General features: G+C 45.3%; 3 protein-coding genes across 5 annotated transcripts in view; 1 reads left to right on the forward strand and 2 right to left on the reverse strand.

The window, feature by feature from the left end:
• Nucleotides 1-3,060: 3,060 nt before the first annotated feature.
• Nucleotides 3,061-12,809, reverse strand: Ssmem1 (serine rich single-pass membrane protein 1). 2 transcript variants are annotated; one of them, XM_050141694.1, is made up of 3 exons: nt 12,495-12,809; nt 5,805-5,859; nt 3,061-3,591 (listed from the first exon to the last, which is right to left on the reverse strand). In XM_050141694.1, exons 1-3 carry the CDS (start codon nt 12,531-12,533, stop codon nt 3,095-3,097), a joined length of 591 nt encoding a protein of 196 aa, XP_049997651.1. In that variant the 5' UTR covers nt 12,534-12,809; the 3' UTR covers nt 3,061-3,094. The 2 variants fall into 2 exon arrangements, with proteins under 2 accessions (XP_049997651.1, XP_049997650.1); XM_050141693.1 differs by lacking the exon at nt 12,495-12,809 and adding an exon at nt 10,344-10,526.
• Nucleotides 12,810-13,028: 219 nt separating this feature from the next.
• On the forward strand, nt 13,029-41,975 carry Tmem209 (transmembrane protein 209). 2 transcript variants are annotated; one of them, XM_050141639.1, is made up of 15 exons: nt 13,029-13,129; nt 13,942-14,078; nt 14,255-14,313; nt 16,132-16,263; nt 16,795-17,036; nt 19,675-19,876; nt 24,084-24,259; nt 24,947-25,018; nt 27,879-27,975; nt 29,910-30,035; nt 32,512-32,609; nt 34,928-35,042; nt 35,357-35,454; nt 37,225-37,298; nt 40,285-41,975. In XM_050141639.1, exons 1-15 carry the CDS (start codon nt 13,127-13,129, stop codon nt 40,337-40,339), a joined length of 1,686 nt encoding a protein of 561 aa, XP_049997596.1. In that variant the 5' UTR covers nt 13,029-13,126; the 3' UTR covers nt 40,340-41,975. The 2 variants fall into 2 exon arrangements, with proteins under 2 accessions (XP_049997596.1, XP_049997595.1); XM_050141638.1 differs by lacking the exon at nt 13,029-13,129 and adding an exon at nt 13,136-13,306.
• A 24,347-nt stretch (nt 41,976-66,322) lies between these two features.
• The window catches only part of Klhdc10 (kelch domain containing 10), a 54,891-nt gene continuing 50,657 nt past the window's right edge, over nt 66,323-70,556 (reverse strand). Inside the window, exon 9 of the mRNA XM_050141750.1 lies at nt 66,323-70,556. This exon is cut by the window's right edge and continues 451 nt beyond it. The gene's annotated coding sequence lies outside the window, so the exon portion shown is untranslated.

A 70,556-nucleotide genomic window follows, 5' to 3' on the forward strand; every position in this document is an offset into this window, starting at 1 on the left:
TTCCCCATTACTCTTTGCCTTATTTCTCCATCACATAAAAGGAAGTATGAGGAAGAATACATGCCTCATAGACAATGTTTTGACTATTAGACGAGATAATATGTGCAAAGCACTGAGCCCAGAGGCTGCTACACATTGTATTCTTTCAAATGTCAGTTATTACCAAGAATCATTCTTGCATTCTTTAGTAAATGGCTGGTGAACCCAGTAGTAAGAATGTTGCAGGCCTAGGTCCTCAGAGCTGGTCAACAGGCTGGGTGACAATATCACGTGAGGCAATTAACGGGTTTATGGAGTAACATGCAGAGTTTGCCTGAGAGCCTGAAGTGTAAGCAATGCAGCTCCTTTGGAGGAAGAAGGAAGAAGCCTGCGCATTGATTCATTGATTTTTTTTTCCTTTGGGAGCAGAATTGTGCCCTGTGTTAAGCGTTTACTAATTCTAATTCATGTATTCAGCTTTGAAAATCTGAAGATTAGTTAGAAAGCAGTAACCAGGAAATGTGGGCTCAAACATTTTATAGCATAGAAGGTCACGTGGTCCAGTAGAAAAAACATTTCTCTACATTCCAACTTGCCTACTTGCTTTAAAAACCTTAAAAAATATTAAAAAGAAAAAAATTTACAGTCAACTTCAACTCTATGATACTGTCTGTTTGAAATTATAAAATATGTCAAATAATTTTTTTTTTTGGCAAAACAAGCAGAACATTTGCCTATTATTAGAATCCATAAAGTAATATTTTAGGCAAGAGTATACTTTAACATCAAATTTCTCTGTTGCTTTCTGCTGAATTTCATTCTTGCAAATCTAAAACATTTCCATGAGCTACCTGATCCCAGAAGTGCTGGAGCTCGCCTGTGTGGATTGCTTTTGGGGTGGGCTACTCAGTCTAGGGGTTGTAACCCACCCCGCAATCCAGTTATTCCAGGGTCTCGGAGGGGCGCTACCTGGAAGGGAGTGAGCTAAGACAGAAGAACGAGGCCAAGCAACTTTGTCAAGGCCTCCGTTTATTAGGGACGGGTTACAGTTTATATATGGTAAGGGATGAGGGGCAGGGTACGGGATCTCGCAGGCCGCGTGGTTCCGGTCACGTAGCTCGGTTACATTCAGACAGACAGGCCAGAAGTCACAAGTGGCCACACCTGGTTCCCTGGATAGCTGGAATGTGAGGTGTATTCTGCTAATAGATTAACAGTTAATTGGGTGAGCAGATTCTGTCAATAGAACATAATTATGGGTGTGAGGTTCTCTGCAGACTCCCTAGAGTGATGGTTCCTGTAATGATTGTTAGTGGGGAAATGGCTCCTGACAAGTATCAGGCTGCATGATCCACCACAGATGGTAATAGCCCCATGACCAGAGGTCATGTCACATCTTCTTATCCTTGCTAGCCCTCTCTAAGATCTGGGCCTTGTTTTATAACACAGCTGGGCGCCTGCCATCCACCTGGAAAGTGATCCGCAGAATGGCTACCTATCCATTTTACTCTTAAACTCTTCATTGGCACCACCACCACCCAGCGCTAGGGTCCCCAATTTAAATGAAAATTCTTTTTTTAAAAAATATTTATTTACTTATTATGTATACAATATTCTGTGTGTATGCTTGCAGGCCAGAAGAGGGCACCAGACCTCATTACAGATGGTTGTGAGCCACCATGTGGTTGCTGGGAATTGAACTCAGGACCTTTGGAAGAGCAGGCAATGCTCTTAATCACTGAGCCATCTCTCCAGCCCTTAAATGAAAATTCTAGTCCCAAGTTTGCCTAGATTTCAGCTACTTGTACTAAAGGTCCTCTCTTCTACCAACTTTCAGACAGGCTCTTCTGAGTCCTCCTCTTGACCAGGTTTCAGCTTGGCCCTGTTCTGTCTGAACTACTGAGCTGGTTTAGCAAGAATCCTGGTAAGTTGATGGCTGACCATACTTGTGATGGTTAAGTGCCACCTTCACCACGAATTACGTTAGAGGCCTGATGTGGTGGCCCACACTGTTAAGCACAGTACCCGGGATGTTGAGCCAGGCTGATCTCTGAGTTTGAGGCCAGCCTGGACTATATAACAAGTTCTAGGCCAGCCAAGGCTACCGAGAGAAACCATATCTCCAAAAACAGTGTTAGGTAAGTTTAAAAGGGATTATCCATTATCCTTTAATAGTTTCCAACCAATGACCCTCCTCACCCTGCTCCTGGCTGTGTATCACTTATCTTGTATTGGGCTTTCATTTCTATGTAGCTCCTTTATTGGTCTCTATGTAATAGTGTCAAATAAAAATTTTCTCCTTATTTTAACGAGTATGAGAAAAAAGTTTTAACACTTGCCATGGTCTTGGGACAACAACCGAGGACAAGCCACGACCCGGCTGCCTTCAGAGTCACACTCCCTGTCTTCCTGATGACTCGAGAAATATGGTTGTATTCCAGGTCCTTAAGCTCTTTCCTCAACAGCCCTTAGTGGACTCAATATCCCAACCAACACAGCTCTAGCAGAGTCGTCTCAACTATTAACAAACCAACCAGTCCATCCTGCCACCTCAATGGTTTAGTCAGTCAGATAATCAAAATATAGGAATATATTTAAATGGTTTCTCAGCATAAATTTTTTTTTTTTTTTTTTTTTTTTGGTTTTTCAAGACAGGGTTTCTCTGTGGCTTCAGAGCCTGTCCTAGAACTAGCTCTTGTAGACGAGACTCTTGAACTCACAGGGATCTGCCTGCCTCTGCCTTACAAGTGCTGGAATTAAGGGCGTGCGCCACCACCGCCCAGCTAAATGTATTTTCAAAGAGTCGTAGTTTTTGTATCATCAACATAAACAAAATACATACACTTGGGATATGGACTATCTACCCTGGGCTCTTTGACTTAAAAAAAAAAAAAGATTACAGAAGACACAAGTCTTCCATGTTCCTATGGTGGCATGAACAAATTCTCCGCCCTTGTTCTGAACAACGACTTTGAAATTCCACCTCTTGGGTTCCAATTACACTTTTGTCTTTAGCAAAGAGGCTTTATTGTAAAGGTTTCCTCACCCACAACCCTGATTTCATGTTTTATTCATCTCCTTCTTTAGATTTCAAGTAAGGTAAGGATGCCAAAATTCAAACTTTACTTAATGTTGTGTTGAGGCCAGGTGTCAGGCTCTCCTGTTGAATCTCTTCCATCACGGGGGTTGTTCCCGAAGTACTTTCAGGGAAGTGACGCGACAACCATTCTTTGGTTCTCATGGCCTTGCAGTGGAGGCAGGGCCTTTCTCTGACTTGGTAATTTTCCAGATCCCTTGGCCTCAACACTGATTTTCTCCTCTTGATACTGGCGGGCGACGGAGGCTGTCCACTTTCGCTCTCCTTCCACGAGGACGCTCCAGAGTTGGACTCCTCATTTTCGTGCTCAGTGCTATCGCTGTCTTGCTGGATCTGATTCTTCCGGTGGAACTGGGAATGGCGCCTAGCTCGTCTATGTTCAAGGTAGGCATTGACCAAAGCCATTTCGGAGTCAGTTACGGCAGAAAGTTGGTTCTGCTTTGGTTTCTTCATCACTTGTGAATAGTCCCAGGATCTGTCTTTACTTTGTTGCTTATAGAAAGTTTCTTTACTTGCTAACCAAGAAAACAGATCAGCAAGTTAGGCAAGAATAGTCATTAATAATTGGTTGTTATAGAAAGATCAATTAAGCCGGGCGGTGCTGGCCCACACGTTTAATCACAGCACCCAGGAGGCAGAGACAGGCGGATCTTGTGAGTTTGAGGCCAGCCTGCTCTACAGAGAGAGTTCCAGGACAGCCAAGGGTACACAGAGAAACCCTGTCTTGACAAAGAAAAGAACAAAGAAAGGAAGGAAAGAAAGGAGGGAGGGAGAGAGGGAGGGAGGATGGGAGAGAGAGAGAGAGAGAGAGAGAGAGAGAGAGAGAGAGAGAGAGAGAGAGAGAGAGAGAGAGAGGTCAGTGAGAAGGACAGACAGCTTTGGGGGCCCTACAGAAGGTGTCTGGAGGGCCAAAGCCTGCCTTCTGCTTATAAATTGGCATATTTACAGGACAGAGGACTTGGGACAGGGAAGGAGGTTTCAAAGTTTTGTTTTTGGCTTGCAGTTGGCCCTTGTTGGACATAAGATGTGAGCAATCAGTTAAAGAGTGTTAGGTCCTTCAGTCAGAGGTGGTGGTACAGGCCTTTAAGGCCAGCACTGGGGAGGCAGGTGGATCTCTATGGAGTTCAAGGCCAGCCTCGCCTACAAAGTTGAATTCTAGGTCAGATAAGGGTTATGTAACTTATCTAAATAACTCAATTAGTCATCTGACCACCCATTAATATCGGATATGGCTGGGCACTATCGGGGTCTTCAGTGGGGATGGTGGCAGGAACCTAGGGAAGTACACTACTTTATGTATTCCTGAATGTTGATTACTGTGGTTTCAGGAAACTGCTAGAACTCTTCAAAATGGCACTTTTCAACATGATGGGGCCTTGGCTAACAACTTCACATTACCCAAGAAAGTCTGACCCAGCAGTCAAATCACTGCCTTCCTCAATCACTCGCTAATGCCGGCAAAATGAGTGCTTTTCTGGTGCTGCCCTCCACCCCACAGAGACGGGAGGAAATGACTGCTGAACCTTTGTAAGCCCTGGATGTGGTATCAAATGGAAGAAACGTGGTCGCAGAAGTTGCAGGGTGTGTGGGAGAGGGATCTGACAGCAGGATGCCTCTCTCTCCTCGCCACGCTCTATGCGGATGTTGGCTCGGACCAGCTCAAACGGCCTGATACATCTTTGAAAATTTTGTGAGATGGTTAAACCATCATTGCTAAACAAATTTTACAATTAAATCAGTCTGCCAAAAAGGTGATAATTACTTAATGCCCATAATTTCCTAATTATCTTCCTACAGTTTATTATGCTGTGGACCCTCAGAGCTGTTTATCTGGGTGTGGGAAGGCCTACCGGAGGATGTGTTATTATTATTGTACTTCTGTCTCCAAGTCTGTTCTCTGACAATATGCTGCCAGCTCCAAACCATCATGGGAGTGAGCTGGAAAACTAGCAAAAAGACCAGGGCTTAGTGCCCGGGGCTAGGAAAATGATGGAGACTGTGTTTCTCATGTAGATTGTCACAGCTGCCACCTAACTGTGAATAGCAACCCACAATCAAGACGTACTCTCCCAGTGTTCTGAAGCTGTTGTTATTTACGTCATCAAAGCAGCCGATGAACAACTAAGCTGATGTCTCAATTCCATTTCATTCTTTAGCTTTGAGGACAATAACATTTTGTTTGTTAGTTTGTTTGTTTTTGTTTTTTGAGACAGGGTTTCTCAATCGCGAAGGAGTTAGTCCTGGAACTAGCTCTGTAGACCAGGCTGGCCTCGAACTCACAGAGATCTGCCCCTCTCCGAGTCTTCCTAGTGCTGGGATTAAAGGTGTGCACTACCACCACCCAGCGAGGACAATAACATTTATGCTAACATTATACTCACTTGGTCACTTGGCTTATAACTATGAGATGACCTAGGAGGCAAGGGTCTGGCAAAAATCAAAAAGAACACTGTGTGTGAAATCAGTAGTCTACAGAGAACTTAACACAGATACTTCATAAATTATGGGACAGAAATCTTTCCTATCAATACACACACATTTGTCTATTCACAAAGCTTTGTGAAGGCAAGCCCCAAGACACGACAGCAAAGGGAGCTCTGGCTACCGTAATCTGTCCTTTATGGTGGCGGCTCTGCTGGGGCATCTGCCTTTGGGAGGAGGGAAGCAAAGCCTTCACCCAGAGGCCTTCTAGTCTCCACACTCCTCTGGAGATCCCCAGAATGCTCACCTTGACTTACTGGCGCACTGGTCCCACCGTCTTCATCCCACTTGCTGGCAGACATCTGTTTCAGGAATACAGTGAGATGAGCTCAGTCAGTTGCCCTACGGTAACATCGACGAGCCCAGGACCATTGCTCGAGGTCCTTTACTAAGGTCTAGCCTTGAACAATCAACCCTGTCAGATATGCACATCTGGAGTTCCTTTGTAATGGGGACCTACCTCCACTGCCAGTTCAAAAGACCATGCTTCTGTAGCAGAATCCACCAAAATGGTCTGACCGAGCAAAACTGAGCAAAGACTGTAGATAAAATAATACTCACGAGGTGATAAAGTTTTCTATCACTTATAATACATAGAAGTTTCATTTAAAAACAGACAAGGGGGAGGGGCTGGAGAGATGGCTCAGCAGTTAGGACCACTGGCTGCTTCTCCAGAGGAACTGGATTCAATTCCTAGTACCCACATGGCAGCTTAAAACCGTCATGTTCCAGGGGATCTGATACCTTCAGACAGATAAACGTGCAGGCAAAACACCAATGCACATAAAATAAAAGTAAATTTAAACAAAATCACTCAAAAAATGGATTGGGGGCCTGGCAAGAAGGCTCAGTAGGTAAAGGCACATGGTGCTAAGCCCTACGACCAGCATTCGATCCCTGGGGACAGCATGGAAGAAGAGGAGAACTGACTCCCAAAAGTTGTCCTCTGACCCCCACATATACACCATTGCGCATGCTCATGCTCAGGCACGTGTGTAAACCCACACACAATAACACACATAATAAATTTAGACCAAAACCATATTTGAATCCCAGTGGGTAGCACACACCTATAATCTGCACACTCAAGGTCCCGAGTTCAAGGCCACTCTGGGTTATATAGCAAGAGCCAGTCTCAAAAAAAAAAAAACACACATTAGCTTCAAATGAGTCCTTTAAGAACTCAGGATGGCTGGGCGTGGTGACACATACCTTTAATCCCAGCACTCAGGAGGCAGAGGCTAGTGGATTTTTGAGGTGTGAAGCCAGCATGGTCTACACAGCGAGGTCCAGATCAGGGAGACCTTCATAATGAGACCCTGTCTCAAAAATGGATTGATTAATTAATAGTGGCTTTATTCCTTCTTCTTCCAAATTGTCCACAATTAGGAAATACAATTTGTACAGAAAAGTCAAAACTTGTTTAGGTTGAAAGGCACTCTGCCGAATGTGTTAAGTTCGTTACTTTTTAAATTTTTAACTTTTTAAAGACCTGATGTAGGTGGGTCTTCTTTCTATCTATTGCTTTCATTGGTTGATTAATAAAGAAAACGGCTTGGCCTCATAGGTCAGAACATAGGTGGGTGAAGTAGACAGAACAGAATTCTGGGAAGAAGGCAATGAGGCAGACGCTATAGCTCTCCTCTCTGAGATGGGCGCAGATTAAGATCCTTCCCAGTAAGCCACCATCTCATGGTGCTACACTCATTAATAGAAATGGGTTAATCAAGATGTGAGTTAGCCAGTAAGAGGCTACAGCTAATGGGCCAAGCAGTGTTTAAAAGAATACAATTTGTGTGTTGTTATTTCGGGGCATAAGCTAGCCAGGAGGCTGGGAGCCAGGTGGCAGGAACGCTGCCCGCTGCTCCTTCTACAAAGACAGGTCCTCAGGTAGTGCAGTTGGCCTGGAACTAACCTTGTAGCCAAAATGACCTTGAACCTACAGATCTTCCTGCTTCTGCCTCCTAAGTACTGGCATGACGGGGCATGCACATATTTGGATCATTCTAGCAGCAAAATCCAAGATCCCTGGCTTAATACTTTCTCTAGGACTCCAGTAAGGTATTTCCTTGTCTTTCTCTCTCTCTCTCTTTTTTATTGGTACAGTAGTCATTCTCTAAATATCTTGAGACTGAAGTCCTTCTTAAAGTGACATTTTTAAAAAATGTGTGAGGACTCCATGCATGTTTTAAATTTAACATGTATAGAGAGAATTATTAGAAGACTGGAGGCTGTGACCTAGATGCTAATAGCGGTTGGGGATGTCTGTATAATCTGGACTCTGAAGTGGTGTCTGTTCCATTTTGTCTACCTTCCTATAATCTTGTGCTCTGCAGTGAGCACTTCTGTAGTTGAGGGAAAAAGTATTTAAAAGCACTTATTAGGTTTATAAAAATCACTTCCACAGAGAGCTTCCACACTGGATGCCAAATCAAAATACAACCACAAAATCAAGGGAAAGATTTTACATTAAACTAAGTGGAGTCGTATGAGTTATGGTTAGCACAAGCATTTCATTATCTATCCCCGTGCAGGACTTAGTGAGGGAAAGCAGTGACAGTGGTCACTCTGCAGGGCAGAGCAGGGCAGGGCAATAAAGGGGGGCTGCACTCTTTCTGCCACACTCCAGCTCTCCCATCTCACCATACCACTCCATCCCTTCTAAGCTCAATTTCCACATATGCAGAAACAAGGATTTCAGACAACTATGGTCTAGAAAAACAAAAGCAGCACTAGCAAACTTAAGTGCTAGACAAGCAGGCCAACTCAACAGATGATCTCGAAGCCGGGTGGTGGTGGTGCATGCCTTTAATCCCGGCATTCAGGTAAGCAGAGGCAGGAGAATCTCTCTGAGTTCAGGACCAGTCTGGGTCTACAGAGTGAGTTCCTGGACAGCCGGAGCTACACAGAGAAACCCTGTCTCATAAAGATAACAAAAGGAATACACGTCTTCTAAGAAGAGATGAATCTCAAGGGCATGGGTGCGTTGCTTGTTGGAGGGTGATTCCCACCACATTCCCTACCGCTCTCGACCACTGCTTTAAGGGTGGGAGATAGAGACCCACTGTCCCACAGGGAAAACGAACAAGCTCAAAGTACGGGGGAAATTTCGTCCTCCTTGACTGGCTCTCATACAGTTCTCAGGTTTCAAATCTAGGACCCTTCAGAAGAAGCAGGCCAACCAACTGGAGCTGCCACAAGGGCACAAAGTGAAAGATGAAACCCCAAAGATAATTACGGTTTCAATCAGTGCTGAACAGATTTAATCCAACATTTCAAACTATGCTTTGAAGTAAACAAATAATATGGCAGGAAATCTGGATCCCTTTTCCCTCTGTCACTCTGTCACAAACCACTTGTGTGACACTGGACAAGTCACTTAAATTCTTTGGGCTTTATCAGCCACCCCCCCCCAAAAACTAAGGTGGGTATGGGGATTTTACTTGCTTACAGACAGAAGCCTGGACCACAAGCCCCCTTCAGTCCTTGGAGCATAGCTCGAGAGCTCCAAACTGCTGATGTAAGCAAGGGGACCAAAGAACAGCGTAGACCTCTTAAATGATCTTCATGATGAAATTGCCAGTGATCAATTCCAATTTTTTGTTAATTTTCTAAAGTAGCTTTTCTTGCCAGGCCAAATTCAATATACTTAGCTAGGGAATCTAAAACACATATAAGCATCACTGTTCTAATTCTCCTTCTGGCAAAGCATTTACCTCAAGAAGCATTTAGACATCAGATAAAACTTCTTGGCCAGGAGGTAGTAGGGGGAAGAGGGTTTTTTTTTATTATTATAATGGAATCTACCTGGCATCGAAATAACAAACCTCCTCTTCTCCATCCAGAACTAACATAGCACTCAATCTAGCTGGCCACTGCCAGCGGGGAGCTCTGGCTAGAATGCTAAATGATGGTGGCTTGATTAATCACCAGTCTATTATTAATGGCCAGAAAAGATTCTGTGTCAGCAATTTATAAGAGGTTGATTGCTCATAGTATGTTGCAGGCCACAGACTTAATAAAGCGGACTATGCCATTCCTAAGCTTCTGGCATTTTCTTTTGCTATTCTGTGCCTAAGAGTGCTGACTTTAGCTCTGTTTCGTTTAATTCTGTATCTTAGTCTATGCAGAAAATGGAGTTTCCTTCTAGCCACGCCCCAAATCCTACATGTGTCCTATCAAAATGGAAACATTTATATCTTTAATAGAACCACACGGCTATAAGAGGGATTTGGAAGTCACTAACCAGTGGAGAGTTTTATCTCAATATTATATAGCATAGGAACAAAAAGGTAAACAGCCTAAATTTTCAACTGCAGAATTTTCATAGTGCAACCATAAGACAGAGAAGTTATAATGAAAAGGCTGCTTCCATGAGGAAGGATTTACAAAATAATAACTCAAAAGTCAGGCTATGAAAATACACACAATATAAGTTTTGACTATGCAGGGGCGGAGAGAGAGAGGGAGAGAGAGAGAGAGAGAGAGAGAGAGAGAGAGAGAGAGAGAGAGAGAGACCGAAAAAAAGCAGGGAAAAATAACCTAGAAGGAGTTCTCCACAAATTTAACAGTTTGTATCTCTACAAAATGAGTGGAGTGGTTTTAATGCTCTTTATCCTTTTCAGTATCTTTAGACTTCCTGGCATGAGAATGCATCATTTTTTAAACAAAACAAAAACCTTTTTAAAAAAAAAAAAAGTACTTTCATCAAACTACAGACAGACAGACAGTGTAGTTGCTGAAAAACCTTACAAAGACACGATTTAAAGTGAAAAGGATTTCCTACCCAGACAGAAGCCCGAGAGAAGAACATGAGGATCAATACGACGACGAAATACCAAAGCAGGAAACTTCCTACTATCCCACAAGAATCGTCCTTCCGGCACTCAGCATCCTGTCTCGGAATACTAAAACTGAGGGGCATGGGAGGAGGGTCCAGCTCCCAGAATAAAGACAAAATATCTCCCATAACAGCTTCTTGCTTAGGAAATAATAAGACATGCTCAAAGGGATGAAGGTGACTGGGAACGATTTCCCTCCATGGCCTATGACAACTTCCCTGGCAACCTATTGTGACATACACTTAAGTAACTGTTGTAGGAACTGATAAATCTGCTTGGATTAGATGGGCAGATTTATCTAAATGACACCTAGAATAGTTTATGGTATTTCCTGAATTTCTCAGTATATTTTCTTCTGCCTAAGTCTTTTCTTCTTCGAAGCTTACATATTCTTTATTTTCCTATTTAAGTGTCTAAGGTATTTTTTTAATCAGTCTCTCTTTTTTTAATGTGTACCATACCACTGTAAATTAACACACACAATTCCAATGTACTACTGGCTGCATTGTGTGTTCCCTAAAATTTAAATGTTGATGCCTTCAGAGCCATCTTGTATTTTGAGATAAGGCCAGAAGAGAGGTAGTAAAAGGAAAGTCAGATGGCTGGATGATAAGACTTTCTACCCGAGGTCAATTCCCCGTGATTCACATGGTAGAAGAACACTGACTCCCTCAAGCTACACTCTGACCTCCACATGTTCATGGTGGCACATGCGCATATACACACAAAATAAATAAATAAGTAAATTCAAAAACTCTTCAAGAGGGAACGGAGGCTCCACCGGGTCATAAGGGTGGAACCTTAATCTAGCTGATAGTCTCGAAGAAGAGGAAAGGACACCAAAGATTAACCAACATGGGGGGGAAAGGCCATATCAGAGTGTAAGGTGAGGTCATCTGCAAGCCAACAGCACCAGGCTCAGCAGACTCCAGCCCTGCTGACATCTTCCCAAGCTGTGTGTGTGTGTGTGGGGGGGGGGGGGGTGTCTTCTACGCTCTTTTTCCCCCCTTGGAGGAAGCACTCATGTTTTGGGATGTAGTGTTACGGTAACTAAACACATAATGGCAACTATCAACTTAATCTAGCTGATAGTCTCGAAGAAGAGGAAAGGACACCAAAGATTAACCAACATGGGGGGGAAAGGCCATATCAGAGTGTAAGGTGAGGTCATCTGCAAGCCAACAGCACCAGGCTCAGCAGACTCCAGCCCTGCTGACATCTTCCCAAGCTGTGTGTGTGTGTGTGGGGGGGGGGGGGGATGCCTACTCTTCTACGCTCTTTTTCCCCCCTTGGAGGAAGCACTCATGTTTTGGGATGTAGTGTTACGGTAACTAAACACATAATGGCAACTATCAACTCTGATCTGACAAGTGTTATATAAGCCTGAATAAATGCACAATAGCTTGTTACCTTAAAAGGAGGAAACGGACCCCTGTTAAGAACTATGTCGAAGTTATACAGTTTCTTTTTAGATAGACTTACATGGGGAGAAATGAGAACCTGGCATTCTAATTTGACTGGACACTGAATTGAACCCTTTCTTTTTCAACAGTTTTCAAGTTAGTCCATCCCTAAATCTACATCTAGATCCAAACTACATCATACTAAGACAATGATCAAAATCTCACTGGAAAAAAAAATAGCTCTTTAAGAGCATACAATAACCCGCCAGTTTTCATATGCAATACCACCATGACACCTCATTTCTTTCTGTTTAATCCTGATATTTATTTACATTTTCTGAGACAGTCTCATGATGTAGTCCCGGCTGGCCTTCGAACTCCAGAGATCCACACGTCTCATTAAAGGCAAATACCACCATGCCTGGCTGGCACACTTCTCTGGAAGGAGTCCCTGAGTACACTGCCCATTAGTCCTCTAACTCGGGTCAGTGTTGCCACTCCCAAGAAAGTTCTTCCAGAGCTGAGATTGTGCTGGATGTGCCTCCCCCAGTCTCCCTGTTTCCACTTCACCTGTAGGAGTCAGACAAAGCCCTTTGGAGCAATAACCAGAGAGCCCCCAGCCCCATAGCCCACATCGGGAGCAGTGGTACACTGTAGGAACCGGCACTAACTACTAAGTAAAACCCGACTCACCTCCCTGGCGAATCTTTTCTCAGTACTTTGAAAGAACATTCAGGGCAAAAGGTGGGGTTTTGTCGTTTTGTTTTTTGCCTCAAAACCACTAACTTCAATAGAACGTTCTAGTTTTTCTTCCTACTGCTGCAACCCCATTAGGTGGATATTTGAGAATTGAAGTTGGGTCAGAGTAATTGGGGTAAACATTTCAAAGCAGGAAAAATGCTTTGTCATTGCTGATTGTGTCTGGACACGTCAGGCATGCTTGTATCCTACCAATTAGCCATCCGGCTAAATAAAACCTACTTACAGATGAGCCCATACGGATCCTAAATAAATCTATAATTAATAATATTTAAAAAATCAGCTTATTACAATCATTACTTTTTACTAAGGGCTCAGAACGTGGTCTGAATTTTGCAGCTCAGCTTTCTCCCTGTAGCTGAGTAGGAGCCACAAATCCGAGGGCGTTTCCCTGGCAACGTCGCTGCCCTGGTCCCTCTGCACCACCCCCTCCTTCTCGCGAGAAGAGACGGCCGGCCCGGTCCTTCCGGTAACTGGAGTCTTTTCTAGCCCGCCGCCGCCTTAGGCTTGGCTTCGCGCATGTGCAGTAGGGAGTGGCGCGAGTTCGCGGCTTCCGGCTGAAGAAGATGGTGCGTTTTGGGGGGTTGTCTTTGTGATTCCTGGACGTGGAGTCCACGCGGTCCCTCAGAGATCCACGCCTAAAGTTGTGCCTGGGGTTCAGCCAGGGGAAGATGTAGCCGAAAGTCCTGCCACTTGTAGTGGAAGGGAAGAAAGACACAAGGAGGATGAACAAAGTTTATTCAGAGGTAGCCAGGGAGGGCAGCTCTCCTACGGGAGTTTTGGCGCGGGGCTGGATGGCGGGAAGGATACTAATCTGCTCTGTAGAATACGACTTCCAGGAGCTGCCATATCAGACTGTAGAGCTGAGCCTAGCAAGACAAAGGAAATACAATTCCACTGTACCAAAACTGAATGCACGTGTTCCCTATCTCTCTTGAGCCAGACCACCTCATTAGTAAAGCCTTAAAATCTCGTCCCCAAAAGGAGATCCCAGACCTGTAGCAGTCCGAGGTCAGGGTTAGAGTCTGTCACAGTAATGACAAAACTTGGTATCTTGTGTCTCTTCATCTAGACCTAGTAACATCCTCGAGTCAGACAAACCGTGAAATCTTTGAGACTTAATAACAAACCCTTACATTATGAAACAAGACACTATCATTTATTGGAACCATTAGTTCCTCTGCAATAACCAGCCAGTTCTCTGTTGAGTTCTCTGTAGTACGAAAGAAGGCAATTATTTTAGGACACCCTTTTCAAATACTAATATTAAGGTGGAGGGATGGGGAGAGGAGTTGGGGAAGAAATATTAAGGAAGAGGAAAAGACTGTGGGGTTGATTTCCTTTGATTAATTCCAGGCTGTCCTGCTTTGCTTTTGAATAGATGCAAGGAGAAGCAAGCCCCAGTGCTTCTCTTATCGACAGAACCATCAAGATGAGAAAAGAAACAGAAACTAGGAAGGTGGTTTTAGCCTGGGGACTCCTAAATGTATCCATGGCTGGAATGATATATACCGAAATGTAAGTTCATCAGCCCAAAAGTGACATTTTAGACCATCATTGGCTGGTTCTATGGCTTTTCATATTTCTTTTGGTTTTCGGTGCTTGGTTGGTTTGTCATGGAGTTAGGGGGTGGTTTTCTTTTGTTTCTGTTTTTTTTTTTTTAAATAACTGAAAAGCATTTCTAATCTTTTCAGGACTGGAAAGTTAATTAGTACATACTATAATGTGACATACTGGCCCCTCTGGTATATTGGTAAGTAATTAATTTTCACTGGGATTTAGATTTACTACAAATGAAAACTTGCTTATAGTTTAATTCAGCTTTAGGATTCGCTCTTTCATTCAGAGACAAATAATGAACTACCTGCTCTGTTTCCCAAGATGTTGAACAACAGAGAAGGAACTAGGAAAACATTTTGTTGTTGTTGTTGTTTTGCTTTTTGTTTTTTCAAGACAAGGTGTCTCTGTGTAACAGTTCTGGCTGTCCTAGAACTTGCTTTGTAGATCAGGCTGGCCTCGAACTCACTAAGATTCACCCACTTCTGCCTCCCAAGTGCTGGAAACAAAGGCGTGCACTACCACCTCCCAGCTAGGAAAACACTTTTTTCTATGGGAAGAACATTCTAGTAGGAGACTGAGTCAGGAAGATTATTTCAAGTTTGAGGACAGCCTGGTAGTAAATATCTAATCCCACCTGGTGCTTGGGAGTGGAAGAAGAATCAGAAGTCGGAGGCCAACCTGGCATGGCACATGAGACCTTGTCTATAAACTACACTAATAAACAATACAGAGATAAGTAGTTAGGAGTCCTACAGCTTGTGGGTGATGAGGTTTACCTTCGCCATTCCTGAAATACACTCTCGCTTCTTCACCTTCAAGACCAGACCAGATTAATCGTTAGGATAGAAAGAGTCCTAGGGATGTCAAAATAAATCTGTAGCCTATGCAAGTTGAAATCAGTTGTGGACAGCCAGCGGTGGCTTTAATCCCAGCCCTTGGGAGGCAAAGGCAGGTGGACCTCTCAGTCCAAGGCCAGCCTGGTCTACAGATCTAGTTCCTGGAAAGTCAGGCTGTACAAAGAAACCCTGTCTCGGAAAAACAAACAAGAAAGAAAGAAAGAAATCGATCACGGAGGAATGGAGATGACTCCGAGGTCAAGAGCCATACTGCTTTTGCAGAGGACCCAGTTTTTTTCCTGGCTCCCACATGGTGACTCACAACTCCAGTACCAGGGTTCCAACACCCTCTTTGGGCCTCTGCTATACCAGGCGAGGACATGGTGTACATAATGCATCCGGGCAAAATACACACGCAAGATAACTTTGAGAGTGGGTATGGCAGATGGAAAAGGACGGGATTCAGGATGATCACACCTATGGTAGAGTCATGGTTCACCAACACACTGGGACTCCCAAAACTCACTTGACTATTAAAACGAATGTGGGAATATCTGTTATACAGGTTTATAAGAATTAGTGATTAGTTTAAAACTCAGTAGCGAATGATCTGAGCCTACTAGACTTTGCTTAGGTGGTATCTGTTGTGAAGAATAAGAAACTAGTTTTTAATATTTGATGTTAAGTTGCTGAAAATGGAACCAACACCTTTTTGCTTTTTAAAATAATAGATTGGAGCGAGAAGTGGTGGTGCACACCTTGAATGTAAGCATTTGGGAAACAGGCAGGTGGATCTTTAAGTTCCAGGACAGCCTGGTCTACAGAGTGAGTGCCAGGACAGCCTGAGCCACACAGAGGAAACCTTGTCTTGAAAAACCTAAATAAGTAAATAAACAAATAAATAATAATTTGGAGCTTGAACTACACAGAGAAACCCTGTCTTGAAAAGCCAAATAATAATAATTAATAATAATTTGGAGCTGGAGAGGTTCTTTTCAGGTAAAGCTACTCCCAGCAGGCATAATGACCTAAGTTTGATTCCCCAGAACCAATATAGTTATAGGAGAGAACCAACTTGCACAAGTTGTCCTCTGACCTCCACATGCCAATCCCTGCACACAAACAAATAAAAAGTATTTTTAATAATAATTATAATAGTTGTTGTTTTCTTCCAGAACTTGCTCTGGCATCTCTCTTCAGTCTTAACGCCTTATTTGATTTTTGGAGATACTTTAAATATACTGTAGCACCAACAAGTCTGGTGGTCAGCCCGGGACAGCAAGCACTGCTAGGGCTGAAGACGGCCGGTGAGTGCAGAGTGGGGAGAAGGCAGTGGCCCCGTTTCTGAGTTTTCCCTTGCCGTAGACTCCGAGCTAGTAGGCATCTATTAGCATTAAGTCAATCTATAGGAAATTGTCTTGTGGTTATCTTTGTTGTTTGTATGAATTGAGTGGACTGTCATACAAGTTCATGGAAGTATGTTTTACTGTTTTAAACATCGTGGTGGTAGTAAACAACTGATGAGTTGTGTTTGTGTAATAGTGTTTGATGTAATTTAATAGCCAGATCCTTTTGTCACTTTCTTTTGGTATTTCTACATAGCTCTGACTGTCCAGGTTGGCCTGGCCTCTGCCTCCCAGGTGTTGGGATGAAAATCATGTGCCACCACACCCAGCCCTTAAATCCATTTTCATAATTCTCCTTATACCCAAGAGACTGAGGCAGAAAGAGCTTAAGGTCAAGGCTAGCCTTAATTATATAGCAAGACCTAATTTTTTAACCTTCTGTTTTAATTTAAACCTATATTGTATGTGTAATTTATGTTCTTTTCCTTCTAGTTGTGCAGACTACGCCTCCCCGGGATCTGGCAACCACCCAAGTCCCTCCCTCTCCACCTTCCCCTTCAATCCAGGGTCAGAGTGTGTTAAGTTACAGCCCATCTCGTTCACCCAGCCCCAGTCCCAAGTTTGCCGCCAGCTGTATGACTGGGTACAGCCCCCAGCTTCAAGGCCTGTCCTCAGGCGGCAGTGGCTCGTATAGCCCTGCTGTGACCTACTCTCCAGTCAGTGGTTACAACAAGGTAATGATCTTTGCTCGGCCAGCGATACTATTTTAGAATTGGGAGTTGCGCTAAAATCACCCAGTAAGTTCAGGTTTTGCCTTTGGTTAGTGAGGAACTGAGGAACAGTGGTTAAGAACATACTGCGTTTCCTGTCACTCAGGCAAGAGTTCTTTAACAACATCTCAACACTAGCATTTCTGGAGATGATAAAGCATGACAGGCCCCAGCCAGTTCCAACAGTCTTGAAATAATATGAAACTTTGGTTTCTTTTATGCGTGTTTTCTCTATTTAAGCTTTTTGTTTGTGAAGACTTCACTTTTTTGTAGAATTTTAACACTTTGTATCCTGCCTGATCCTCTTAGCTAGAACCAGAGGTCTTCATCCAGTTTGGTTCTGAAGTATGGATGCTTGCTGTGTTGTGGGTAGAAATATTTAAATTCCTTAGTAATGTCAGCGCTGCTCTAATTTTTTAGGGTATTACTAGCAAAATTTGTAGGTTGAAATTTCAGTTCTGCAAGGCGTAAGGCTTCAAGAAAAGTGTCAGAAGAGAAGTTCTGACCGCCAAGGTGGGCTAACATCTCTATCTACTGGTTAAGAGAATATTGCTTCAGAGAAAGCAGCAGTCTGTCTGCCTGGTTGCATAACGTTGCTTGAAATTCTGTGCTACTAGTCATCCAATATTAGGTGGTAGAATTTTTAAAATTTTGTGCACGTTGAATATGTAAGAAATGTGAAGTTACAATCCTTAACCCACAGGCTGGCATGGCTTTTGTTTTTTTTTTTTTCAAGACAGGGTTTCACTGTGTCTCTAGCTGTCCTGGAACTCACTATTATTTTTAATTTATGTGTACATTTGTTGAGGGAATCAGATCCCCTGGAACTGGAGTTACAGACAGTTGTGAACTGCCATGTGGTTGCTGGGAATTGAACTCGGGTCCTCTGGAAGAGCAGCCAGTGCTCTTAGCTGCTGAGCCATCTCTCCAGCTCCAGGTGTTTTTTTGTTTTGCTTTGTTTGTTTGGGTTTTTATGGTGGTGGTGGTGGTTTTTGGGGGGGGGGGGGGGATGTTGAGACAGGGTTTCTGTGTAGCTTTGGAGCCTGTCCTGGAACTAGCTCTTGTAGCCCAGGCTAGCCTCAAACTCACAGAGATCTCCCTGCCTCTGCCTCCCGAGTGCTGGGATTAAAGATGTGCGCCACCACCGCCCGGCTGGTTTTTTTGTTTTTTAAGAAAATAATAGTTTTTTCTTTTTAAAAAATGTGGACTATATTTTGATTATATTCTTTTCCCTCCTGGGTATGGCGTTTTGGGGATTTTTGTTGTTGTTGTTTTGAGTCAGGGTTTCTCTGCATAGCCCTGGCTGACCTGGAACTAGCTTCATAGGCCAGGCAGGCCTTGAAAGTTTCTAGGCCAGGGGGACACTCAATGAGTAAAGTGCTTGTTTTACAAATCTGGTGAAAAGAGAGAGAAATTCTGATAAATGAAGTAAGCATTTTAAAGTAGTAATATTGATGAACGTATACCAAAATAGATCCCCATCCTCTTCTGACAGGAGTGTGATCTACAGTAACACTGATTTAATAGATGTAAGTAAGAGTTTTAAGGGTTCTGTGCTTTGGCCAAATAATTTCAATTTTTTTAAATTTTAGAGCTAAAGAAAGCTCTAAAGCACTGGCAAGTGGGCTCAGCAGGTAAAGGTATTTGCCTCCAAGCCTGAGGACTTGAGTTTGGTCCTCAGAGCCCGCGTGGTAGGAGGAGAGAAACAGCTCCAAAGGCTGTCACCTGGCCAGCACACCCACCTGCCCTGTGGCCACATGAGCATCATTGCAGCAGACACACACAAACACCCCTCCCCACTTAAATTTAACGAAAATTAATTTTTAAAGTTATCAAAAATTCCAGCAAGGATTTATGTACAGTGATATTCATAACATTAGTTATAGCAGCCAAAAACTCGAAATCTAAATCCATAGAATAAGAATGAAAAATAATTAAAAAATTTTTTATAATTAATGTGCAGGTATTTTTTTAAATTTATTTATTATGTATTAGTGTTCTGGGCATCAGAACTCATAGATGGGTGTGAGCCATCATGTGGTTGCTGGGAATTGAACTCAGGACCTCTGGAACAGTAGTCAGTTCTCTTTTCTTTTTCCTTTTCTTTCTTTTAAGGTATAGACAGTCTCCTGTAGCTCAGGCTAGCATCAGACTCACAGGATAGCTGAGGACAGTGAACCTTGAAGTCCTTATCCTCATGCCTCCATCTCCCAAATACTGGAATTATATGCAACCACAGTTTTTTTCTAAATACATTTTAAAACTGAAAAATTACTCGAGATAATTTTTATTTTATTAGTGTGGCTCATACTCAGGTTGTCAGGCCTGTGTCTTTGGATGGCAAGCACCTTTACCTGCTAAGCCATCTTCCTGGCCTCTGTTGATTTTTTTTTTAAACTGTTGTTGTTTAGATAGAGCCTCATGCAGCCAGGCTGGCCTGAAATTGCCCATGTAGCAGGGGCTGGTCTTAAACTCAGTCCTCTTGCCTCCATCTCCTGTGTGCCAGGATTTCAGAGATAGCTTGCATATATTACTTTTAAAAATCAAAAATAAATGTTTGCATTTCAATTGAAAGTAAATCCCATCCTGTGTTTTTGTGCAGCTGGCGAGCTTTAGTCTGTCTCCTGCTTCCCCGTACCCTACCACTGTGGGCCCCGTGGAGAGCAGTGGTTTGAGATCTCGCTACCGCTCCTCACCCACGGTCTACACCTCACCCACTGACAAAGAGGACTACATGACGGACCTGCGGACTCTGGACACCTTCCTGAGGAGTGAGGAGGAGAAGCAGCATAGAGTTAAGCTGGGTACGCTTTGTTTCCTTCTGATGTCGCTTCACATGGTCCTTAAACTGGTAGATTAACATGGCTGCCCTGAGCAGTCTTGAATCTCTCTCTGCGGTAAATGTGAAACCTTTCACACAGCTGGAATGTCCCTAAACTGTGGTTGTGCGTGTTCTCAAGCAGCGTGAAGCAAAGTATATTCAAATGATAGCTCTCCACGAGTCTTTTTGGAAGACTGGTGTGCAGGGCAGGGGAGGGGGGCATCATTGCCCCTAAAAGTGCTGCTGGGCTTTGTTTTGGTTTTTTAGTACCACTTTAAAATTTGTCTCTAAATAATTCCTTAAAGCCTCTAGTTTACCTAGGGAAACAGCGTTAGCAAGTCTTAATCTATTTGAGGTGGATTTGATTATTACAAAGTCAATTATTTGAAACCAAATTAGGTTATTGAACTGAGTAATGATTTTCCCCCCAGGAACTTCCACAGAAAAACACATTAGGTGCAAAAGCGTGGCCATGGTGAAGAAGCCAAGTTATTGGAGCATGGCTCTTTGTGTCGCCTGAAATCTCTCTGGGGGTTTTTAATTTAATTCTGCCTGCAAGTGCCACAAATGTCAAAGAAACAAATCAATATTATCTTGTTACTTCCGTCTTTTTTGAAATTTCAAAGTATTTGAAGTGTACTGGAAATTACAGAGTAGCACAAAGAACAATTGATACATATCTTTTATGATTTTCAGATACTTTTCATTCCTTTTATATCTTTTTCTCTCACCTTGAGAAGTATTGTTATCGATGTTTGTAAGTGTTATTGCTGTTGCTTTTCCTTGTCAAGCCAGACAAGACCTAGTTAGCTTTATTTCCTCCTAAGTTAACTATGCTGTGGCCAGAGATTCTGATCCATATCTATTAATGTTTGGGCTTTCTCTTCTTTCTTTGTGGAGGGAAGGCTTTAATCTTAGACTTGCTGGGAGGCTCTCTGGTCACTTTTGTATAAATGGTTCTGACACATTGAAAAGAACACGTACTCTAAATTCTGGTCTCTAGTTCTTTGCCTGTTATGTCTTTGTCTATTTCTATACTTTTAACCTCTCTGCTATGTTTTTAGGCTTTAGGTAATTTAAATATTCTGCATAAATTTATAAAAAAAATTACAAACCTACTTGCTCTCAGGCTGTGTAAATATCCTTGTTAGAAATTTTAATGCTACTTTTAACACTGTTTAAAATTCTTTTCAAAATTATTGCTGTGTTCTCATGGGGATTTTTATGTCTGTGTTTTTGATACAGTCATGTAGGCTGGTGTGGAATTTATTATGTCATCTAGGCAGTCTGCAGATGTAACAGTGCTCTGACTTGGTCTCCCGAGTGCTAAGCCTGTTTGTATGGGACTTTGTGACTGTAGTATCTCATCTTTATTTTCCCCATACACTTGTATGGGGAACTCGTGTGTGTATATATGATCAACGCAGGTGTCCCTTTCGTGGGTGCTGCTCACTTTGTATTTTTTGACATGGGTTCTATGATTGGCCTGAAACTTGGCAGCTGGCTTGCCAGCTGCCCCAGGAATCCACTTACCTTGGCTTCCCTGGTACTGCCATCAATGGCCCATAATGCTTAACTTGTTTTTTAAAGATTTGTTTTTGGCTGGGTGTGATGGCACATTCCTTTAATTTCACCTCTCTAGTGATAGAGGCATGTGGATCCCTGTGAGTTACATAGTCCAGGACAGTTAGGGCTAAAAAGACTTCTGTATTCTTGACATTTTTCTTCGACATTGTACCCACCTGTACCCCATCTTTCCCATTTTTGCTCGTCTTCCTTTCCCCTCACTTTCTAGATCCACAAAATAATATAGATTCATCCTGCAGTCTCCTGGCTGGCTTAGGGGCCACTATGCTTTCCGTGGACTGGATTCGTAGAGAATAGTATTTAGAAGTTAATATCTGAGTGTTGGGCATGCTGTTGTACTTAGGTATCATATTTCAAGTTCTTAGAACACACTGCTAACAAATATTCACAACTCAGTTCTCCAGGAGTGAGAAGCTAGGCACACATAATACATTCATTTTCTCTCCCTCACACATGCCCAAAGGTTTTTGGCTGAGTCGTTTAAAAGTTGTAGACTTTGTGATACTTCTTCCCTCAGTTATTTACATGCGTCTTCTGAGAACAGGACATTTCCCCTTATAACTTCAAAATGAACTTCTTACCTTTGATACACCACTGTAACTCAGACACATTAATATGGTTGACCCAGAGCCAGTGATAACTGACCTTTTTCAAAAAAAAAAAAAAAAACTTACTTTTTTCTTTTACTGATGCAGGCTGCTCCAATTAGTTGCACTTCTTTTGCTGTCTTTAACTTAGAAGGTGTGTGCATGTGTATCTTTGAAAAGACACCCAGCTAGTGTGAAAATTGGGTTTTGTCCAGTTGTTTTCACTTTAAGTGTTTCCTGGTAGGAACACAGCTTAGCGGCGTGTCTCTGTGTGTTAGATTAGATGTGTGATACACTGGCCTGTGGAGATCGAGAATTGCTTCACTTGCTCATGATGGTTGCAAGCAGGTTCCTTAGTAGTTTCCCTTCGATTACTGGCTTCCAGCCACCCTTCCTACAGGATCCACCAGACGGCTTGCCCAAGTGGATTAATGCAAAGATGGTTGCAAGTAGAGACTTCCTCGTGGGTTCCTTCCACATGTCGTGATCTGGCATTCTTCTATAAGAACAGCCTTGTTGAGGGCTGGAGAGTGGTTCAGTGGTTAGGAGCACTGATGGCTCTTCCAGAGGGTCCAGGTTCAGATTCCCAGCACCCATGTGGCAGCTCTCAACTGTAGCTCCAGTCCCAGGGGATCTGACACCTTCACACCAATGTACATAAAATAAATTAAAAAATAAAACAACCTTGTTTATCACTCAGCCCAGTTGTTTTTAGTTACTTTGGACTCAGTTTAGCTTTTCTCAAATATGCTTGTTTTAATTGATTTTTATTGAGCTCTACATTTTTCTCTGCTCCCCTCCCTGCCTCTTTCTTCCACTTCAACTCTCTTCCAAGGTCCCCATGCTCCCAATTTACTCAGGAGATCTTGTTTTTTTTTTTCTACTTCCTAGTAGATTAGATCTATGTATGTCTCTCTTAGGGTCTCCATTGTTGTCTAGGTTCTCTGGGATTGTGATTTCTAGACTGGTTTTCTTTGATTTATGTTTAAAACCAGTTATGCATGAATATCCCTGGTTTTTACTTTTATTTTTAATTCTTTTTTTTTTTTTCTACATCAGTGATTGGTTTGATTTTTTTTTTTTTTTTTTGAGATGGCTTCTCTGTGTAGACCTGGCTAACCTGGAACTCACTATATAGACCAGGCTGGCCTCAAAACTCAAGAGATCTGCCTGCCTCTGCCTCCCAAGTGCTGGGATTAAAGGTGTGTGCAAGTACTGCCTGGCTCCCTCAGTGATGTTAATTAAACCCACTTTTTCAAAGTTAATCCAACAGTTCAATTATCTGAAATTATTAGAGACTAAATACCTACACTTCTGCAGCTGATTTTTATGCTTGGGGTCTCATTTGCTAGAAATTTGTGTGGTTTTGTTGTTTACCTTTCAGATTTAGGAGAGTTTTGCGCATTCTGGGCGGGCTGGGTGGAAACCCTGTCTCGGACTCGGAAAGAATGAGGTCTGCAGAAGCACACTCGTTAGTGAGGCCTCATCTGTCCAGCTGTGCCTCCTGGATGTCCACTTCTTACGTTGTCAGATAGCTTTCATCAACACAGGAGTCACTACAGGGCGCCGTGTACAACAGTTCGTAGAGCCTGTAGTCCAGAAAGGCTTCTTAACAGAGGCTGCTGTTAGCTCCATTCAGAGGAACTTCCAAACATTTGCTTTCCCTGGTCAGTGAGTGTCTCAGAGCATAACACAAGCTGAGTTTCACAGCAGAAAGAGACACTTGCAACCATGCATCATTCCGAGGGCTCAAAATGGTCTTTTTAATGTCAAACCTGTGATCTTCAAAGAGAAGACAGTGTTGGGGGCCAGGGGAGATGCTTCTTGAGTACTGTGGGCGGGGGGGGGGGGGGGGGGGNGGGGGGGGGGGGGGGGGGGGGGGGGGGGGGGGGTGCTTGTCTTTTTGTTCCTTGAGTATTGTCAGAGGTGGCCTAGTTCCTAGATACCTAGTGTCTCTGGGTTACTACTGTATAAAATGACTATAAGAACTAAGACACTTTGAATTTTTAATTGCAGGGAGCCCCGATTCCACCTCTCCTTCCACCAGCCCTACCTTCTGGAATTACAGTCGTTCTGTGGGGGATTATGCACAGACCTTAAAGAAGTTTCAGTATCAGCTTGCCTGTAGGTCCCAGGCCCCGTGTGCTAACAAAGATGAAGCTGATCTCAGTTCTAAGCAAGCTGCTGAAGAGGTAAAGGGAAAATAAAAAGATTTAATATACAAAGACCTTCAGATTACTAGAAAACTATTTTATTTCTAGAAAACTTTTCTCCTGTGATCCTCACTTTTACTGCTTAGGATAGAAACTTAAAATTTATCTGTGGAATAGCTTTTGTCATTGAAATTTTTAGCTTATGATACATAGTTGACTAAAATGCCCTGACTATAATACTTTCTGCAATCATTAGGAAAATAAAAAGAAATTCTCGGGACTGGAGAGATGACTCAGCAGTTAAGAGCTGACTGCTGTTCTTCCAAAGGACCTGGGTCCAATTCCCAGCACCTACATGGCAGCTCACAACTGTTTGTAACTCTAGTTCCAGAAGATGACACTCTCACATAGACATATATGCAGGCAAATACCAATGCACATAAAATAAAAATAAATAATTTTTAAAAAATTCTCAGTGGCCAGACTGTTGATTTTAAAATACATACATTTGCCAGTCTGTTCTTCAGTCTAATATCAGATACGGGGTTTTTATTCTTTTTTTGTACTTGAAAGCAAAACACACAGAGACACTTAACACTAGCCCAACCAAAATAAGGAACTTTTAAAGATATATTTGTGCATGAACAACCATGAGTTAGAAATAAGAAAATTACTGAATGCTAATTAAATGGATATTAGTGTTTCTGAAGGGTCTCTTTTAAACAGGTCTGGGCGAGAGTGACCATGAATAGACAGCTTCTGGATCACATGGACTCGTGGACAGCCAAGTTTAGAAATGTAAGTTGTGGGCTAGAGAGACGGCTCAGTGGTTAAGAGCACTGGCTGCTCTTTCAAAGGACCTAGGTTCAATTCCCAGCGCCCCATGGTGACTCACAACCACCTATAACTCCAGTTCCAGGAGATCTGATCCCTCTTTTGACCTCCATGGGCACCAGTCATCCATACATACATACATGCTGGTAGACGCACATCCATGCACACACACACACATAAAACTAAGTTAAAGAAATCTTAAAAAGAAAGAAGGAAATGTAATTTGCGTCTTGTGCCAGTTGTAGGACAGTATCAAACTATGAGCTGAGGTTCTTCGTGAGATTGCTGGAATTAAATACTAAAAGTAATGGTGCGTGTATAGTGGTAGAGCATGTTTTCTTGATTGGGTAGTCTTTTCCGTGTTAGTCAGTGTAGCTAGAGAAAAGAAACTATGATTTTTAACTTCTTCCCTTTCCCAAAATTTCAATTCTATTTCCCCAAAAGGTTTTCTGTCAGTGTATTATATACCTAGAATTGTGAGGGAGACAGGAACGTGTGTAACACCCTCGGTACAGTTCGCGCCACTGTGTACCGCAAGCTAGTCGGGCAAGGGCCTGGAGATTGAAAGGACACACAGAGAGACCAGAGTCATTTGAAAGAAGACCAGCCGAACTCCCTTTATTCAGACTTGGGGAACTGCTGCACAAGGATTTCCGCCCAGGCAGGTGGGAAATTACCATATTAACAAAGGAGTAAAAGCCCTGCAGCTAATCACCAGGCGGGGCAGGGAGAGCACAGAAACACACAGGAAGCTTAGTTAGCTGATCATAAACTGTCCCCGCAAATGCACCCTAGGAATAAGGGAGACCAGGGCCCTACAAACGTTGCCCTCAGAAACACTATTGTACATGCAATTTCCTTATCTCCCTAGACAATAATCCTCGACTCCTCCACACAGAGACAGTGGCTTCTCAGAGTGTCTGTCAGTCCCAGGTTCTGTGCAGACCCCCTTCGATGCCTTAGAAGAATTTTGTTTCGTTATTAAGTAAAGTATCAGGAGGAAGAAGTGACTAGAAGTGTGGCGACACACGCATGTAACACGTACTGAAGAGCCTGAGGCGAAAGTGCAAGTTCAAGACTATCACAGGCCATTGTTTCAAGAATAAAATAAAATAAATGCAGTATTTTGAGTCCAATACCATCATTCTCGTTCAGAATTTTCGGGGATGCGGACTGTATCTCTTTTAACTTGGTGGTTTTGCTGTAGCCAGAGAGTAGGTAGCAAGTTGTTTGCATGTAATAATGTTAAGAAGAATGACTGGCAGGATGTCCTTGGAACTGTTACCTTGTTACACTTCCAGTTACAAGCAAGACTGAGCCAGGCGGTGGTGGTGGCGGCGCACGCCTTTAATCCCAGCACTCAGGAGGCAGAGGCAGGTGAATCTCTGTGAGTTCGAGGCCAGCCCGGTCTACTAGAGCTAGTTCCAGGACAGGTTCCAAAAGTTACAGAGAAACCCTGTCTCGAAAAACAAACAAACAAAAGACTGGAATGGAGTATTTAAAGTCAGAAGGTTTGTCAGGTATTTTATCTCTTCCCAGGCTTCCAGGAGCTGGAGAGATGGTTAGCAGTTGTGAGCACGTCTGCTCTGTTACAGCACCTGAGTCTGCTTCCCAGAACCATGTCAGGCAGCTCGCAGTCACCTGTAACTGCAGCTGAGGTGTTCCATTGCCTCTGGCTTGTGCAAGCACCTCTACTCAGGGACATGCACACACAGTTAAAAATAGATAATACAAGCCAGGCGGTGGTGGCGCACGCCTTTAATCCCAGCACTCGGGAGGCAGAGGCAGGCGGATCTCTGAGTTTGAGACCAGCCTGGTCTACAAGAGCTAGTTCCAGGACAGGCTCCAAAACCACAGAGAAACCCTGTCTCAAAACAAAACAAAACAAAACAAAAGATAATACAGAAAAGAAAGGAAGGGGCTTTCAATTTTCAAAGGCTTTCTAGTTCAGACTTCTCATAAGGAATTGTGAATTAGTATTTCGTCTGAAACATTTTCATCTTTCATAGTTAACAAAAGCTTAGGAATAGAAGTGGTGGTCAGGATCACTGCAAACACGGAACAGTAACGGACAAACAGATTCCCAGACAGATTCCCGTCACGCAGCCTTTCACACCCCCAAATTGGTTTGATACTAGCCACGGGGGGGGGGGGGGGGGGGATTTGAAGTTCCTAATCTTTAAAGGTAACGCTGTGATATTTACAAACTGATTTTAAATGTAATAAATCTGTATCTGCAGCTAAGGTATGGGCAAGCCTCGAGTGAGCTAATCAGTTACCCCAGCTTGAAAGCAGTCTCACTGATTAGAGACCAGTATAAGTGATAGGGAATGTGTGCATATTACCTCGAGAAGTGTGGGCTGACCTCTGTTTCCTTTTAGCAAGAATAACAGTTAGAAGGGTTTTGTTTTGGAGACAGGTCTTATAATATAGCTCTGGCTGATGTGGTACTTGATATGTAGGCCAGCTGGTCTCCAACTTCCTCAAAAATTCTCCTGCCTCACATCCCAAGTACACAGATTACAGGCATAAGCCACTATGTCCATCTTGAAAAGAGAAATTTAGAAAAAAATTAATATCTAACTGAAAGTTTAACATTTTCTGAAATTAAAATTGTATGTGACTTAAAAATGTAAGTTGATTTGTGTGCAGCTCACCTGCTCCTTCGGCATCACGGCGCGGCTACTCGCGGTCTCTCTCGCCCTGCTTTCTGATTCTCTTAGTCACGTGGAAGACAAAAAAGTTGCCTGAAAAAGGAAGAAATGATGATTTGAGAAATACTTTAGAATGATAACTATAGAAGCTATTCTTCATTCCTTCCTAGTGGATCAATGAGACAATATTAGTGCCTCTGGTGCAGGAGATTGAGTCTGTCAGCACTCAGATGAGACGAATGGGCTGTCCAGAGCTGCAGATCGGAGGTATGTGAAGCAGAGCCTGCCTGATTGACTTCAGTACACTGTTTAAGTGGAAAATAGCTTCTTGTAATGGGCTGTTGGACAGCTTTCGTTGTCTTTGGGTGAAGAATAAAATGTTTGTAATTGTTTCTTAAATGTAGCAGATTTGTTTGAGGTATATAGTTAAACATACATTTGCCTATACAATTTGCCTGTTAAGTGGACAGTCCATAGGTTTGGCTTGAACCATCCTCCCCTAGCTAATTTTACACTATTTCATCGCTCCCACACCCTCAGCCTTGTATGAGCACCAGCCTGTGCTGTCTGGGCTAGTTCATGTCAGTATGTGGTCCTTTGTGACTGGCTTCTTTCACTTCACTTGACATAATGTTTTTAAGTTTCTTTATTTCTTTGTATGTCCAACTAATAATCAGAGTGCACCTTCTACATTTTATTTACCCATTCATTGGTGATTGGCATTTGGATTATTTCCTATTAATAATGCTGCTGTGAATAAGATTTTCAATATACGTTTCCTTCAAAAAGCAAAAAGCAGCTGTATCTTCTATGCCCTAGAAGATTTTTTTTTTTTTTTTTTTTTTTTTTTTGGTTTTTTGAGACAGGGTTTCTTTGTGACTTTGGAGCCTGTCCTTGAACTAGCTCTTGTAGACCAAGCTGGTCTCAAACTCACAGAGATCCACCTGCCTCTGCCTCCCAAGTGCCCGGCGGAAGATCCTTCTAACACCAGGTGATGCTTAGGTGCTTAAGCTGCCTTTTTTCCCTCTTAATTTTTTTGTATAATTTATCTTTCATAATCTAAGAGAAGTCACTATCATAAATATACTTATCCTGATATAGTGGGTAACCTTTTTTTTTTTTTTTTTTTTTTGAGACAGGGTTTCTCCGTAGCTTTGGAGCCTGTCCTGGAACTAGCTCTTGTAGACCAGGCTGGTCTCGAACTCACAGAAATTCACCTACCTCTGCCTCCCGAGTGCTGGGATTAAAGGCGTGCGCCACCACCGCCCGGCTAGTGGGTAACTTTTAACCTGTGGTATAACTTTTATATGTATAACATTTACTATATTTTAGTTTTGCCAACATGAATTTGTATGCCTTTTTAAAAAGAGGTGTGTAATTATGTGTGTAGGAGAGAGAGAAAGAAAATCTAGCCACCTTGCATGAAACTATGTAAACTAGTTACTGCAAGTTCAGATAAGTTCTTTCTGGGCTGGCGAGAGAGACCTGGGTTCAGTTCCCACGTTTACCAGCCTGTGAATCCAGCCCCAGGAGTGGTTTCCATGGCTCCTGCACTCTTGTGCTCATTACACACACACAGACGCTGGAAAGATGGTCCAGTAGACAGAGTACTGCTCTTCCAAAGGACCCAGGCTCAGTTCCTTTCACCTATATGGCAGCTTACAACCAAATGCAACCCAGTTCCTGAGGGCCTGACATCCCTCTTCTGGCCTTAGAAGGCACCAGGTATATATGTAATACACAGTTACACATGCAGGCAAGACATTCATACTTATAAAATATATAAAATAAAAACACACCTAAATGATAAAATAAATCTTTTTTAAAAAGATAAACTATTGCTCTCCTTTGTTCTTTCAACAAATATTGAGTGCCTACGATGTGCCAGGAACGATTGTAGGCATTGATAACAGTAAGCACTGCAGAAAAATGACTGAAGCCCATGCCCTGGTCGAGCTTTCTTCCTAAAAGATGAGACAGATGGGCAGGGCAGAAGACAGAGCTAGGACAGAGAGACAGCGTCAAGGTAGTCATCTCTGTGCTGGGCGGGAGCTGTGAGCTCGTGTGAAGGAAGACATCGCCCACTTGTGTAGAACCTCAAAGGCGGTGAGGAACCAGCTACTTGAAAACAGACAGAGAAAACTTTGAAGTTCATTGAGAGTCTCTGTGATAAGTAATTTGTGTTCTTTGTGTTTTAACAGAGGCAAGTGTTACCAGCTTGAAGCAAGCTGCCCTGGTCAAAGCTCCTCTCATTCCAACTCTGAATGCAATTGTGCAGTATTTAGACCTAACACCAAATCAGGAGTACTTGTTTGAGAGAATCAAAGGTAACTTGATTTGAAGAGCAAAAATGAAAGCTCTTTTGTAACATTAGGGTTTTTGTAATGAAAGATAACAAGGAAAAACATTATTTTGAAAAAAGTAAAAAAATGTAATTATGGTCCTATATTTTATAAGTATATTTAAATATGGGCTAATGAAGGCTTATACTTGAAGAACTTTTCAATCATCTATTTAATACACTAAGAACTGTCAAAAGACTATCCCTAAAGATTTTAATCATTTTATTCTGTGTAAGAAACTTAAATATGAGTTGAACAGGCTGGGTGGGCTCCTTTTCCGCTCCTAATCCTACCGAGAACTGGGAGTGTGCCACTGTGATGGTCTTTGTAATATCAGCGTGCTAATCTGGATCTTGTCATTTAGTCATTTATATTTAATTTCTGGTTTCTGTTATGTGCTTAGGACTGGGGGGAGATGGGATCTGAGATTGACCTGGGATTGGGAAAGTCAACCTCCCAAGCTCGCCCATGCGCTCCCTTCATTGTGCCTCTCTAGAGAACAGCTCATAAAGTCAGGGTTAGCTTCATTTGGACAAACTGTAAAATGTTTCTTTGTTACAGCAAGTTTTTTTTTTTTTTTTTTTCTCTCTCGAGACAGGGTTTCTCTGTGGCTTTGGAGCCTGTCCTGGAACTAGCTCTGTAGACCAGGCTGGTCTCAAACTCACAGAGATCAGCCTGCCTCTGCCTCCCGAGTGCTGGGATTAAAGGTGTGCACCACCCCCCCCCCCCCCCCCCACCCCCCACCCCCCCCACCCCCGGCATTAAAGCAAGTTTTAAAAATAGTATTTCAGTATTCAAAATTTTCATGCATTTTAACTGGAAAGTGTTAGAGTCCTCGGCTTTAAACCGTGCTTGGATTCAGATTTAGGAATAAGCATTTTTTTCATGACTTTCTAGAGCTTTAACACAGAAGGAAAATTTCAAGCGTACATAGAACTCTAGATGAAAGTTGGTGACAGAGCACTTACCTGGATTGCCTACTCAGTGCCCAGCACCTCAAAAAAAAAAAAAAAAGTGGAAGCGGGGAAGGCTGAAGAGATGGCTCAGCAGTAAAAGCACTGACTGCTCTTCCAGAGGTCCTGAGTTCAATTCCCAGTACTCACATGGTGGCTCACACCATGTTATGAGATCTGGCACCCTCTTACGGTGTGCAGGTATACGTGCAGACAGAACACTGTATATACATAAAATGAATAAGTCTTTAAAAAAATCACACAACTAACAACCTGCCAAAACATAAATATCACCCAGTTCAGAACATCTGTCTGCTCAGGCCTCCCTGCCCTGTGTTACCCTGGCTGCTTCCTCCCTTCTGTCTCGTACCAGCATCTGTTTGTAGAACTTCTCATTGGATAGCCTTTCAGTTGTCAGTTCATCTGTAATGTGTGTGGGTTTTTTTTTTTTAATGATTTCTTTATTTTCATGTGCAGTGGTGTTTTGCCTGCATGAATATCTGTATGAGGGTGTCAAATACCTTGGAACTGGAATTATAGACAGTTGTGAGCTGCCATGTGGGTGCTGAGAATTGAACCCAAGTCCTGGAAGGGCTGCTGGTGCCATTAACCACTGAACCATCTCTCCGTAATGTATCTCTAAAACATAAAGTGTTACACAGTGCTACCACAGGGTTAGCACATATTAGCTGATATACCTCACATTTGTGGTATTTCCCTTATTTTATGAAATATCTAGTGTGTGTTTAAATATCCTACCAGCTCATATTTTAAATATTGTTTGTTTGAAGCAGGATTCAAATACTATCGTGTATTATGATAAATTAATCTGTTTCTTTTAAGCTGTAGTTTTCTTGTCCATCCTTTTTTAAATCTTTGCAAGGTATTTGTTGTAAGAGCTAGATTGTTGTCTTATACAGTTGGGGTTTGTGAATATATCCATGAATTTTCTATAAATTCACATTCAAATATTTTGGTAGTCTTGGCCTATTGATAGTATTTGTACATATAAATTGAAAATATGTGTAGAGGTATCATCGATATAAAAGATGAAATGCAGTGAATGTCCTTTTTGTTTGGTTGGTTGGGTTTTGTTTTGTTTTGTTTTGTTTCGAGACAGGATTTCTCTGTTACCCTGGCTCTCGTGGAGCTCACTCTGTAGGTCAGGCTAGCTTCAAACTGAGAGATCCACCTGCCTCTGCCTCTACCTCCCGACATGCGCCACCACGTGCAGGCAGCAGTGAAAGTCATGGCTGTACACACCCACAGAGCAGTTCTCACACATGTCAGCAGCCATGCACGACATTCTAACTGCAGCGATGAAGACTCCAGAGTATCACCTGATTCCTTGTATTGGGGTTTAACTTTGAGGTCTTGGGTTTCTTTTTGGGGATATTCTGGTAAGGTTTTATAACAGTGTACTTTTCCTACTGTAATCCTCCAGCTTCTTTTCCTTTTTTTGTTTTTAATATGTCTAAAGCATTTTAACCTTGGCTTTTGTTGCACAGAACTTTCCCAGGGAGGCTGTATGAGTTCGTTCCGATGGAACAGAGGTGGAGACTTCAAAGGACGCAAGTGGGATACAGACCTGCCCACCGACTCTGCCGTACGTCTTTCATTATTTTTTAGCCTGATAAATTTGTTATTATATTAGCATGGCTTTATTTTTCCCTTACAAATATTAGTTAGAAAGGATTTAAAACTAAGTACCGGGGCTGGAGAGATGGCTCAGTGGTTAAGAGCATTGCCTGCTCTTCCAAAGGTCCTGAGTTCAATTCCCGGCAACCACATGGTGGCTCACAACCACCTGTAAAGAGGTCTGGTGCTCTCTTCTGGCCAGCAGACATACACACAGACAGAATATTGTATACATAATAAATAAATAAATAATTAAAAAAAAAAAAAAAAACTAAGTACCGGGGNTTGCTCTGCACTAGGCAAATGAAGGCTGGGGAGGGTTTTAGATTTATTCAGATTTTGGACCTTATTTTGAAGGTTAAAACTAGCACTTGTTGGAGCAGAGGTGATGTATAGAGTATCTGTGCCTGTGTTTGCCAATGATTGTAGCACTTTCTTTTTAGGGGCTCTAGTAAAAATGGTGTTTACCAGAGATTCATAAAATACATTTACCACCCATTATCAGAGCCAAAATCATCATTAAAGTACAAGCAGAAAAAAAAAATGCGACCTTATCTAAAGAAGATTACAAAGCCTTTGTAGAAGCTTTTGAGATGATAAGTGCTGATAAGATTATTCAAGTGCTCTGCTTACCATAACACCAGCAGAACAGCCCTGTCCCTTGGAGTCTGTCTTGTCCCAAGAAGACTCTTCCTAATGGCATGCATAAACCACTTTTCAACAAAAATTGCATGATGATTTCATCTTTTATTGCCAATACTAAAGGTATCATATATGACACACACATACACACACACAAACAACACTTTGCTTCTTTCTGAGAAGATATTTATCTCTCAAGAAAAAAAATAATCTAATGGAATGAGATTTAACTCTTTTTCATTTGTTTGTTTTTGTTTTTTCAAGATAGGGTTTCTCTATGTAACATTCCTGACTCTGACTGTCCTGGAACTCTCTTTGTAGACCAGGCTGGCCTCAAACTCACTGAGATCCACCTGCCTCTCTCTGCCTCCCAAGTACTGGGATTAAAGGTGTGCACCACCACCTGGCTGACCCATTCTTTCTTTCTTTTTTCTTTTTTTTCTTAGATTTATGTATTTATTATGTATATAGTGCTCTACTTGCATGTGTCCTTGTAGGCCAGAAGAGGGCATCAGATCTTATTACAGATGGTTGTGAGCCACCATGTGATTGCTGGGAATTGAACTCAGGACCTCTGAAAGAACAGTCAGTGCTCTTAACCACTGAGCCATCTCTCCAGCCCCAACACATTCTTTCTTATGTGGAATTATTACTTTAGGAAAGATTGCTACCATCACACTAAGTAAATCAAAGAGCTTTAAAGTTTGTGTTTTTCAAAATTGTGGGGGGGTTGTATTGATTATTTACATGAAAATTAATTTTAGATGTTAATATTCAATTGAGAATTAAATATATGCAGATTTTCTTGGTTTTGCTGGCAACTGCATGGTTGCAGATTCTCTACTTAACAGAAAATAAGGAGCCAGGTCAAGTGTAGATCTATAATCCCTACTACTTAAAAACCTGAAGCAGAAGGATTGCAAGTTCAGTTCAAGGCCTGCCTGAACTGCTACAGAGTGAGATCAAGGCCAGCTGGAATAACTTAATAAATAAAATAAAAAAGGGCTAGGTGTCCAGATCTGTGACAGAACATTTGCCTGGTGTGTTTGCGACTCTAGGTAGAGTCTTGAAATACACATGCACACAGGATGAGGGAGCAATGAGAAGAGGGAAGAGGGATGTTCTGCTTTTGTTTGATCGCTCTAAAAAAACAAAAATGAAGATGAAGTAAGTTTGTTTAAATTGTCCCACCCCATATGCAAATATATTTTTCAATTTTGTGTGAAACTTTTTAGGGGGCTGCTGAAGATCTCATCCAGGGCAGGTGCTCTATCCACTGGACTTCATACCAGCCCTGGAGTAGACTGTTTGAACTATAAACTTCGCCTCATCAACACACTAAATTGTTTTGTGATTTAAGTTAAATTCCTTTTTTATATATAAAATTATTTTTAACCAGGTGGTGGTAACACATGCCTTTAATCCCAGCACTTGGGAGGCAAAGGCAAGCAGATCTCTGTGAAATTTGAACACAGCCTGGTCTACAGATAGAGTTCCAGGACAGCCAGGGCTACACAGAGAAACCCTGTCTTAAACAAAATAAAACAAAAAAAATAATAATTTTTATAAGTATAGACCGTTTCAAAGCTATGTTTCTGTGCTAGATTGCCATTCTAACCTTGAAGGACTGTTTTCTCTCTTCAGATCATCATGCATGTGTTTTGTACCTACCTCGATTCCAGATTACCTCCACACCCTAAGTACCCTGATGGGAAAACATTTACTTCTCAACACTTCGTCCAGACACCAAATAAACCAGGTACTAACTCCAAAAAGGGCATGTTGAGATTTTTTCACCTGAAATACCTTTATGGTTTATGTTGTAGGGTTTTTGTTTTTTTTTTTTTTGGGGGGGGAGGGGTGTTTTTTGTTTTGGGTTTTGTTTGTTTTGTTTTTCAGACACGGTTTCTCTGTGTACCCTTGGCTGTCCTGGAACTAGCTCTTATAGACCAGGCTGGCCTCGAACTCACAGAGATCCGCCTGCCTCTGCCTCCTGAGTGCTGTGATTAAAGTCATGCACCACCACCGCCCGGCTATGGCTTAATTTTTTAACATGTCGTATTTTCTTTACAGATGTGACGAATGAAAATGTGTTTTGTATTTATCAGAGTGCTGTCAACCCTCCACATTATGAGCTAATCTATCAGCGACATGTCTACAATCTTCCAAAGGTATTTCTTGTTTTCAGTTCTAGGGTTGACCTCAGGACCTCATGTATACTGGGCAATACTCTACCATTGAACTGCATTCCCAACCCTAACGAGCTTGCTGCTAGGGGATGTAAAGATGGCATTTTGATAACATTTAAAAATTGAATCTGGGTTTGGTTTTTGTTTTTGAGGCAAGGTCTCACTTTGTAACCCAGGCCTAAAGTTTTTGGTGATCCTGCACCCCCGTCGCAAGAGCTGTGATTACCTGTATGAGACAGCACACGGTCTTGTGTTCTGTGTGCCTTGAGCACAGCAGTGTTTAATTTGGGAGTGTAAAGAAAACCACTTATGGAGAAGCAGCTGTTATTATTAGCATCTTGTCTGGACGTTTCATTTGGGGCTTTCTGTTGTGTTTTGTTTGAGAGAGTGTCTAGTTGTCCTAGAACTCAATTTTGTAGACCCAACTGGCCTCAAACTCAGAGAGTAAAGATGTGTACCTTCTTTCTAGCTCTTTCTGGTTCATTTTGTTTTGGTGGGGTTTTGTTTTGTTTTCTTTTTTTTTTTCTCTTAGGTTTTTAAGACAGTGCTTCTCTGTGTAGCAGGTGTATCTGTCCTGGAGACTAGGCTGGCCTCAGACCTTTGAAATTTTTTTTTTCTTAACCAGCATCTTTACTGAGAAATTTTACATTGGCTACAATTTCTTTTTGTTGATTTCTAGTTGCGGGAGTTGGAGGGGGCGATCTCAACATGTAGCTCAGACTGGCTTCCAGTGCTCAGGCCTGCATGCCTCAGTTTCCTGATGACTAGGACTTGAGGCAGGCTCCTCCATATAGAACTGTTGACTATAATTATACAATGAGTTCTCCAGTAGTTCCTAGCAGACATAGTAATTTCACTTCTTTCTGGTTTGATTTTACTTTTTTTTTAAAATATTTATTTATTTATTTATTATGCATACAATATTCTGTCTGTGTGCATGTCTGCAGGCCAGAAGAGGAACCCAGACCTCTTTACAGATGGTTGTGAGCCACCATGTGGTTGCTGGGAATTGAACTCAGGACCTTTGGAAGAACAGGCAATGCTCTTAACCTCTGAGCCATCTCTCCAGCCCTGATTTTACTTTTTTAAATGCATAAGTATTTTGAGCCACAGAGGTTCCTGTTGCTCCCCATGCCCACCCCTTATTTTTATATGATAGAAAAATACTACCTTATAAAATTCATATATCCTCAGATTCTTACGCAAACACCTAAAGTCAAGTAAAATCTGACATCAACAGAGGGGTTTTGTAGCCCAGCACTTATATGTAACAGTTGGTTTCAGAACTGGCAAAGATTGCCCAACTGTGCATTGCCAGTAAAATCACTTCACAGCTCTTAATATCCTGACACTCCTGTGACTGTTCCCTTGGGGGCAGAGCATATCTTATGTGTGGCCCCTCCCACCCCACCAGGCCTGTCAACTTTCTGTTCATATTTCAAGTCTGCTTTACATTGTTGCTTTTAGGGAGCCATTTTCTGCCTCTCCAGTCTAGGTTAGAGGCTCCTCTGTGTTCCTCTAGCGTCCGGCTCCCCTCACACTTCGTGCTCAGTTGTCTGTCCGCCTTTCCTGCTCATGCTCAGCTCTGTCATGGATGTTTTCCGTCTCTTCACAGTAGGCGTTGTGTGTTGAATGAATAAACTCTGAATTCTGTAAAATTCTAAACTGCTGGGTGTTAACGGTAAGAGCTGCGTTTGCCTACATGACTGGATCTTTGGAGTTTAAATCCTACTGTGTTTGTCTTGATTCTAGGGCAGAAATAACATGTTTCATACATTGTTGATGTTCCTTTACATCATAAAGACCAAAGAGTCGGGAATGCTTGGGTAGGTATTTATGATTTTAAGGTTAAGTATTTAATTTAGTTAAGAGTTTTTCTTTCTGTGTTAAGATTCTGCAGGAGGCAGCACATATACCAAAAGATTGTGGGCAGAACTCTAGATCAGAGTCTCGTCCATTCAGGCTTCAGAACTTCGACTTGCCTGTCGGTAAAGTCAACTAAGGCCATCCCGTCAGCTTTTCAGTGTGTCCTCTGGGGAGCATCTCTGACATAGGATAAAAATCAGACTCTTGCCACTTGACAGTATAAAAGCAGAAACTTGGAGTCTGCTTTCCAAACCAGTCCATTTTAGACACAAAGCATTCCACAAAGTCTGTATACTTCCAAAAGGTCTAGTCTGTACCCATTCCAAAATATTGCTAATTGGGATGAAAATAGTCTGTTGAAGTTGTTTATGAAATCAGTAATGAAGCTCACGTTATTTACAAATTCAGAATTACCATGTTGTCATGTCTATGATTCAGTGATTCAGTATTTCAAATACTGTTTGAAATAAGCGGGCCACTCCCAGGACTGAGGAAATCTGGTAATGTATAATTTGAGAGTCTGAAAACTTAGCTTCTGGGGTCCAGCTGTCATAACAAGGACCTAGAAATAATGAAATGTCAAGGGAAGTACTTGGTTCAGAGGACATCTGTGGCTGGTTCCACTCTGGTGGGCATGTCTCTGGGAAGAGGTTGTGTTTAGATGTGCTGTTCATAATTTAGAGATGAAACATGTTCCAGAGTGTGCTGCCAGCACTGTAGCCGTGGGCACATGTGCCACTAATACTGAGGGCATGACTTGTGAACTGAGACACCCTAAAAGGCAAAACGAGTATCAGGTTTCACTGAAAGAGGTAGTTGTCTGCTGACATGAGCTGTATACTGTTCACACACTGGGTGTCTACCGGAAGTGTGAAGTGGTGTGTGCACGTGGCATCACGCTCTTCCTCTTGTGGATTGCACTGCACTTAGTGAAGGCAAAGCTCTGTCCCAGATATGTTTGTTACACGTAAAAGATTCAACAGATGTCAGCAGAAGCTCATAGACAGAAACAGTTATCTGCCTCGACTTTGCTGACATTTGTTTGTTTGTTGTGGGGAGGAGAGTACAGACGCCAAGGTACATGTTTGGAGGTCAGAGATAAATTGCAGGAGTCGGTTCACTACTACCACGTGAGTCAGGGATTAAATGCAGGTCATCAGGCTTGGCGGCAGCTACCTTCCCCCAAGCCATCTCACCAGCCCTTTATTCACTCCTTCATCATATTTTTTAATATAAGAAAGATTAAAAAGGAAAATCATTGCAGAAAGCATCTAAACTAAGAAGGTTTTTCATTATTTTTCAATTGCAAAAATAATGCTTGTTCAATATAGAAATACTTGAATGACATAACAGTATACACCAGAAAATGAAAATACCTTCCTATTCAGCCTCCCCATTGATCTGCACAAAGTGCCCAGAGTGCCAGGTTTTCGCTATCCAGACAACTCTGAGGAATGAGTTTGTATCTTTCACCTTGTTTAAAAATAAATTACACCCAAACTTATGCTGTTTGAGCTGACTTTTAATTTTATGATGTGTCTTAGGCATTTGTCACTATCAGTAGGTACATATTTTTTTTCTAAAATTTCTCATAAGGTTTCATTGTAAATATTTGTATGTGTGTGCATATATAGAATGGGATATGTAATTTGCAGCAAGTGTATTGTTAATATACAAAATTATTGTTGGAACTGGAGATGGCTCAGTAATTATTAAGAGCCCTGGATTCCTTTGCAGAGGTCCCTGGTTAAATTTCCAGAGCCTCCATGGTAGCTCACTGCTGTCTAACTCCAGTTCCAGGGGATATGACACCTTGTTCTGGCTTCCACAGACAGTAGGCATGCACACAATACACATACATACATGCAGGCACAACATTTAGATGTAACCGGAAGTTTCTCTCCCGCCCCCCTAATAACTACTCAGGGTCTTAATATTAATTATAAAAGTTTGGCTGATGGCTCAGGCTTATTACTAGCTAGCTCTTACATTTAAATTAACCCATTTCTATTACTCTAAGTATTGCTATGTGGCCGTGCATTACTGATCTGTTGGCATGTTGCTCCTTAGGCAACTGGCTGGCGTCCCTCTCAACTTTGCCTTCTTTCTCCCTGTATTCAGTTTGGCTTTCCCACCTGGGTATATTCTGCCCTGCCATAGGCCAAAGCAGTTCTATTCATCAGCCAATAAAAGCAACAAATTTTTTATTTAAGATTTATTTATTATTATGTACACAGTGTCTGTCTGCATATATGCCTGCAGGCCAGAAGAGAGCACCAGATCTCATTACAGATGGTTGTGAGCCACAATGTGGTTGCTGGAATTGAACTCAGGATCTCTGGGAGAACAGCCAGTGTTCTTAGCCTCTGAGCCATCTCTCCAGCCCAAAAGCAACACATTTTGTAGTGTACAGAAGGATATCCCACGTCATTCATACCCAGGAAAAAGTTAAAATTTAAATAGAAAAAAATGATTGATTCTACTTAGTGTTTCTGAAAGGCTGGGGGGTTGTTTGTTTGAGACAGGGTTTCTCTGTGTAGCTCTGGTTGTCCTAGAACTAGTGCTGTAGACCAGGGTGGCCTCAAACTCAGAGATCTACCTCCCAAGTGCTGGGATTAAATGTGTGCACCACTACCGCTGACTGAAAAATTAATTTTCAGCACCCTATAAACCTATTTTTTCTAAACATAACAGTTCCTAGAGTCGTCACGAGTACTTGATCTCACCTGCTGAGCTGTGTGGCCGGCTCCGCTGCTAAGTCACTTCAGCTGGTCTCCGTTAGACAGTGTTCTTACTAGAACCAGACCTTAGATACTTGCACAAGCAATTCAACTAAAGCTTTCTTTCTTTCTTTCTTTCTTTCTTTCTTTCTTTCTTTCTTTCTTTCTCTCTCTCTCTCTCTCTCTCTCTCTTTCTTTCTTTCTTTCTTTCTTTCCTTCTTTCTAGGAGAGTTAATCTTGGGCTCTCTGGTGTGAACATTTTATGGATTTTTGGAGAGTAGTCCATCATTTTATCCCAAACATTTGGACTTTGGTTTTATTTGTCCTGGAAGAAGTTGGAGCCGAACATCAACGATAAACGCCTCTTCTGAAGCAGGACGGGTGCTCTGCAGACTTGTTAAATGTGACCAGAACGCGCTCGCTGTTAGGAAGTGTCTTATGATACAACAGCACCTGTGTTTTCTACCCCACGACATATTAATTCCATTGGATGACTCTAAGCCTCCAGCCCTGTGACCTAGTGCGTCCTCTGCAGTGTAACTCCAGTGAGAATCGACCCTTCATCCTTCACCATCACAAACTGTATTTCATTGTTGTATAGTAGTGTAAGTACTCAAAATGAACCTCGCTAGCTTTCTTTGTTGTGTCTCTGTATTTCCCCAGTGTTCTACAAGTCAGCCTAAAGCTGAAATGAAATTAATTTCTAAGTGATGTAGTACTTAATCCTGCTGAGCCTTCTCCCCAGCCCCCTGTTGGATTTTTTTTTAATATTAAAAGAGATTTGATAATATTGGCGTCTTGAAAGGTCACACTTGCATTAAATTTAGCTGATAAAATTAAACTTTAGTTAAATGTCTGAGGACATCAAGAAAACTGTTACTGCTTTGATTAGCACCTCTTTTCCTGCCCACTGTGGGAAGAGGGCATGTGTACGTGGGTGTCTGTCTGTCTGTGTGCTGGGGCCTGAACCTGAGCCCCTGTACAGGATCATTAGATACCCTACCGTTCCTTCTCTAAGGTCTCAATGGTAGCCTTCCCGTTTCTGGTTTTCAGGTGGAGGATAGAGTATTGGTGCTCCTCTTGTCTTAGGTGCATAGGAACTAATTAGTAGTCACATGTGTCTTTAATAGACAGGTGATGTGTGCATCCCATTTCGTATGGTTTGAATTTTTTTTTTAAAGTTAAGAAGGTTGACCCTAAGCTTAAAAGGTGATTTTCAAAAGAAAGGCGCTGTCAATAGCTCTCAATAGGTGCTAATGCCCCATTTAAGAACATATTACTTGGGAAAAAAAGTTTAAATAAACTTAAAAAAAAAATTCAGAGTTTCCATCTCTTGTCAAGAGCCATCTAGTATGGGACAGAAAGAAGAATTTAGAAGAAATTTTTCATACCTAAAAAAAAAAAAAAGAACATATCACTTAACTCACTAAATATAAGGACATGTTCCAATTTAGATCTGTGATTTTTGAGAGATACTGTGGAATCAGTTGCTGTACTATAGAGGATTAACAGTGCATAAAATACCACCAACCTTGTATTATATGGTAACTGTCAAAAAATATCATTGAGTAAATGCATGTAAGAATACTTGACTATGTAAAAAGAAAAGTTGTCTACATACTTAGTTTGGGTTGCTGTAAAGTTCTTATAGCAACTTCTTTACAAGTCTTTGATTGAACTGTACTTAATATTACCTTTTATCTAAACAGATTTGGTAAAGACGTGGTGGGATGGGCCAGGAACCTCAACTGTGCTGAGAATGAGGTGGGAGGATCATTAGTTCAAGGCCAACTAGGCTACATAGTAATAACCTTGCATAAAGGTAAAACAGTAAAATAATTATCTGCACTGATGAAATAGTTTGAATTTATTATACAGAAAATATGCTGCAAATATAGCATCATTTTTTGTTCTGTTTGGGTTTTTGTTTTTATTACTAAGAATTGAACCCAGGGTACATCTAACATTGTACCACTGAGCTATATCCCCAGCCTCCAATATAGCAATTTCTTGTATTAAAATGAGTCAATATCTACTAATACCGCAAATCAAATGTTAGCCCTAGGATATGGTCACGTGTTCCTTTTTATTGCTTAACTCAGATCCATGAATCTAGATGATGTTCACGGTGACGTTTATCTTTTCTTTATCAATACCAGCCTTTACTTAAACCAAATTTGTTTTAGAGCACGCTAAAGGCATTCATAATTTAGTTTCCACTGAGACAAAAGTGCTACGTTACTTGGTTTTCTCAAACTAATATATTCTTCAAGCTGATATTTGAATGGCAAAGAAAGGTCGGCAGAGTGGCCTTTCTCACTCCGGCTTTGCACTAACAGACCTCCTGTGTGACTTCTCCAGAAGGCAGGCAGCCTTTGGTCCTTTCCTCCGCTGGAGAGTCTCCTCGGTGAGCGCATTCATTCTACAGATTCACGTATCATTGCTCAGCCTGATTCCCAAATTCATTAATATGTACTACACCTCTCCTGAACTCCGTCAGACATCTGCGGATGACACCCTGTGGCCTCTGCATCTGACTCCAGTCACATGTACAAACCAGTGAGGTCTCTGAACACCCCTCTCTCTGCCCATTGTACCACCAGTTGCCCGAGCTTACAACGCTGACTCCTGGAGCTCCCTGGGTCCCCAGTCCAATCAGGCAGCAGACCTTACCCGTCCTTTGTTCACAGTGTGTCTCGCAGCTGTCCCTTCCGTTCCTGCCACACTCCTTTCATTTACACCCTTATTAACTCCCCCGGGGCTGCGGCAGCCGCCTGATGAATCTCATAGTTTTCTCATTGTTGCCATGATTCCAGATTTTCCTGTTCGTCCTGCACATTGGCTTCAAATTTATCCTCCTGAAGCACCTGTTTGATGGCTTCGTTCCCTTGATAAATTTCTTAGCCTGACATTTAAAGCCCTCCACAATCTGGCCCCAGCTGGGCCTTCTGTCCCCAGATCTTCAGTTCTAGCCAGTGTAGGCTGTTTCCTGCTTCCTCCTGTGTCATTCTTTTGGCTGTCTCTGCTCATCCTTCCTCTGCGCTCTTTGGGAATGTTCCTGTTACAAGCCCCTTCCGCCCCCCTCCCCCGTGAGACTCTGATTAAACCTGCTATTTGGATCCGGTCCTAACCATGCCAGCTAACCATTTTCCTCCAGAAAATGAGACCCGTGTCCTTCGGCAATCAGCTCTCCTACCAGCAGATTTGGAAATGGCTGGATGGCTTTCTTCACACAAGGACTGTGGGTGACAAGTTGGAGCTGGGGACACTGCTGTTCAGGGATACCTTTTATGGCTAGAGGTACCCTCAGGGAAAGGTGGGCCAATCAGACACAGGCTTTCCTAGTCCGGCAGTATTCCCAGGTCCGTATCTGCTACACAGCACTGCTGAGAAAGTCAGTCAGTTAGTGATGCCCCAGGACCAATTCCATGTGCTCTGCAGGCTTCCTCTGCAGCTCGGGTGTGGCCACAGGAGCACTCTGTCCCGAAGAAGACCTAGCAGAGGCTGGCTGGCCTGTGTCAGAATCTTTGAACATTAGCAGGCTCTCTGGAAGGAAGGCTTCTGGGAGGCCTGTCTTGTCTGCCCACCTAGGGTGGGAAGGCACAACCAGGGTCCCAGTGACACTGCCATTTGTTTTTTTGTTTTTCGAGACAGGGTTTCTCTGCCTAGCCCTGGCTGTCCTGGAACTCATTCAGCATCCCAGGCTGGCCACAAATTCAGAGATCCGCCTGCCTCTGCCTCTCAAGTGCTGGGATTAAAGGCGTGTGCCACCACCGACTGCCTCTTAAAAGCAGCGTGTCACTGTGTAGCCCATGTTTACTATAAACTCGTGAAATCCTCCTCCCTCGGCCTCTGTAGTGCTGGGATTGCAGACAGGTGTACGTCACCGTGCCTGGCTCCACACTGATTTCTGACTGTAAGGTAGACGAAGTGAAGGTGCCGACAGTGTTTACTAGAGTAAGAAGGGCTGCAGAGTCTTTCAAAGTGCCAAAATCAGCTCTTGTGGTATTGGAAAACAGCTCTTGTTTTGGACTCACTGGGGTTACATCTTCAGTGGCCTTGGTGGTTCACACCCCACCTCAGCTCACTCGCAGCCCTCTGCACTCCTTATACCCCCAGCCCTGGCTGCCCAGGCTGAGCGGCTGAGCTTTCTGGCGTTCCAGGGAAACGGCCCCTTTCCTTCCGCTCCTAAACTAGAAGGAAAAAACAACAGCCCCGAATCAGACTGCTTTCATAAGCTGTTTCCCACAGGGGAAAGTTAGAAGGTGGCAGTCTGGCCCGGTGAGGGCAGCAACCAGGCACAACTTTCTCAAATAAATGGCTCAAGAACAGCTCTGATGGTTTTGGCTGAGTCTCCAGCTACAAAGAAAGGCCCCTTGTGTGTCTTACGGGAAGGGTATCACCCGACCACCCCATGGCTGGACATGCCCTGCTCGTTAGGGGGAGACCTGAAGCCATGGGCCCCAAAGCTGGGGCTTTGTGAAGGGTTTGCATGGCTTTCCTCATGAGCTGGCCATCCTTCCCAGTCAGCTCAGCACAGTGGACTGCCTTCAGGTCAGCCCTCTCCGTGGCTTCCTAATGAGTGGTTTTCAGATGCTGTCTTAGGGATTCCTGGAGTGAGGGACCTTAAAGCAGTGCTCAGATCTCCCTGTGCTGAGTGGCTTGGATCAAACTAGGAGGAAAAGCCGTGTCCTAACACAGTCCTTTGATGGACGCTGACAGATGTTTCCGTGGGGCCAGCCGCTCATTCGCTTGAAGCCCTTGCTGTATCTGAGGACATTGCTGCTTTGAGCTCATCACATCGGTTTCCCTCCCAACACACCCACTGCCAGGGCTTTTTAAAGTCAGTGAGGGGAGGGTGGAATGGCTCAGTGGGTAAAGGTGCTTGCCACCAAGCCTGACCAACTGAGGTCAACCCCAGGCCCAACATGGTGGAAGAAGAGACCTGACTCCTGCAAGTCGTCCCCTGCCCGCATGTGTGCCGTGGTGTGTGTGTCCACATACACACGAATAAATGTCATTTCCAAAACTTGTCAGCATAGGGTCCGCAGGTGTCTTTCATGATCCTCCTGGCAGGCGGTCCTTGAATAAATGGAGGAAAATCAGTCTCCCGTAGACTATGCATCCTTGGAAGGTAGAGCAAATGCATGTGAGGTGCTCGGTAAGCATCTGCTGAGTTAATAACTGGGCTATGTAAACAGTCAGCTGAACTTCGTGAGCTGTGAACACACCTCTGTGCTGAAGGCCACAAAGGATGCCACAGTGGCCAGGGTGGTTGAGGAGAGAAGCTGACTCCAGATCTGTAGAATAGGCTGGAGGGCTCCACCCCCTCCACTCACTGGACGATATGAGAAGGGATCCAGTAGTGAAAGGTCCGCAGATGGCTGTGAAGAACAAGCCATCTGGAGCTGTGGTCCACGGGCTCAGCATCTCGCGTGCCATCTTAGTGCTAGGTGGGGGGAAGATGCAGTCAGGATGAGGATGCTCTCATCCGGTCCAGGATACCGTGATCGTGTGCCCTGAATGAAACTAGAGCATCTGTCCTAGGAGGGCCATGAAACAGACTTCTGCACACCCCCTTCACTGACACTTCTTAAATGACTTTTATCTGCGTTGTATGTGTGTGCACATAGACACCAGATACTGGCTCTCTGAGATGCTTTCTTTGATTGGAGAAACCAAGTCCAGTGTGACCTGGCCATAATCTTCTACACTGGTACTTTGATCAAATACACAAACACACCCACACCTAGTGCCAACTAGAGACTGCTAAGACCTGGGAGCAACGAATGATCGGTTCCCCCTCAAGGAGTGCAGATGTCAAGTTTGATCTGGGGAGAAGGATGGGCTCACGGGGAATCTGTCATACTCCTCTATGGCTGGTGACTGTAGCCAAGACAAAAGTGGACGTGCGTGTGTTCCAGTCGAACCCTGACTGTTCTTCACTTCTCCCAGCGTCGGGGGGGGGGGGTGCAGACTAAGTGGAGACAGGTTCTGTCTGCACCACAGTATCTGGGCTCAGAAAACGAGCATAGGCTGTGCACTCGGGGTCCGGCAGTTGGTGCCGTTACCGTCGCAGGAAGGACCTTAGCAGAGTACCCACACTCAGCCTCTGTGTGCCACCTGGTCTTCCTCATAGTGTGGTGGCTGAAATCCAAAGACAGCTGCCTTGAGAAAAGGAGATGGCAAGAGAGACAGGAACTTCAAAGCCCTGGACGTTCCAGCATTTCTTCTGCTGTTTCTGCCAAGGCAGGAACAAAGGGCCTCAAGGGGAAGGGCATAGCCCTTTACCACCCTACGACCCCAGGAGAGGAATGCCCCACATTACAAGTAGATAACCTAGATGGTAGATTTTACTCTCAGAAAACATGGGCACATGGACATCTGCGTGGCCGTCTTTGGAAAATACAATCTGCTGTAATATGCAATGCCAAACATGATTCATTGATAGCAGGGAAATTTATTCTAAGAATATAATCAACACAAAAGTAGTTGGATCTAAAAGTGTTCATTGTGTGGGTTTATTGTGTTATTAACTTTTATTTTTGTATCACTGGGGATCCAGCTCAGGCTTGCACATGCTCGACAAGAACCATTCACCAACCACAGTACCAGTGCCCTGCCACACCCTTTTAAAATCAGAGAGTCTTGCTGAATTGCTACAACCTGACCCTGAACTCATAATCCTCCTGCCTCACCCTCTTAAGTAGCTGGGATTATAGTCCTGTGCCTCCAGTCCCAGCCACGATATGCATTTATTCACTATTAATCCACCCAAGGTAATTCATGCTAGATGCTAAGGATGAAAAAAAGACTGAAGATGGTTTTTTTTTTTTAAGATAAATTTTTTTTATAGTATTCTTCCTGCATGGACACCTCCTTGACAGAAGAGGGCACCAGATCTCTCCATATATGGTTGTGAGTCACCATGTTGTTGCTGGGAATTGAACTCAGGCCCTCTGGAAGAGCAGCCAGTGCTCTTAAGCTCTGAGCCATCTCTCCAGCCCCAGAGATACTTTCTTAACCTCAAATAGTGTAACCATTAACAAAATCCCATCCTCGTGTGCAGTGCTGAGTCAGTAGGTTGCAGTGAGCCTGCTCAGATTGCCCATAGAGATGCTGTGGTCGTTCTTGTAAGTATAAAATGACCTCTTGTTAGTACTCCTGCAGCTTTGAAAAGACTGTAGGATGAGGAGGAGGGGCTGGACAGAAGTAGCTAATTCTCTAAAAACATGCATATTGTGGTAGTTTGAATGGAATTGGCTCCCATAAGCTCCTAGAGAATGGTACTATTAGGAGGTGTGGTCTTGTTGGAGGAAGTGTGTCCCTGAGGGGCAAACTTTGAGGTCTCTTGCTCAAACTTTGCTCAGTGTGACCCTCAAACCATTTCCTGTTGCCTGCAAGATGTACGACTCTCAGCTGTGGTATTAGGGGAGCGGCGGGCTGCGTCCCGCCTCCTGGCCGCCCACATGGCTAGCTTATGCCCTGAAATAATTACACAGAAACTGTATTCTTTTAATCACTGCTTGGCCCATTAGTTCCAGCCTCTTATTGGCTAGCTCTTACATATTGATCTAACCCATTTCTAGTAATCTGTGTAGCCCACGAGGTGACTTACCAGGGAAGATCTTAACCTGTGTCTGTCTGGAGTGGGAGAATCATGGCGACTCCCTGACTCAGCTTTCTTTCTCCCAGCATTCTGTTCTGTCTACTCCGCTTACCTAATTTTCTGTCCTATCAGAGGCCAAGCAGTTTCTTTATTACTTAACCAATGAAACAACAGATAGAAAATGACCCTCCTCCATCACTCAGCTATTTCTCCAACACCATGTCCGCCTGCATGCTGCCATGTCCCCCCATGATGATAATAGACTGAACCTAGGAACTGTAAGCAAGCCAACCCAATTAAATGTTTTCCTTTGTAAGAGTTGCCATGGTCGTGGTGTCTCTTCACAGCAATAAAAACCCTAACTAAGACACATTTAGTTAATAGAGAATGTGCAAGTTTAAACTCAATTGTTCAAGTAAGAATACAAAGGACTGTTGGTGTTCATTATTTTAAGTGCTTGTCAAATGTATATTACTTTTTTTCTTTTTTTCTTTTTTCAGTAACTATGGAGCCAATCCTGGAACTCACCAGGCTGGCCTTGAACTCACAGAGATTCTCCTGCCTCTGCCTCCCGAGTTCTGGGATTAAAGACTTGTACCACCACTGCCTGGCATATATTACTTTTTAAAAGAACTCATTTTATTTTTTTTTAAATAGGTTTTTTGTTTGTTTGGTTGGTTGGTTTTGTTTTGTTTTTCGAGACAGAGTTTTTCTGTGTAGCACTTACTGTCCTGGAACTCACTCTGTAGATCAGGCTGAACTAGAACTCAGAGATCCACTTGCCTCTGCCTCCCGTATGCTGGAATTAAAGATGTGTGCTACGAAAGCCCAGCCTTGGAATTTCTTACAGAGGCAGGGGTGGTGGCGCACACCTTTAATCCCAGCACTCAGGAGGCAGAGGCAGGTGGCCCTCTGTGAGTTCGAGGGCAGCCTGGTCTACTAAGTGAGTTCCAGGACAGGCTCCAAAGCTACAGAAAAACCCTGTCTTGAAAAAAAAGAAAAAAAAAGAAAAAAATTCTTACAGGATATATTTGGAAATTCTTTATTATATAGTTGTTTACATACTTACAAGTCTATCTTTTAAAGACGTGTACTGAATGTTATATTTGTTTCATAAGAATCTTCTTGGTTTTTTTTGTTTTGTTTTGTTGTTGTTGTTGTTGTTTTTGGTTTTTCGAGACAGGGTTTCTCTGTGGCTTTGGAACCTGTCCTGGAACTAGCTCTTGTAGACCAGGCTGGTCTCGAACTCACAGAGATCCGCCTGCCTCTGCCTCCCGAGTGCTGGGATTAAAGGCGTGCGCCACCATCGTTAAAGTTGAACAGAATGCTTTAAGTTTTTAACTAATTTGTCCATCATTTTTAAATTTTCTTTTTATTTTTTAAATTTGTCCTTCATTTTTAATAGTTCTGTTTTTGTGAAAATAAAAATTTAAAGACAGTATTTGCTCTTCAAATTTATTCACAAAATTCACTAGTGACAGAGTTGCTAAAATGATAGTCTGTATGAAACAAGCTTTTCTGTAATGTTTTATGGAATATAAAGAGACAAAAAATTAGAAGCAAAAATAAAATTTATTTTTAATTAGTAGTTTGCTGTAAAATGTTTCCACCAACTAATCAAATAAACTGCTATTTGATGAAGAAGAGATATTTGATGAAAAAAGAGACAAAAAGTTAAATAATGCACACGTTTCTGTGGGTGGGTAAGTACACATGAGATTGCAGGTACCCACAAGGCCAGAAGGGGCGTTCAGGTTCCCTGGAGCTGTACTCTTTCCTGTCTGTAGTAAGATCTGTCCACATGCCGCCTCTCCATAACTGCTAGGGTTTGGATAGAAAGGGCAGCATCCCATGTGTGTAACCACAGATGGTGGCACTGTTATGGAAGGAGATGGGACCAGCATAGGCTGGGAGGTTTACAACTCTTCTGTTGAAATGGGAGCAAACAGCGGCCTCACATTCCCACCGCCAATCCTTCCGCCCAGGACAGATCATATCAAACTGTAAGAGTAAACCTCTCCTCTCCTGTAGGGTCTTGCAGTATCCTCACCCACTCTGCTTTTGTCCATACCCGAAGGGACTCACCTGCTTCCTCGTGTTTCTCCCGCACAGAAATGGTGCACCGACCTTCCCTTTCTGTTGGAGGAATCGGGAGTTAAACAGCAGCTATCTACTGCTGATCCCCTCTATAAATTTCTACTGTGGGACGTTCAGTAAGGTGAACAATATATATATTTTTTTCTGACTTTGTAGTCCAAGGGTTTAAAACTTTTCTGCTATAGTAGAAATCAAAACTACAACCCAAGGGGCTGGAGAGAGAGAGAGCAGAGGGTCTAGATTTGGTTTCCAGCACCCACATGATGGCTCACAACATTCTGTAGCTCCAGTTCCAGCAGACTTGTAGGACTTTAGGACAATTCTGAAGCCATTTTTGACAATTCTGAATCCTCTCAGCCTCCGTGCCATAGTGCTTCCCCTCCTCCCCTGGGAAATAAGGACCTAACAGCTACACTTGCATGTACTCAGTTCCTGAACAATTACCCATATACGTAGGTATAGATTCAGTCCTCTGGGAAACGGGGTCAAAATGACCTCTTACCTCATCTGATCTGGCAACGGCTCTTCAGCCAATTATTGATAATAGCCCTTTTAAATAAACCAATTACAACCCCCCTTGCTTCTGTGGCCTTCTTTAAAAGTAGCCTGTGCCAGCTATTCAAGGTCTCTCAGCTTCCCGAATGCTGAGGGACCCTGTCATGACAGAATTAATAAATCCTCATGCTTTTGCATCGGCTGTGGTGTGTGAGGTGGTCTCTGGGGGCGACTCCTCCTCGGTGTTTGGACGCTAGAGTCCAACAGACTCAGTACTCTCTTCTGGCTTCCCTGGGCACTGCACACAATTTATATACAGATAGATGAGAATAAACTACAACCCCAAAGAAAATGAGCACACCAGGTGATGGTGGCACACGTCTTAATCCCAGCACTCAGGAGGCAGTGTCATGAGTTTGTGTTCGAGGCCAGCCTGGTCTCCAGAGAGCTAGTTCTAGGATGGCCAGGGCTACACAGGAAAACCCTGTCTCAAAAAAACAAAACAAGAGAGGAACACATCAGCTGTTCCTTAAAGTAGGGATGGTAGCAGTTACCACATCCTGTTGACCAGCACTTCATCACATGGACACATCTAGCTGCAAGGGAGTCTGGGAAGTGTTTCAGTTTTCCATGGTTGTGCCATGGCCAACTATGGAAGGATGGATATAATATAGCATAGCAGCCTGTCACTAAGGGATGTGTCTGAATGTCCACATAGAGCTTTGACGGCGCCTGATTTCCAGGGCCGATGAACTGCTGTGGATATAGGATTGGTCAGCCCAGCTGAAGGATGCCATTCTCACCGAGCACTTTGCTAAGAAGCTCACTCTCTTCTTTCCTCCGGACAGGAAGTGAGGAAACGTCCGCTGATTTTGTCATCCAGAGGTCAGCTGCACGTGCGTCCATAGTGCTTCCTGCTGACCAATAGTCTAAGTATTCTGAGCCACAGCAGTTGTGTAATCCACAGGTCTTGAGCAAAATTTTAAGTGGAGCTCCTTGTAGACCATCAAGACAGCCACAGAGGAGCATTAAACCAATCCAAGCTCCTCCCAAGAGTCCCATGAGCCTGCCCAAGCTGCAGGCCTGTGAAGCCAAATTCTGTGTCCTAAGATAGGCTCTGTTCATATTTATGAAGGAAAACACACAAGTAGTGTTGGCTTTTCTCAGTGCTCCAACTTTTCAGTGAGAATTCCCCCTTCTTGTCATGACTCTGAAAGCTTAGAAGTGGAAGGAGGTCAAGCTGATCAACTATCTCATTCTGCAGAAGCCCAGAAGGTGTGGAGCGCCCTTGCTGGATGCTGCCATCCAAGGCCTATCTGCCAGGAACCAGCCAAAGGGGGCTTCCTCTTTCCCTTCCCTCCCACCTGGCTGGCTTCATGGTACCCCATCACGGACGTCATCTGATATTCCCAGGGTCTCCATTGCCAGCTTGGGTTAGATTGTTCTAGCTTCTTGTCAGAGACAAGGGGCTACCTGTCCTTGTTTCCCTTGAGAGGAGTCGTGGGAAGGACTGAGAAGGTAGGTGCTGACCACTACACCCTGCTATTCACTCCAAAGATGTTTCCAGGCTGGGCATCCTGTCCTGTGTGCTGAGGTGGTTGGAAAGGCTACTTGAAGGCTTCCTGGTTTAGCACAGCCTGCTTGCAGGGTACAAGATTCACCCTGAAGGGATTGGATGGGACAGGGCACACTATACCCAGGAAAGACAAGAACAGCAGAGACAGGCTGGGCATGGAGGTTGCACAGAGTAGATGCCGCCAGAAGGGCAGATGAATGTTCCAGGAGAGCCGAGGGCACGCGGTAAGGTAAGGTGTCAGCTGGGCATGTTTTCCTGCAGGGGCCGGCAGGCTGTGAGAGAAGCCAGGCAGAGGACAGGGGACTGATTAGCAAGCGGGAGAATGAGTCATGCATCCAGTCCCTTGGGCAGCTGCATGCGCAGTAGGCCCTCCTGGGTACGACTCCATGCCAGGCTGCACAGCTGGCGGAGGGAAAGGGGCCAGAGCTCCTGCGGGGCCTCTGGAGGATGGGCTAGGAGCCCGGCTTCTAACGGCCACCTGCTCCTGGCTTGGGTCCAGAACTGCCTACTCTCTCTGCCTCTGGGCACAGCTTGCTCCCCAAGGCTTCTGGTCAGGCCCCAACTTAACGAGCTCTCCCTCTCCCTAGGGCACCCCCACCCTCCTTCCCGGCCGCCTCCCACTTTTTATCGCCACATTGACACTTCTACTTTCCAGAGACCTTGGACCTGTGAGAGAAGCAGTTGGCGGGGCCTGGCTCCCTCACGGCACTGCCTTCGCTGCCCCCACCCCTGGGAGAACAAAGCCCGGGGCCAACTACTGCATAGAGACTGCAGCAAGACAGACGGCAGCCCCGCACCCTGAAATGGGAAAGCTGTTCCGGGGAGGCTCCGGCTAGGGTGACCCCGAGGCAGCTCTGACCGCACCAATATGGCTGTCCCTGACTCTGATGGCCACTGGTTTGTCAAAACGTGGGGAATTACAGTCCGTCTTAGGCGTCAGAGTGAGATGGCACAGGAGACACTTTGTGACCACTTGACCAGGTTTTCCAGTCTTTCCTGTCTTCCTCCCTCACGAGTATCCTAGGTAGGCATCCCGCTGAGCTCCGGGGAGCCCGGGAAGAAGTGGAGTGAGACAGAGCGGCAGAGTGAGACAGTGAGACAGAGCGGCTTAGAACTGTGGCAGGGAGGCAGGGTCCCCCACTGGCCTGGAACTCTACCGGTAGCCTCGGATGATGGGCCCATGCACCTCGGGCATCTGCCTGCTTCTCTCCACAGGGCTGGGATTTTAAGAACATGCCACCTCACTCCGTTCTTCTTGTTTGCTTGTTTTTATATGGGTCCTGGGTATCAAACTCAGGTCCTTGTAAGCCCCTCACTGACTGAGCAACCTCCCTAGCCCCTGACTGCCCTTTGGATGCAGGCGGCTACTCAGTTCTCCCAATCTAGATGGAACCTTTGCAGCTACCCAAGCATCTCCAAGGGGCCCAAGAATTCACTGTGCCCTGCGGCGACCATCAAGTTCCCTCCCCCTCCTACCAGAGCAGCTGGGCAGAGGAGTGGAGGAGTCGGAGACTCAGGAAATGGGGGTGGGGCTCCTCTGTCCTGCCCAGGCCCCCAGCCCTGCTTCCTGACCAGCATTGGAGGAATATGGCCGCCTACACTCCCCGTGTCCTCCTGGCCTGTGATTCAGGCAGCGGATTTATTGAACACTTAAGCTGCCCAGAGCCCTGGCTGCTTCATCTCGGGCTCATCACTTTGCTTCCCTGTAGCCGTTTTCCCCATCTGAAAATGAGATCAATAAATCTCAGCGGTGAGGTAGGAGGGCCGGTACCGAGACTGTTGGTGACCGCTGAGCCAGGGGGCTCTGCTCTTCGGCACAGCCATGCCCAAGTGAGGCGATGACGCAGCTTGCCTCTAATGGCCGGAACACGCAGTGAGCCCCTATCAGGACCCCTCGCCTGCTCAATAGCTCACTGAACGGATGGCAGACAAGGCTGCCCCAAGTCGCAGATTCTAAGTCCCTGTCAGATTCCTGCCCAAGCCGAGATTAAATGGGTTCTGTTTGGGTATGTGGGTGTAGTGAATTTGCATGTGTGGTATGGGGCTGCATATGGTACATGTAATCTGCTTCCATGTTGGGGGGGGTGTTGAGTGGACTGTGTGTGGCTGGGGAAGTAATATGGGGCCTTTGTAAGGGGTGGTATATAGTGCGTGTGTGGTTTACGAGGATGGAATGAGGTGTGTGTGGTTTCGGGGGGCAGTATGAAATAGCTGTGGTTTGTGGGCTGGGGTGGGGTATGTGGTATATGTGTAGTGTGTAAGGGGCGTGGTGTGTCACGTGTGGTTTGTGGAGGTGGGCGGGTTTAGAGGTTGTGGTACATGTACCGTGGTAGCGTGGTATCTGGGGTGGAGGACGCTGCCACTGCGGCTGGCGCCTTCAATGGGTTGAGAGCTCTGATTACAATCCTCAAGGGCACATGGCGGCTCCACTTACAGCCGCGTCAGCTAGAGACCTTATGGACGCAACGCGAACGCGAAGGTTCGCGCCCACCCTGGTTGACCGGTGGAGCACCTCTGGGGTGAGGGCCTTCCCGGCAGCACTGTGTCACAAGATGCACGCTCAGGCCTACGCTACTTGGCCAGAGCCAGCTGAGTTCACACAGATCCCTCAGCACCTGCCTGGGAGGGGTTTCTGTTTTCTGGAATACACTTGCAGGGGTGGGGCCCACCTCCGCACCAGCGAACATACATACTCACACGCTAACACTAGAATCTTTTTTCTTCAGAATAGTTCCCACTGTTCTGCGTCCTTCAAAGCCTGTGGGTTTGTACATAAATCCTTCACCATGTTTCTTTTTCTTTTTTTTTTTAAATATTTATTTATTATGTATACAATGTTCTGTCTGTATGCCTACAGGCCAGAAGAGGGCGCCAGACCTCATTACAGATGGTTGTGAGCCACCATGTGGTTGCTGGGAATTGAACTCAGGACCTTTGGAAGAGCAGGCAATGCTCTTAATCACTGAGCCATCTCTCCAGCCCCCTCTTTTTCTTTTTTTAAAAAAGATTTATTAGCTGGGCAGTGGTGTCACATGTCTTTAATCCCAGCACTTGAGAGGCAGAAGCAGGCGGGTTTCTGTGAGTTAGAGCCCAGCCTGGTCTACAAGAGCTAGTTCCAGGACAAGTTCCAAAGCCACAGAGAAACCCTGTCTCAAAAAAAAAAAAAATTATTGATTTATTATTATATAGACAGCATTCTGTCTGCATATATGCCTGCAGGCCAGAAGAGGGTGCCAGATCTCATTACAGCTGGTTGCAAGCCGCCATGTGGTTGCTGGGAATTGAACTCAGGACCTCCAGAAGAGCAGCCAGTGCTCTTAACCTCTGACCCACCTTTCCAACTCTCACCGTGTCTCTCTATTCTTGGCTGTCTAGTGGGCAGATCTTTTTCCAACGGCCTTAAGAATATCCGCAAGAGCAAACACTTTGCTGTTTCCTTTTTACTCTCTAGTGTTCCCTGTATTTCTTTACTTGTTTGTTCCGGTGCCAGTGGGTCAAAACCAGAATCTGATGCAGGCTAAGTATGCACTGTACCTCTGAGCCACATTCCCATTCCCTAGTGTGGGGTTCTGTATATGCAGCCTATGCTAAACCACTTGCTGAAGGAAAATGGTGACATTACACAGGGCCTAGAGAAACTCCTAGGGCTTGTATCTGATGATACAGTTAGGGTGGGGTCTCTTCCTGTGGCCAGACCCCCCCAAAAGGGGTGACAGGCCTGCCGGCGACTGCCTTTGCTCAATAATCATGAAGTTGCACCAGGTACTTCCTGGCAGACCAAAGCAGAAGAGAGTGTAGCTGCTGGTGGCTGCGTTGGGCAGAACACCCCTCCCGACATCTTCATGGCACACAAGGCACTAGTGAGCATCTTACCTAGGTCCCACGGCAGCCGTCCCAACTCCCCCTTCTTCCAGCCCAACAGAAGCGAAGGCCGTGTTCTGTAAGAGAAGCCCCACCCAGTGCTACAGGTCAGCTGTAGTCCCCATGCAGCAGGAGTTTGGAAGGGACAAGTCTCCAAAGCTAAACAGGCCCTAGGTGACTTGTGGGTGGCTTTCAGGGTTTAGTAAGAAGTAGACCGACAGCTCCCTACATCCAGAAGGGATCTCCCAAGACAGGTTGCCCAGGACCAAGGTCTTCATAGGCTTTCAACCTTACCCTCAAGCTACAGTCTTAAAGAGACTATCACCAATCTTCTGTGTAGGGACTGAGAACACGCTCTGTGCTCCGTGGGAGAATCAAGTAACTGGGGGCTGGACAAGCCATCTCAGCCACAAGGCTCGGGGCACCAAGCAGACAGCCTCACCCATCCGAGTCCTCTTCCAGTCCTGACCTCACTAGAATGAAATCTGACTTGGTGTTGGAGTATTTGTTCAGCAAGTGCCCGGCTCTGGGGTCCATCCCCAGCACGATGAACTAAAGAATGAATGCAATCCAGGAGAGCTGTCCTGGGACTGGGGCTGGGGCTCGGTGTTACAGTATCCGCCTAGCATGCAAAAGGCCATACATCAATACCAGTTCCACAGAAAGGAAGAGGACATACTGTTTGGCTCCAGCTGGCCTCTTAAGATGGACACACTTCCATCGGTAACTTCACGCTAAGAGGAGGTCACCAGCTGTCCCTTACACAGCCTTGCAAGAGTGGGCAGGAAATGGGTGGCACCACCCAAGCCTGCCAAGGGAAGACTGAACCACAACCCCACTTTGGGATTAAAGGTCACAAAAAACTACCTCCCAGGTAGTGGGCGCACGCCTTTAATCCTAGCATTCGGGAGGCAGAGGTAAGCAGACTTTTGGAAGAGCAAGCAGTGCTCTTAACCACTGAGCCATCTCTCCAGCCCAGAAACCTTGTCTCAAAAAACCAAACATACAAATAAACTGCTTGCTCTTCCCAAGGTCCTGAGTTCAATTCCCAGCAACCACATGGTGGTTCACAGCCATCTGTAGTGAGATCTGGTGTCCTCCTCTGGCCTGTAGGCACACATGTGGACAGAATACTGTGAATACTATATACATAATAAATAAATAAATAAATAAATAAATAAATAAATAAATAAATAAGATATTAAAAAAAAAGCCAGTATAATCTACAGAACTAGTTCCAGGACAGCAAGGGCTACCCATAGAAACCCTGTCTCAACACCCGCCCCCCAAATTACTTCCCATGGTCATAAAAATTAAGTTCTAAAGCAAATGATATCTAAACTGTCACTGGGAGCCAGGCAGGGTGTAGTGCATGATGCCGCAATGGGAGGCTGAGGGGGAAGATCAGCCGGTTGCAGCTCCTTTGGGCAATAGGCAAGATTCTGTCTCAAAAACAAGGAGGAGGAGGACGAGGAGGAACAGGAGGAGGAGGACAAAGAGGAGGAACAATAACAACTAGCTTCCTGCTTCCAGTCCCATCCTAGTCCAGCTCCCCTCTTCTCCTTTTCTACGTCCAAAAGCGGGAAGCACATTGCTAGACGAGAAGTTTGTCTTTTTTTCCCTCTTTTTTAAAATATTTATTTTTATCTTATGTGCATTGCTGTCATGCCTGCAGGTATGTCCATGTGAAGGAGCTGGATCAGCTAGAATGGAGTTACAGACAGTTGTGAGCTCCATGTGGGTACTGGGAATCGAACCCAGGTCCTCCAGAGGAAGACTCTGAACCTGGGAAGGAAGACGGAGAGGAGGTAACCTGCCCAGCAGGTACCACCCAGTGGGGCACCAAGAAAGCTTTTTTTTTTAAAAGAATAACTTATTTAACTTTATTTTATGTAGATTGGTGTGAAGGTATCAGACAGTTGTTGGCTCTCGTGTGGATGCTGGGAATTGAACCTGGGTCCTCTGGAAGAACAGTCAGTGCTCTTAACTGCTAAGCCATCCCCCCCCCCCCCAAGAGAGCTTTGGTGGTACGAATAGACCTTCACTTTTTCTAGGGGTCATGGAAAGAGAGCCCAAGTGCCTAGACCTGGGAGAGCAACTCTGCTGGGAGGCAGGCAACCCCCCACATGGCGGGATGGACTAGTCCCTGCCCTACTTGGTATATGTCCTCAGGAAAGACTAGTAAAGAAATGGCGGCAGGGAGGACTCAGCAGGGTGGCTGGGCTCTGCTCTCAGAAATACTGTGAGGTAATGCCCTGTCCCCTTCCCCAGGAGGCTGGGGAGGAAGACGCCTGAACTCAGCCTCCCCACCGGAGGCTTCTTTCTCTGTCACTTTGAGCTCCTTGACTGACTGCCCTGGCCTGGCTGCCCCCTTAGGTTCCTCCGTCTGGGGAAGGGTCCCTGCTGTTGGCTGGGTGCGCTCTCAGTGCCCTTTCTGTAGGAGCCGGTCTTCGGTTTCTCTGGGAGCAGTGCCAGGCTACTCTGTCTGGGGAGGCCTATCTGAGGCGTGAAGAGATACTGAGAGGACAGCATCCTCCCTGAAGGAGGCGCCTGGGCTCAGGCCTGCTCACATTCAGTGGTGTTGTAGGTTAGGACTCAAACTTTTGTGTGTGTATGGGGGGGGGGGGGGTGGGGGGGGGGGGGGGGGGGGGGGGGGGGGGGGGGGGGGGGGGGGGGGGGGGGGGGGGGGGGGGGGGGGGGGGGGGGGGGCGGGTGGCAGGGAAGATGACGATGGTGCTCTTCGGCTGATGATAATACTAAGAACACGCATAGCATTTCCGTGACCCGTGCGGATGAGTCAGAGCTGCTCAGGCGCGGGCACCATGAGGGCTGTGTTTTCGACCAGCCCGGCTGGAGCGGACTCCATTCCACTTGGAACACTCACAGGTAATTTCGCGAGCGGGCTGCAATTCACACCTGGATCTTCCATCACGGCGACCTGTCAGCACTCCAATGTGGCTTGGTTGGCCACATTTTCCAGGTGTCACAAGGCAATTCAACACACGGCCAATCAGCCATGGCTCTGCGGATGAGGACAAACATCCAGCAGTCACATCTCAAGGCTGTCCTCGAGACTTGAAATTCTACCTGCTTTTGGTTTGTTTATTGTTATTGGAAACGGGGTCTCTCTGTGTAGCCCAGGTTGGCCTTGCATTCACTGTGAAGTCCAAGCTGCCTTGAAACCCCAACCCCTTGTCCTTCTGCTCCCACCTCCCCAGTGCTAGGATGACAGGCACATGCCACCAAGCCACGCTTCATTTTCTTATCTCATCAGACACTCTTCGGAGGGAATTTTAGCAAGAATTTTTCTGCAGATCTATTGCCGCAAACATACTTATATCTGACACGGCCATTTGTATTCCTTCCGGGGTCCTTTTTGCATTGCTGACTTCAAGCTAGCTAATTAATTATTTTAGACACCACTATTAAATCGACACAGTGATTAATCTGATAATCCTTTTTATGAAATTACCTCTGAAATGCCAACTTTTCATCTTTTGAAACTCACTGTGTAAATTGCTCTGAAGATTACATTGTATAGCTTTTGGCTCTGTAAATCTTAACGGCTGTGTTTTGCCAAAAGCCATAAACGCTGTCCTGGATTTATCAGGTCAATCAGGGAAGAGGCAGGCAGGAAATTGAAGGTGACTCACACTGCGAGTATGGGGGGCGTTGACAAGAAACTGTTGAAACTTGTCCCTGCGGCCACCTGCAGCCAAGCCTGTTAGTAGCCTCGAGAAGCAGAGGGGCAGCCGGGCGGTGGTGGCACACGCCTTTAATCCCAGCACTCGGGAGGCAGAGGCAGGTGGATCTCTGTGAGTTCGAGGCCAGCCTGGTCTACAAGAGCTAGTTCCAGGACAGCTGGGCTACACAGAGAAAGCCTACCTTGGTGGTGGTGGTGGTGGGGGTGTCAGTTGCAACTGCCAAGGCTCCCAATCTGAGAGAAGTGCAGTTCTTACAGAGCCTTCTTCTTGTGCCCCTCCCCCAACCCCATTATCTCCTCCCAGTGCACAGGGCTGGGTCTTACTTGGCACCTTACCCGAGCTCAAGGCTGAGAGGATAGAGCCATTGCTACTGACCCTGCAAGCCCCCAGGACCCGCCCCCAAAGGCAGGGAGTACACTTGGGCTGTTGTTTCCCCCTCCTACCCAGTGGGCAGGACCCCAGGGTGACTCCACTCACTCCAGTCCTGCTTTACACGTTGTCCAGGATTCCCACAGCCTGGCTGCGGTGACCAAGCCTATTAGCAATGACACATTGAATCTGCCGACGGGTCTTACTGGGTGTGTGTTACATTGCTTTGTAGCTTGTAGAAGGCCTTCTGATTGCAGCCTGCAGAACAGGCAGAGGATGCCACCTTCTGCACCTAGGCCCCCAACCCTCCAGCCATCTCAAAGGGTTTACTGAAGGTCTCCCGTGTTCCAGGCTCTGCGGAATACAGAAAGCACGAGAACAAGGCAGATTCCATTCCTGTCTCGTGACAATGGAGCTAGCGGTTAGGCAGTAAGCAATACGAACAAGAAGGGGGATGGAGAGAAGGCAGGGCCAGTGGAGGGGAGGCTGTGGGGGGTCAGGGTGAAGGCCTGGGGTCTCCCTTGCAGCCCCCTAGCTTTGGCTCTGCCTCATTGAGATGACGTTTGAACAGAGAACTGGAGATGGAGGACAGAACCACAGGATACAGGAGGGAGAACATTGCAGATAGAGTGAGCCCTTGTGCATGCCTGATCATCCAAAGAGCAAGGCAAGGGCACTGTGGCTGGACTAAAGGGACCACAGCAGCGAAACCCGCAAACCAGGGACGGAGCTGAGGTGTGGTCTTTCTGAGTGCCGTTAAAGAAAAACATGGCCGTTTGTGGCCTTGTTCTAGTCTGAGAGCGATCACCCAGGCAGAGCACATGCTCCCGCTGGCTCACGGAAAGTGAAAAGACCTGGGGAAACGGAGACACGTCACACAGATCCCACAGGTATCTCTACTGCTGCCTCTCTGGGGGTACAAAACCCCAGAGACTTCAACCACAACCCACAGCTTTTGTTTCTGCTCTTCCTCTAGCCCAGCTACTCAGAGGACAGCTTCAGACAAGCTGCTCACCTCCCCAGCCCTAGAAGGAGCACCTGAGGAAGCCAGCATGAGAGGTTTCCGACCCTCTCAGCTTGCTCCTCAGAGAAGCCTCAAGGTGTGGTAATTATTGAGCAACGAGGACTTCAGTCATCTGGAGAGCGACAGGAGGGGGTGACCCACACACGGCACCCCATGCTGGAGTTCTCTGTTGTTCTCATCTGATGCCGTGCTGAGGAGCTGGATCAGTCTGGAGAAGGACGCTGAAGCCTTCCTCTCCGTGGAGAATGAACTGGGCCGGGGTCTCTTTCAGACAGAACCTGTCTTTGGGTCTCACATTGCGGCTGCCTCTTAGCTGAGCTGCCACGAAGGTTTCTGGAATTGGCCAGCAAGGTGTGAGGGTCTAGGCAGGCCCTGGCAGCTCTGGCCCCTCTTCCATACTTTCTGAGTTGATAGAGGCATTTCTGATGTGAATCCAGTCCCTGGGGTGCAACTGTGTCTCAGGTCCCTACCCTATCTGCCACTTCACTGAGGGTCATCCTCCTCACCTCCCCTGCTCCGGGCCCACATCACCTTCCAAAACGACGCCATTATGAACACAGCTAGGGGCCTTCCTCCCTGTTGCTTTTCCAGTGGGGCCTCTTTTCCCCCTAAAGTCATACAAGCACTTCCGAGAGAGCGACATCGACCGCCCCTCTAGGTTACCATGGAAACAGAGCTTTTTATTTCCTCCCTCCTGTTTACCTTGGTCAGGGGACTGCGGCAGAAAGCAGCCTGTCGCAGAAGGAGAAGGGAGGGCTAAGCGGGGAGTGGGAGCGGGAGGGAGAATCAGCTCGCCTTAAACCAGATCATTCCGGTTCAGAGTGGCTCTCCCCCGCAGCCCTGGGCCCCTCTGCTGTACCGCACTGCAATACCTCGTGGGGGCTGTGGAGGGAGGGGGGGCTCCTCCCGCGCAAAGCCTAGCGGGAAAGGTCCTAGACCCATGCTACCCCTGTTTGAGTTCCACGCGGATCTTCCTATGTCTCCCAGGCCGAGGGCTTGGCATTCAGGGCATCCTCTGAGGGTGGTGCCCAGGGTGGTTGCCATGTTCCTCAGGTTGTCATTACGCAAGTGTCCACCCCAGGATAAAGAGATGGGAGCTGAAGTCCAGGCCTTGCTCTGTGTACTCGGAGTGCCCTGGCTGAAGTGGCCTCACCCTGTGTACCAAGAAGGGTCCCTGGCGTGACCCCGAACTTAAAATTTCCCAACGAACTGCCTTAGAGCGAGACCCCCGATTATGTATCAGACCTTCCCGAGCGCTGCCGGAGGGGCTCTCCCTCACTTTCCACTGGCAGTTTCTACCGCAGTTCTGCCGGCTTCTGTCACAGGCTTCGTCCCCGTCCAGGAGGCACCTGAAGGTGGGTGCTGTCCCTGGAAAACTAGCTCCCGGTGCTCCTCTGAGGGCATCATTACACTGCCAACTTACGCTGTCCTCAGTTGCTCTCTAACTCGTTTCCTGGGTAGGACCCCTGCCTCTGGGTGCAACCTGCCAGAATGCAAGGCCGCGTCCCCTGTGGCAACCCAGCTGGGTTGCCTGCCCACTAGATGCAGTCAACGTGGACACGGGTCGCTGCAAGCCTCGGTGGCCACACGGCCTGGCTCTGAGCTGCCCGCCTCGCTGCCCGCCAGAGGGCGGCAGAGAAAACACCCTGGGCGGCTTCTCGGTGAAACACGAGGCCATCTTACCTTCCGAAAACCCTGACCTGACTCGGCGGCAGTGTGCACATCGGGAGCTTTGCCGGCACAAACGACTGGCGGTGACACCTGGAGGACCTGGGGTCCTCCTCTAGCACGGCTTCTTGGCCCAGCCCCAGGCTTCACCGTGCCGCAGTGCGGCTCCGCGGAGCCACGCCCATCTGGGGAAGGGTCCCTTCCGTGCTTTAAGCTCTTCTATCCTCCTGTGAAATAAGGCTAAGCCCTTCAAGCTTATATTCCAATATGTTTTTGTTTGGTTTCTGGTTTGGTTTGGTTTCGAGAAGCCCCAGCTGTCCTGGAACTCACTATGTAGACTAGGCTAGCCTCAAACTCAGGTCCACCTGCCTGGGCCTCTCAAATGCTGGGATGAAAAGCACGTGCGCACCACCACGCACGCTCCACGGCAATTAGCTAGGCAGAAAGTGTACGGAGAAATGCTGGCGTGACAGCAGATACGGCTTTGCCACCAAGGAGGGAAAGTTGCCGGTGCAGTCTTGGCCCCGTGGTGTGCTGGCCCCATGCTCATCACTCCTAAGGGTTCCAGGCAGCGCAGGGTGGGCAAAGAGCAGCGGCTGACACCTTTGATCCTGAATCTGAGTTTGCTTGTTGGACGATGGAGTTCTTGAAGTCAATAAGGGTCTCCCTCAGCCACCGGACTGTAAATAAATTTGCTCTCTTACAAAGGGGTCAAAGAACTTTTGACCAGAGCCTTCTCAGTTCCAGACTCCTGGTTCAAGAAAGATAACTGACCTGCCTGTCCCTTCTGAGGAGACACGCCCTGGCGCCTGTTTTATGTCACACGTACAGCTGCTGTAGAGATCCTGGCTTGGTGTGGGTTACCAGAATAGCAAGTGACCCAAGTGTGCAGCTGTCTCTGTCCCTTCGCTAGCCAAGGAGCCGTACTGAGCAGGCCTCCCTGCTTCCTGAGCTGAGAAGCCCCACTTTTGTACCTGTGGCTAGGGTGTCACGACCTTAGGGGAGCAGGATGGGAACCTGCTGGATCTCCTCGGCATTGTAAGGCCTCTGCCTCCTTTTGCCTGGCTAAGGAGAAAATAATGTTCTTGCTTGAGACTATGAAGGGACAAGATAGCAGGGAGTAAGCTTTGGGCCAGATAATAAAACCACACACTTACCACAACAGAGTGGGCTGTCTGTGGTTTTGTTGTTTTAAATATACCTCCTTCTCTTTATTTCTTCCCTTCTAGGACTGGCTCTTAAATTAAAAGGTTCCCAAACACCAGGCTGTATCTGAGCTAACCTAACAGCCACACCCTGTGAGTCCCTCAAATTACAGACTTAGCCAGAAAAGAGCCATTCGCAGTATCCAGGAGAACAAGGTGCTTGTTTGCTTTAAGGCAAGGGGGATGCTGAGGATCCAGCCCTGGGCTCCCAGGCCCCCACTCTAGTCTAGCGCTGCAGTGCTGAGCAGGTCAGGCCGTGATGCTTAGTTGTTGTTATTTGTCTTAGATACTATCCCTTCCATCGCTAATTACACTGTCACCTAAATGACGGTCTCAGTTTGAGACCTCCGTGCTCCAGAGCGCAGCAGTGACCAGCAGCTATGCGATCGTGTCATCTCGGAGCTCTTTACGCAGTCACTCCTGCCTCCCAAGGGCAGCAGGAGACACTATTAACCCCACTTTAGGGGAAATGACACCAAAGCATTTGACTATTACTTCGGTGGTTCTTGAGAGGGAGCTGGTAAGCCTGTGTGAGCAGACTGTCATCCCAACACCAGGGTGAGCGGGCAAAGACAAGCAAGCGTGCTCATTCATTCTGGCCTTGGCTCTGCAGGTCTCGGCGGGACAGTTAGAACAGGGACACGGAAGACCGTGAGCAGTGGTGGGACAGCTGAGTCAGAACTGGGGATTTAGACCTCATTTAATGACTGTGCGCAGAGGCTAACCCTGGGAGGTGCGTCTCTCTTTCTACCCGTGTGTACGTTGTAGTTCGAACCCCCTGTGCTGCCCCGCTCTTCCCGGCTGAGTCAGCCGTCAGCTCTGCATGGCTGTAAACCAGGGCTTACAGGTTAGCTTTGCGGCTGGCTCTCTACTTCCTGCTCCCCTTACAGCCTACTCTGTCCAAACCTGGATCACACAGTGGTCACGGCACAAAGGGGGCACTCACCTACAAACTCCAAGCGCAGCCCATCAACAACTGGAGCGTCGGACCGAGAGGTAGTGGCCATCCAAGGCCAGTTATAGAGTTGTACAGCGTTTGGCCAGCATCCTACCCATAGGTGTCTGACCCATACGGGACCTTGGAAATCCACTTCCTCTGACTGACCCAAGAAAAAGTGTTACATGCAGGAAGCAGGAGCAGAGCGAGCCCTACCTATCCCAACCCCTCCTCTCTTTCTAACACTGCTAATCTGTGGTTGGGGCGTGTGTGGCTCTTTATATTAAATCCCCGCAGAAGGACTTGTGTCTGAAGGCAGCATGCACGCAGCGCCGTAGACTAACCACAGGTGATGCGGAGACACTAAGAGCTCCGCAGTAGTTTCCAACAAACTAGGATTTTATAAATGTGACCAGAAAAGCTACATCATACAAACCCACTGAGATACTGCAACCCCTCCCTCGGCCAAAAATGGGCCTTGCTTAGGAGCCCAGTCAAATGCAAGCAAGAGACTCCTTCAGAGACTGAAGGGTGGCTCAAGGTGGCTCGGCAGTCCTGAGGAGTTCAATTCATAACCACCTGGAACTTCAGCTCTGGGGGACTGGTCTCTTTTTTTTTGCTTTTTGTTTATTTGTTTTGAGACAGAGTCTCTATGTCATCCTAGCTATTCTGGAATTCACTATGTAGACCAGGTTGTCCTCAAACTCATAGAGATCGGCCTGCCTCTGTCTCCAGAGTGCTGGGATTAAAGGTGTGTGCCACCATGCCTCTTTTTCTTTCTCTAAGCAAGAGTCTATTTCAAAGTCCTGGCAAGTCAAACGAATGGAAGTTAAAGGGACTTACTTCAGATTCTTGGTAGGCCTGAGGAGGGGTGCGTTTTAGGAGGAAAACAATCTGAAGGAGGAAAGATCGACCAGCACAGGACATTTTAAGAACTGTCTGTATGGTGGAGGAAGGAGCACAAACCCCTTCTCCTCTTTGAGATTTACATTGTAGCAGCCAAAAAAAAAAATCTGTCCTTAGAAAAAGTCAATGGAGCCGGGTGGTGGTGGCAGAGTCAGGTGGATATCTGTGAGTTCAAGGCCAGATTGGTCTACAAGAGCTAGTTCCAGGACAGGCCCCCCAAAGCTACAGAGAAACCCTGTCTCGAAAAACCAAAAAAAGTCAACGTAAATAGAATTGAGTGTGTTCAATCCTAGAAGACAGGCCTTAAAGTGACCCAATGTGGATGGAATGTCCTTGTCTACTCTGGAGAAAGGTCAGAAGGTGAAGTAGAGTAAGAATTGTAGTTCCATGTCCACAGAACCCCAGGCCAGGACTCCAACTCCAGCCTTTTCTTTGGATTGTGAAGTCCTATGACTGTTCATAGAGCTCACATACCCCAGACTTCCCTGTATCTCCTCCAACCCTTCAGGGAAGCCTCGACACCACAAACCTGCTCGGCAGTATATGCTCAGCTGTGGGGTCTAGGAAAGGGCACGGGGAGGGGCTTGCCCCACAGGTGCTCCCTTGCACAGAGCGAGCTCTACTGAGAGGGTTCCCGTGGGTGCAGGAGATCTGGAAAGGGAGCAGACAGAACCTATCACAGGTGGGGTGGCAGTGGAGGCGCACAGATGTGACAGAGCAAAGCTGACTCTGATGGGGACCGCTGTGTATATCAACAGGGGAGTTCCCACGTGCACAAATTACTACAGACAATCCATGGCGACTTGGACCACATATGTTTAGAGATTTATTGATCAGATTGTTTTAGAAAACCGACAGCAAACACTGACAAGGTACATAAGTACAGACTGGACATTTCAGGGGAGATTTACTTGCTTGTAGGAAACCAGGGGAGGTGGAAAAGCTGTCCTGATCACATGGCATGCACACCAGACTGCAAAAGGACATCCACACTATTAACAGGACTGTGGCAAATAGCTTTAAAATAAGGCAAGCACTGTGTATGGCCTCGCAGCCTGCATGAAGAGCCAAGCCTGGCCCAGCCTCAGAGCAGCTGCAACGGAAGGCCGTCCTCTCTCCAGCCTGTCCAGGGAGATGCCTGCAGTCTCCCTGAGCCCTCTGCACGGTCAGCGTGCTTTCCGCTGCCTCTGTCTATTCCTGACGTGTAACTGGCACGACAGTGACTACTACTACGTAGTGAAATTGGCCTTCTCTCCGACTCAGCCTGTGCAGACTAAGTGGGGCCTTTAAAAAACTTCTCAAAAGTTTAAACAAATTAACAACGTGGGAAGCACACCAAGAAGACGGCACTACCTTTGAAGCACAGTTCAGACTTCTGTTTATGACACTAGGCAGGGGGAGATTTTTCTTCTAAATCTCACCAAGTTTGAAGGGTGACTACACATGGAGGTTCCAAAACCCCACCGAGCCTGCTTTGGGCCTTGCCAATGCTTCCAGAGTTCTAAGGGACCTGGGAACCAGTGGAATTTACACCTATGGCAACCACTTCTTGAAATGCAGGGCTATGACAATAAACCCTCATTCCCCCTGAAGCCAATACCAGAACACAAGAAAGAAAAGAAGGGAAAATGGATTTCTGTGCTACATCAGAGTGTCGGTGGGAGGGCCACTGTAAGCATCCCAAAGACCACAGAAAACCAGGCTGGTTCTAGAAGAGACAAAACCCAACACAGTCCAAGAGGACAGTGCGCCCTTCCTGCACACCAGGCTATCAGACTGGAGAAGGTGACTCCAAAGGAAGAAACGGAAAAGCAAACTTTGTCAAGTTAAAGAGATGTGTTCAAATGATGGGGTTTCCTGTTTCTGTGAGACGCAGCCTTTTCTTCCCACAGGATTGAAGAGTTCTCTGGTGAGGAGGCAGTAGAGAACTCAGCAGCAGACCTTGCTCAAGGGCACCATCTCACCTCAGGTGACCACTGCGACAACACCTCTAAAGCTGATGGGACCACTGGTGTGGTGGCTGGCTGCTAGCCCCTCTCAACTTTTCCTTTCCTAACTACTAGTCCCTTGAAAAGGAGATGTCTGTGGGAGAGGAACAGGAAGGGGAAAGATATGTAAGTAAATAAATTGTTTAGCTGGGCAGTGGTGGCACATGCCTTTAATTCCAGCACCCAGGAGGCAGAGTTCAAAATCAGCCTGGTCTACAGAGCGAGTTCCAGGATAGGTTCCAAAGGTACAGAGAAACCCTGTCTCGAAAAAAAAAAATTGTTAACAGGAAAGTTGAAACACTGATTATCCATGGGTTTCACTGTCTGTGCTTTCTTCCTGCTACTGTGGGTAACCAAAGGTCACCATCATACTTTTTAATCTAGAAATGTTAATATTTCCATTATATATATATAGTTTTTAAATCTAGCTCTGTGCTAGACATGAATGCTATTAAGCAAGCTTTTATATCAAGTCATTAGACTCCTACCAGTGGAAAGGGTTTGTCTGCCCTGAAAAGCAGGGAAAGTTTAATCTATTACATACTGGTTTGCAGTTTTTCTGTGAAGTGGAAAATACCTTATAGTGATGGAAGCATCATTTAATAAGGTATTACATTCTCAGATAAATTAGTGTATATGTAGGAGAACTGGACTAGTGTTAGGCTTTAATTCTTCACTTGGGCAACCCTCTCAAGTGAACTTCCTCATTCCTGGGCAAGACGTGCAAATAGGAGGGAGTACAAACAGGAATGGGAAACCTCAGCTCTTATAAACCAAGGAACAGGAATTTGTTTATCAACTAGAATAAGAAAGCATGGACTTGGAAAAAATCCAGCTTTACCAAGAAGTTGGCTTATGATCACACTGAAAATCCTTGGTATCATTTTACTCTAAAGGAATAAACTGACGTGCCCAGGACAGGTACAGAAAGTGTAGCTACTTTAGAGTCATCGCATCTACACAATCCGTGCAGACCGTGTTTCTACATATTGCACTTCTGTTTCCGGGTCTGCAGGAAGATGGCGGGGCATACCTCAAAAGAGGCAGAGGAGCAGCAGGCATCGTTACCTTTCCCACCCAGGTGATGCTGTTGGGAATCCAAGTAAGTGCTGGTTATAGAGAAACTAAAATGCTGGTGACCGTCAGAGGACACCCAGTCCTTACCTACAGTTTGGCATCCAGAACATGTGCGCATGAGCAGCTTCCAGCACTCCCGGCTGCGCCGCACTTTCCCTAGTGTTCTATTCCCAGACACTCTAGACCAGACGTGTACCTAGAAGATACACACGGTCGTTCATGTCAGGCCTCTAACATCTACCTCTAAGAAGACTGCCTACAAACGGCTTACAAAGGATGCCAGCAAATGGGACCCTCTTTACAACTTTCTGGTCTAACAGAACCAGAGGCCCTCTTGTATTCCAAAGACCATGGGAGTCAAAGCACAGAGGCTGAACACTCCTAGCTTGGGATGTAGTTCTGCCATGGTTCAGAGATCTGGCCTGGAGTCACACAGTTTCGAACTCACAAAGTGGCTCAGGCTGACTTCCTCTGGAGAGGGCTCCTCTGGTGGTTAAGAAGCCAAAGCCACACCAACAGGGAATGGCGAGGTTGGGGGATGGGAACCCTAGAAGAGCAGCTCCATTTCCTTACTCACAGAGAAGTGCTTCTACAGATGGTGGGCAAAGGCTCCAATAACAACCCACACGGATGGAGCCTAAGGCCTGCTGCAAGGAGAAGTCAAAAGACCTACCCTAGAACTGCACACTGGGCAGAACTTTTTAATTCTAACTCAAAGGTGATTTTAAATCCACACAAACTACAGAGATCTCTTCTGGGCAAAAAGAAAAAGAATAATGTTAAAGCTAGGTGAAAAAGAGGCACTTAAAGGAAAAATGTGTTCAAAATCTCCTGCAGGTATCTCCTCCTTAAGGGGCCTGCAGGAGGGCAGGCCTCCAGCATTGCCTACACCTGTGGTACCCACAGGCTTACACACAAGTGACTCCCTCAACTCTTCTAGCAGTCTGAGGATGAAATGAGTAAAACTTAAGTCTCCTTTCTTCTTAGATTTAAGAAAACAAAACAGACCAGAACTAAAACCTCTTAGACACACACAAAGCAAACGACCCTGTCTCACTCCTTCCTCCTGATGGTTTTCAATGGCACTTGCTTCTCGAGGAAGGGTAAGCTGTGCCTCTTCCTTAAGACCTTTTATCCAGTTACTAGGCAATTACGGCATCCTGTATACTGAAGCAGACAGCAAAAGAGGCACCAAGCTCAGGAGGGAATCCAGAACCAACTGCCTGAGAAAATGCAGGAATAAGGTCCAGAGACCACAAAGAAACGCGCTCTGAAAAGGAAACAGCTGCTATGATAGTCAAAGCCCATCGCACCAAGCAGAAGCTAAGCTAAAAGTCTCAAGGGTGCGGGTGCTATGCTCTACTCTACTGTCCTTTGACATCTACACCACGCACTTAGAATCTACAATTCCCCAGGAAGGGGCTAAAGACATATTTAAAGCCATTAATAAGCGCAGGGGAAGTTCAAAACTGCCTGGAAAGAACGTGACGCCATACATTTAACTTGAAAGACAACAACAAAACACGACAGTGACAGGCAGCACTGAATCTCAGCAGGCCGCTGCTAACCACTGGGCTATCACAAGGTTGAGGGGCTCACTAATCAAATACTGCTGAACTGTCTCCTTTCGTCAAGGTTAGATATCTTTGTGCCAAGTCATCAACCACTGCTGCCTGAGTCCAGCCACTCAGACACATCTCAGAAACACTAATTCAACATCCAAATATAAGAACAACCTGCAAGATGTTCCAGGTCAGTCTTCTTGTTCTATCTCCCAGACCACTGTTGGTTGCTGGCTTTTTAAACTTGGTGTTTGTTGATGATAATGCTTTAATCTGTGGTATTAGCTGACATGGTCAATATGTTTAGAATTTCTTTAAAATAAAATAAAATTGAAAAAAAAACAGCAACAAAAAACAATTTCTCTTTCTTGATTCCTAACCTCATTAAGGTACTTTAGATATTCCCTCGGCTCCATCAAG

The sequence above is a fragment of the Alexandromys fortis genome, unplaced genomic scaffold (assembly GCF_014885135.2).
Source record: "Alexandromys fortis isolate MF-2015 unplaced genomic scaffold, M_Fortis_MF-2015_v1.1 scaffold_44, whole genome shotgun sequence".
Taxonomy (NCBI): Eukaryota; Metazoa; Chordata; class Mammalia; order Rodentia; family Cricetidae; genus Alexandromys; species Alexandromys fortis.

Bases quoted from the DNA above. Each gene is read 5' to 3' on its own strand.
- Ssmem1 (XM_050141693.1), bottom strand. From the start codon at position 10,526: ATGGGAGATATTTTGTCTTTATTCTGGGAGCTGGACCCTCCTCCCATG. The intron at 5,860-10,343 runs GTAGGAAATCCT...TTCCTGAAACAG, and splicing joins TCTCTCGGGCTTCTGTCTGG to ATGTCTGCCAGCAAGTGGGA. The intron at 3,592-5,804 runs GTGAGCATTCTG...TTTCTTGGTTAG, and splicing joins CAGTGCGCCAGTAAGTCAAG to CAAGTAAAGAAACTTTCTAT.
- Tmem209 (XM_050141638.1), top strand. From the start codon at position 13,286: ATGAACAAAGTTTATTCAGAG. The intron at 30,036-32,511 runs GTAACTTGATTT...TTTGTTGCACAG, and splicing joins CTTGTTTGAGAGAATCAAAG to AACTTTCCCAGGGAGGCTGT. The intron at 32,610-34,927 runs GTACGTCTTTCA...TTCTCTCTTCAG, and splicing joins ACCTGCCCACCGACTCTGCC to ATCATCATGCATGTGTTTTG.